Genomic DNA, 72,089 nt, shown 5'->3' with positions numbered 1-72,089 from the left:
AAGCAGCAGAAGGAAGGAAATAATAAAGATCAGAGAGGAATTAAATACAATAGAGATTAACAAGACCATAGAAAAAATCAACCAAACCAAAAGCTGGTTTTTTGAAAAAGTAAATAAAATCGACAAACCTCTGGCCAAACTCACAAAGAAGAAAAAAGAGAGAGCACAAATTAGCAAAATAAGAAAGGAAAATGGAGAAATTACAACAAACAAAATAGAAATACAGAATATCATACGAGAATATTATGAAAAACTATATGGAACCAAACTGGATAACCTAGAGGAGATGGACAAGTTTCTGGAAACATACTGTCCACCAAAACTGAATCAAGAAGAATCTGAACACTTGAACAATCCGATCACTAGAAAGGAAATAGAAATAGCAATTAAAAACCTCCCTACAAATAAAAGTCCAGGACCGGACGGCTTCATCGGGGAATTCTACCAAACATACAAAGAAGAACTCATACCAGTCCTTCTCAAACTCTTCCAGACGATTGAAAAGGAGGGATTACTCCCAAACTCATTCTATGAAGCCACCATCACCCTGATACCAAAACCAGGCAAAGACACTACAAAAAAAGAGAATTATAGGCCAATATCACTGATGAACATAGACGCCAAAATCCTCACCAAAATTTTAGCAAATAGAATCCAACAACACATAAAAAAGATTATACATCATGACCAAGTGGGGTTCATCCCAGGGACACAAGGCTGGTTCAACATATGCAAATCAATCAGTGTAATACATCACATCAACAAGAGAAAGGACAAAAACCACATGATCATCTCAATCGATGCAGAAAAAGCATTTGATAAAATTCAACACCCATTTATGATAAAAACTCTCGCCAAAGTGGGTATAGAGGGAACATATCTCAACATAATAAAAGCTATATATGACAAACCTACAGCCAGCATAGTACTCAACGGTGAAAAACTCAAAAGCTTCCCACTAAAATCTGGGACAAGACAAGGATGCCCACGATCACCACTCCTATTCAACATAGTCCTGGAAGTCCTAGCCACAGCAGTCAGGCAAGAGAAAGAAATAAAAGGGATCCAAACTGGATAAGAAGAGGTAAAAGTGTCATTATATGCTGATGACATGTTACTATATATAGAAAACCCTAAAAGGTCCACACAAAAGCTACTAGAGCTGATTGAAGAATTCAGCAAGGTAGCAGGTTACAAAATTAACGTTCAAAAATTAGTTGCATTTCTTTACACTAACGATAAATCAATAGAAGAAGAAAGTAAAGAAACAATCCCCTTTAAAATAGCACCCAAAGTAATAAAATACTGGGAATAAATCTAACCAAGGAGGTGAAAGAATTATACACAGAAAACTATAAACCATTGATGAAGGAAATTAAAGAAGACTTTAAAAAATGGAAAGATATTCCATGCTCTTGGATTGGAAGAATCAATATTGTTAAAATGGTCACACTGCCCAAGGCAATCTACAGATTTAATGCAATCCCTATCCAATTACCCAGGACATATTTCACAGAACTAGAAAAAATCATAATAAAATTCATATGGAACCATCAAAGACCTAGAATTGCCAAAGCATTACTGAAGAGAAAGAAAGAGGCTGGACGAATAACTCTCCCAGACTTCAGACAATACTATAGAGCTACAGTCATCAAGACAGCATGGTATTGGTACCAAAACAGACATATAGACCAATGGAACAGAATAGAGAGCCCAGAAATGAACCCACAAACTTTTGGTCAACTCATCTTCGACAAAGGAGGCAAGAATATACATTGGAATAAAGACAGTCTCTTCAGCAAATGGTGTTGGGAAAACTGGACAGCAGCATGTAAATCAATGAAGCTAGAACACTGCCTTACACCATACACAAAAATAAACTCAAAATGGATCAAAGACTTAAACATAAGACAAGACACAATAAACCTCCTAGAGGAAAACATAGGCAAAACATTATCTGACATACATTTCAAAAATTTTCTCCTAGAAGAAATAAAATCAAGAATAAACAAATGGGACCTAATGAAACTTACAAGCTTCTGCACAGCAAAGGAAACCAGAAATAAAACAAGAAGAAAACCTACGGAATGGGAGAAAATTTTTGCAACTGAAACCGACAAAGGCTTGATCTCCAGAATATATAAGCAGCTCATACAACTCAATAAGAAAAAAATAAACAACCCAATCCAAAAATGGACAGAAGACCTAAACAAGCAATTCTCCAAGGAAGACATACAAATGATCAAAAAGCACATGAAAAAATGCTCAGTATCACTAATTATCAGAGAAATGCAAATCAAAACTACAATGAGGTATCACCTCACACCAGTCAGAATGGCCGTCATTCAAAAATCCACAAATGACAAATGCTGGAGAGGCTGTGGAGAAAGGGGAACCCTCCTACACTGCTGGTGGGAATGCAGTTTGGTGCAGCCACTATGGAAAACAGTGTGGAGATTCCTCAAAAGACTAGGCATAGACTTACCATATGACCCAGGAATCCCACTCCTGGGCTTGTATCCAGAAGGAAATCTACTTCAGGATGACACCTGCACCCCAGTGTTCATAGCAGCACTATTTACAATAGCCAAAACATGGAAACAGCCTAAATGTCCATCAACAGGTGACTGGATAAAGAGGTGGTGGTATATTTATACAATGGAATACTACTCAGCCATAAAAACGGACAACATAATGCCATTTGCAGCAACATGGATGCTCCTGGAGAATGTCATTCTAAGTGAAGTAAGCCAGAAAGAGAAAGAAAAAATACCATATGAGATCGCTCATATGTGGAATCTAAAAAACAAAAACAAAAACAAACAAACAAACAAAAACAAAGCGTAAATAAAGGACAGAAATAGACTCACAGACAGAGAATACAGACTTGTGGTTACCAGGGGGGTGGAGGGTGGGAAGGGATAGACTGGGATTTCAAAATTGTAGAATAGACTACACTGTATAGCACAGGGAAATATACACAAAATGTTATGATAACTCACAGAGAAAAAAATGTGACAATGAGTGTGTATATGTCCATGAATAACTGAAAAATTGTGCTGAACACTGGAATTTGACACAACATTGTAAAATGATTATAAATCAATAAAAAATGTTAAAAAAAATGCTGTAAATGGAGTATCAGTACAAATGGAAAGATTTTGTTGGTGGTGGTGATTTCTTAAAATAAAATAACTGAAAATAAAAAAAATTAAAAATAAAAAAAAAAAGACACTCTCCAGGAACATCCATGTTGCTGCAAATGGCATTATGTTGTCGGTTTTCGTGGCTGAATAGAATTCCGTTGTATAAATATACAACCACTTCTTTATCCAGTCATCTGTTGATGGACATTTAGGCTGTTTCCATGTCTTGACTATTGTAAATAGTGCTGCTATGAACACTGGGGTGCAGGTGTCATTTTGAAGTAGGGTTCCTTCTGGATATATGCCCAGGAGTGGGATTCCTGGGTCATATGGTAAGTCTATTCCTAGTCTTTTGAGGAATCTCCATACTATTTTCCACAGTGGCTTTCCTTCCTTCCCTCTCCCACTCTTAATGATTTAGATGTCTTCTTTTACAATTTTGTGTTTATCCTATTTGTAATTCATGGTAGTTATCACCTTTCCAGTTATGAGTTTCTCATTTTTGTAGCATCTTGCTTCTTTTCTATTTAGAGCAGACCTGTCAATATTTCTTTTAGTATGGGTTTAGTGTTGCTAAACTTTTTTAGTTTTTGCTTGTCTGTGAAGTTCTTTATCTTTCCTTCTATTCTAAAGAATAGCCTTGCTGGATAGAGTATCCTAGGCTGCATCTTTTTTTCATTCAGGACTTTGAATATATCTTGCCACTCCCTTCTGGCCTGTAGTGTTTGAGGACACAGATGTTCTTACAGGCACTTTTATAAAGCTGTTTTGCCTGGCAGAAGATTCCCTTCACTTTAGATATTCCTTAATGAATCACAAGCACAGTCTATAAGATGAAATCATCCTTTGGCCATGAGCATCTAAAGAAAACGGCCCACTTCTAACCTCCTTCCTACAGCACGGTCACTTACCTTCTTTTGGACTTAACATTGCAACATAAGCCTGTTTCTTTCAACTTCCATTAACATGCTAATACCCAAGTGTACTGACTAATTTTCATTTATTGTATTTCAAGATGTTGGCTTCCTAAGGATGCTTGGATTCACTCTCACAGAACAGTAAACTACCTCTAAACTGTAAGATAATTCTAAACTTGTAAGTAATTAATCACAACCTTAGCAAGTAATTTTTTAAAGGTTATTTTAAATATAAAAGCAGTACATGCTCACAGTAAATAACTCAGCACAAATCTTGAGCTTGTCATTTCCTGGTGTGATTGTATTGCCCTTTTGCTGGAATTTTAATATAGTTACCTGTTATCCTAAATTTTAGTGTCTGTTACACTTTGGTGTTACTTTACTCTATCCATGGTCTGATTGTGTTAAAACCCTAAATATAGGCTATGTAGATAATACATCGGTACTTGTTCAAATTCTAACCATACAAAATAGTATCTAATCACAAACTCAAAAAAAGTAATTGATAATATTCCAAATATAACTATGAGTTACTTCTGATCACTAGAGCTAGGCTTTCATCATAGCACAAATATGAGAAAAAGACTTAGAAAATTCTTTAAATTTCAAAACTGAATGTGATCTCTTAAATTTAAATTGATTTACCTCAAAAACTAATATATTTCCTTTCTGAAAACATATTCATTACATTCAAACTTCCTTTATGATTGTGGTTGAGTAGAGTGCCAATTTTATTGAGTTAATTTGGCTGTATTTGTTACAGGTTAAGAAAACCCAAAGCTAATACAAGATGGAAGTGTATTACTGTTTCATGTGAAAAGTCCAGACATAGATGATCCAAGGTTAATAGGGCAACTCTGCCACCCTCATTATGAACCTTCCATCTCTGGGTCTAAAATGGCTGCTCCAGCACCCTCCATCATGACTGCATTCCAGTTAATAAGAAAAAAGAAAGGAAAAGAAGTGTGCAGTACCCGTTTCTTTTAAGGGTATGACCTGGAACTGGCATACATCACTTCTGTTGCCATTCTGTTGTCAAGGACTTGGTCATAAGGGCACAGCTAGCTGCAAGTGAATCTGGGAAATACAGCCTCCAGATGTAAAGCAAGTGCCCAGCTATGACCTAGGAGTTTTAATATTAAAGAAAGAGGGGCAAGAGATATTGGTAGACAACTTGCAATCTCTCCTGCAGTGACTAGTTTTTCCTCAGGTACAGCCAGCTTCCCATCCCTTCCTTCATTTCCACTATGTCACCAAGTCCAAGTACAAATGCAATGAACTGGGAAACAGAGACTTTTGTCCCCAGAGATGCTATTCACATAATATAGAATTCCAATGCTGCTTCTAGAGTCCAAAATCTGAAGTATACCCTCTTCCTCTAATATCTTGACAACATTCACTCATTTCTATTGGTAAGTGATTGCACTTCAGTGATAGAGGAATACGGATAGGAAAGTGTGGGAAAGTGTTTTTTTTAAAACAGTAGAAAGAAGTTTTGAGAGTAAAGTTTACGAGTTTTTTTCAACCTTCTCACATTGCCTAGCAGTATAGCAGTAGCAACAGAAGCCATGGTTGCAGTAATAGTAACAGTATTAGTAGTCATTGTAGTGTTAAATCAGAGTAATGGAAGATGCCTTTTGTAGCACACTTGCTATGTGTCAGGTCTTCCCCTAAGTCATAAACCATTTTGTTGGATCCTCATAAAAGTCCTTTGCAGTAAATAATTTATCTCTTGAAAATGAACCTGAAGCAAAGTGAAGCATCTTGTCCCAAGTTGCATAGCAAATAAGTAATAAAGCTAGAATTTTTTTTTAATGGAGGTACTGGCGATTGAATCCAGGGCCTTATGCATGTCAAGCATGTGCTCTACCACTGAGCTGTATCTACCCACCATCTCTAGAATTTTAATATAGGCAGACTGACTGCCTATGTACAGCATGCCTAAGAGATATCCTTTGTTAAGGCACTGTGCTAGATACTTTCCATGTTTCTTAGCTCATTTTATCCTCACATGATCTCTCGGTACTCTTTGCAGATGGGAAAACTGAGGATGAAAAAGATGAGATAATTTTCCTTGAGTCACACAGCTACTAAATAGTGGAGCCAAGATTTAAACCCAGGCAGTCTGATTCCTTTCCTCCAAATTAGTACAAAGCTCAGGTTCAGAGCCGTGCTCCCCAGTTACATCCACACATTGGGGAAGAACACATAAACTAATATAACCTTACTGTCTTCTAATAACCTTTCCATTCTGCCTCCTAATTCAGCCAGAGCCCACTGGGATAGCACATTCACACAGCTTCCCAAGGGTGAACAGGTGGGTTTGTAACACTAGATTTGTTTTGTCTGATGAGTCATCTTTGTCTTGTGTCTGGTAAAGATGAAGTTGTTTAGTCTCACTATGGCCCTGAGAAGTATTTAAGGTTATATCCAGAGATATCTTTGTCTGACTATAAAAATAACACCAGATGGCATGTCGCAGGTATGAGCAGGAAGGTCGAGTGTATAGAGGTGGAAGGTATGAGAGATCAAGTGAGTGACGAGATGTTTCCCAGCCACACCATTGCAATTTCCTCCCTTTTCTCTCCTCTCCCTGGAACATGCACATTCCTAAAATCCACCGGAAACAGTTGCCTATCTGCACCTATTTCCAAACATTTTCCTGCCCCCTCAGACATCCATCAGCAAGGTCAACCCTAGGAAAAATTATGAAGTAGAATACACATCACTGCTCTTCCCCATCTCGGCCTTCCCTCTGTCCTCGTTCATGGTGTCTTCAAACTGCCCTCTTGACAGTCACAAATTCTTCATAAAGGCCCCTGCCCTAACTAAAATTCTGTCCCTGCCTGTGTTTAACTAAACCATTCTTTATTTCATCAAACCTATATGGAATGGTTACTATGAGCCAACCCTGCTCTAGGCTCTTGGGATACATTAGTAGGCAAAACAGACACAAATCCCTGCCCTTAAGAAGTTTACATTCCAGCAGAGGCAGGCAGAAGATAAAACATGTTGCATTATAAATGAGTAAATAATTTAGTTGTAAAAGTTCATTAATATTGTGTGAAAAAGGGACAGATGTTGAGCAGGGGAGAAGGAGAGAAGGATCAAGAGAGCCGAGGGGTGAAGGCTAAGATGCAGTTTGCAATATTCAATAGCGTGGTCAGAAGACAGCTCGAGGAGGAGAAACTGCAGCAAAGACAGGTTGTAAGAGAATGAGCCAAGTGGATAAACTAGAAAAGAGCATCCCAGGCATAAGAAAGAGCAAGTACAAAGGCCCCCTGCCAGAGTGTGTCTGAAGGGTTTGAGGAGCAGCAAGAAGGCCAGCGTCTGGAGCAGAGTGATTCGGAGGAGAGGAGTAGTGGGCGATGAGGTCAGCGAGACCCAGACAGTCAGGACCTGTAGACCAACGCCAGGACTTTGGATGTGAAATGGGGAGCAATGGAAATTAAACTACATTTCCTCTTGAATGTAATTGACCTCGACAGAATATTTCTCCTCTTTCAAGAAAACATACAAAAACCTAAGAAATAACATAATGGCAGGACCAACGACCTACCCAACTCAGTCTTCTACATGTAAAATGTTTCCAGCTTGCTGAGTGGAAGAGCCTTGTGCTATATGCTAATCAGTAACTTCCTCTTAAAATTCTATTGGTGGGGGCAGGGTATAGCTCAGTGGTAGAGCACCTGCTCCGCATTCATGAGGTCCTGGGTTCAATCCCCGGTACCTCCATTAAAAAAATAAATAAACAAACAAAACCAACTACCCCCCCCCCAAAAAAATTTAAAATTAAAAAAAAACACTATTGGCAACTAAACAAAAATGCATATAAGCCCACTTTAAATTTATTCTTTTAGTTTGCATAAGTTTGTGAGAAGATTTCTGTACATTGAAGACAGGAGTTCCAACCTTTCCAGCTTACCAACTGGGTCCCTTATTTATAGAGCAGCCACTGCCACCAAGCTGGCCCTGTGACCCCATGAACCTAAGACTTCTGTAAAATTAAAAAGCAAACAAAATTTAAAAGTTTCTTCAAACAACTATTTGAGGATTTGGGCATCTTAGACATTAGGAATCTGGTTTAAACCACAAAGTTCTCTTTTCAGGCCCAAATTAATATTTAGGTGAAGTGATTTCTTTCCTCATTTTTGTGCTAAGTGCTATTTACCTATCACTCAGTTAAGAAGGACTAGGTGGGACAAAATTAATAAACATTCAAAGGGAAATATTTATGTTAAGATGAAGAACAGTTTATTCACCTAAATTTGTCTTGTACGAGCACTGAATTTATTTAGGGAAAAGTGCCAGTAAAGGTGAAGCATTCCCCAAGGGAATGATTGAATAACAAAAGATAGTTGATGAAATAACCAGAGAATTAAGGGAGAAGGAATGTGAGGTGGGGGCAAAGCTAACCTTCAGGAAGAAAAAGGAGCCAAGGAGGCCAGGGACAAGCACAGAGAGAGAGGAAACATTCTGGAACAGGACAGTCACAAGAAGAGCAAACATGTCAGCTGTGGATTTTTTACGCAGATTTCTGCACTCTGTGTCTTGTGACCTTCTATGACCCCACAAACAGACAGCTAACATAGAGGTTTTAAGCTTCCCTAAATTATTTAAACTTACCAAAAAAAAAGCAGGCCTCAAGCCATACAGCCATGAAACCTGGAGACACATAACTCTTTCTTAATAAATAGTAATAATTCTCTTCCTTAGGGATTTTTAGTGCTTAAATGGTTTATGGTGATGTATGGTCATTATCTCCTCCCAGTGAAGGAGGAAATGGGCACCTATTATTAACCTAGGTTACATATAATGACATCACCAAGGCAACAAGAAAGCAAATGACTTAGAAAGGAAATGGGAAAATGCTTGTTAGCATAAATAAATTCATTTAGCATTTATTATAGGGCAGTGTTTCTCAATCTCAGGACCACTAACATTTTGGACAGGAAAATTCTTTGTTGGGATCTGGGGGTGGGGGGTGGGCAGAGGGGGCTCCTATCCTGGGTATTATAGAATCTTTAGCAGCATCCCTGGCTAATGCTAAGCAGCACTCAGATGCCAGTAGCATCTTCCTAGTCATGACAATCAAAAATGTCTCCAGACTTCACTAAGTGCAACATCCCCCACCACCAGTTGAGACTGGCTGTCATGGTGGGATCCTGTGTGCCATATGTAACTCTTAGCTCATGCTCACCCTCAAAAAAATGATCTAAAACAAAGAGGAGGCTGATACATCAGTTCTTTTGAAAACTATAAATGAGGTAGCAATTAAAAAGTCAGCAGAAAGAAAAAATAAATTTCAGAATTCTAGGTAGATGGGCTCCAACCTTAACACCTTCGCAGTGACTATGTGGGTATTTTGCATAGAAAAGAGACTATTTTATATAAATTAGTGTCTATTGATGTGATCAAGAACTATAACCTATATGGAAAATTTTTATTCATTGCAGAAGGAACTTGGAAGTTTGAATCTTGTATTTCCTTGGTCAAAAGGTGAGTTTATCCCTTCCCCTCTTCTTTTTAGTGAAATAAAGACCTAGTTTGAAAACACACCTACCCATTTGGCTCAATGGTTAAGTCTTGTCTGGCTGTGGTGTAAAAATAGACATTCCTCTGTCTGAACATGAAAATAGTACTTCCCCAACAAAAGCCAAACATCTTAGAGCTGCAAAAAGATGTTTACTTTCACATAAAAGCCTTTTCCTCTGGTGTTTATTTTGGGGTTGTGTAGGTGTTCTAGTAGAGGTAAGCAGGTATAGAAGACTCAGAAACAAGCCTGTAAGAGCACATTTTCTGCCACAGGAGAGAAGGTTGTGATGGTCACAACTTTCTACATGTTAGATTGAGAATATATGCTGGTGTAATGATATTCTCCCCTTTCAAAAAGTTGTGGATGTGTGAAAATAATAATAATCACAACTAACTGTCCAATCCTCGTGGAACACTTTATATTCATTCATTCATGCAAGTTATTGAAGACTCACCCATGAACTTTTCAGGCCACATTGTCTGTCACTCTGCCATTGTAGGACAAAACCTGCCATAGTCAAGACATTAAACAATGAAACTTGTTGTGTTTCAATAAAACTTGGGTTAGAAAAACAGGGGGTTATAGTTTGTCAATCCCTGAAATAGGGTAAAAGGAATCAGGAGTTCAAGGAGAGGGTGGGCATCAATTTTAAATAGGATGATCAAGGTAAGTCTCAATTGAGAAAGTAACATTCAATCAAAAACTAGAAGGAGATAGACAAGGGAGGCTTCTGCTCACAGAGACGAGGAGCATTCCAGGCAGAGGGAGCAGCAGTGCCCAAGTCTGCGGCACAACGTGTCTCGTGTGTTTAGATGCTCGGGAAGGAGCTCTGTCTGGTTAAGACAGAATGAGTGAGTAACTCTACTTGTAACCACTCTCAACTGGTATCTCCAATTCTTTTTCCTCTTTCTTCCTTCGTTCCCCTCTCTGTTAATTGAAACATATTTTATTACAATAAGGGCTCAGAAACAGGTCTCTTCCTGACCTGGGAAAGGTAAGCCGCATTGACACAAGTTTTGTCCCCATGAAGGCCTTGTTTCAACTCAATACCGAGAACAGGGGTGACAGATGAAGACACGAACGCCGAGCCACAGGGGTTTCCTCTAGGAATCTTTTACCAACATGTTCTAATCCTCAGCACAGCTGGCAGAATGAAGAGTTATAATCAAAACCAACTGTAAAATACTGCCCTTTTATCTACTGGGCCTGTTTATTCCTGTGTGTTTTTTAAGAAGCAATGGATGATAACACTTTACTGAACCAGAAGGCAGGGCTATTATTTCTAAAGTGTATATAAACCCATCTTCTAGGAACAACTCTCTAATTCTTGATCCTGATGTGCTGCAAAGGAAGAATAACGTGAACCTCCAGATGCCATCAGAGCAAAGTCAATCTGTGTTCTCAAGTCCATGGGCTCACCCAGCATGTGCCTGTACACCTGTGTCTGTGTGAGACCCCGTGGATGTGAGCGAGCTTTGGTGGAGGTGGTACACGTGTGAAATTGTTCTTTGTGTAATGTTTGATGGAGTCATTCTGTGATGCAATGCAAGTATTGGAATAATAACTTTTAATTTAGTCCCCATCTTATTCCACAAAAATGTATTTATTATGAAAAGATAGCACAGACGAAAGATGGAGGGGAAAATAAAAGCCTGGGTGAGGCCGCTCAAACCTTGGTGTTCTCTCAAGCCTTGCCCCATACCTTCCCCACCTGTGCCTACACTGCAGCCTTCCCAAATTCATCTTCCAGTCGCCAGAATGCACAGTGCCATCCCTCCTGGTCAGCAAAGCCAATGCCCCACCCCTGCCCCTCCTACTCATCCTGGGGCCCAAAGGGCACTTCTTCAGGTTAAGTCCAGTCCTTCTATTATGCACCTCATCTATGATGCTTCCTTTCCTTCACAGCACTTTTCAGTTTGCAGTTTACACATTCACCTGAGTGATTAATGAATAGCTGTCTCTTCCACTAAACTGGAGGCTTCATGAGGACAGAATCAATCTGCCTGTGTTCCCCATCGCAGCCAGCAGTGCCTGGCATAGGACAGGCACTTCATAAATATTTGTTGAATAAAAGAAGCCTCCCAGAAGTCAAAGGGAAGAGAGGAACAGAATGCATTAAAACATTCACAAAGTTAATGAGAAAAAGCAAGCAAGTTTTCCAGGCAAAGCCCAACTTTTCCTGTGTTCTGAGTTTTTGAGCAAATTTTCTCCCATAGGTCCTCAAAAACAGAGCACTGTGTGAATTTGTAGGCAGTATCTTTACATTGATATAATAATACATTTTAAACAGTTGCCTCTTAAAGCATCCCTTAATATAGGCCTATGACCACATGCCAAATCCCAATTCAATATAAATAATTCTTAGGGGGGCTAAAAAAAAGCTGATCCATGAATACAGTTTTCTCAGGTTTTTGGTTTAATGCAAAGGTAAAATAATACTAGTGAAACTGAGGGAGAGGGACTGCTCGTCCTTTAGGCCCTCCTCCCATAAATATTTCTTCCAGTCAGGATTAAGGCATGATTGGACAGCTTAGAGTTAAAGGTTATATTCTCTGTGAACAGACAAAGGGCAAACCCACACTCATTCTTTGACAATCAGCTGGAAGGAGTATGATAATTCAGTTGACTGCTGTTCAGAATCAAGCAAGCATTCAGCTGGAGAAAGATTCATCAGTTCCTTTCATTTGGGAAAGATGACCATGGTTCATACTCCCCTCTTGTGGCCACTTTCAGGTTTACTGGCTTTCAAGGAGCGTAGTGAGGCAAATGGTAGGTCAGATTCCTTTACTCAAGTCAGGTAAGCTTAGAATCACTCATTCTTCAGTCATTCTAGAATGTCAGGCTGATTTTTTAAATTGGCAGGATGTTTAACAGCATCTTAAAACAAGGCTCAGTAGGCTTTACATTAAGTCTTTAGTGTTTTAAAAGCTCAACATCTGAGCTAAAGCTGGTGGAGAGTTTGATGCAAATACATGAGAGGTCTGATCATTCCTGAACATTACCTTCCTTAGCTATATTTGCTTTACCTAACTTAGTACCCTTCAGGGAGCACATCAGTAGATGTGGAATTTGGGGAGGAGTGTGAGAAGGAATGATCAGGTGGATGAAGCAATCAGTGGAGTCACAAATGCTCCTATTACAAATGTTTACTGAGTATTTGCCACTGCAGGGAATCAAGGTTATATTAAAAATAATCCCCTCCCTTAAAATATCACCCAGTAGGGGAGAGGGGACCCATGTACATATAACTGTATTATATGATGAAAAGTGATAAATTTCAAAGAAAATTAATTAAATTAATATGCCAGTGCCCTATGACACAGGACAAGGCCAGCATTGAGAAGTGCAGGGGGACAATAATGAGCTGCTGCTTCTGAAACAACACATTCCAGTGCAGGACAAATATGGACAGAGAGTTTACTCTGCACCAGGTGTTCTAAGCACCTTATCAAAAATAGTATGCTGTTCACTTCACACCCATTATGATGGCTACTATCAAAAAAGAAAATAATAGGGTGGGTAGGAGGGGGAGGGCATAGCTCAAATGGTAGAGTGTGTGCTTAGCATGCACTTGGTCCTGGGTTCAATCCCTGGTACCTCCACTAAAAATAAATAAACAAACAAATAAATAAAATTACCTCTCCACCAAAAAAAGAAAAAGAAAAAAGAAAAGAATAGGGTGGGTAGGGTATAGTCAGTGGTAGAGTACATGCTTGGCATGTACAACATTCTGGGTTCAATCCCCAGTACTGCCATTTAAACAAACAAATAAATAAACTTAATTACACCTCCCAAAAAGAAAAAAGAAAATGACAAATGTTTGTGAGGATGTGGGGAAACTGGAATCTGGAATTCTTTTACCCTATTGTTGGGAATGTAAAATGGCACAGCTGCTGTGGAAAACAGTATGGCCACTCCTCAAAAAATTTAAAATAGAATTACCATATCATCCAGCAACTCCCCTTCCGGGCATATTACCAAAAGAATTGAAAGCAGGGTCTCAAAGAGATATTTGTACACCCACGTTCATAGCAGTATTATTTATAATAACAGAAGAAGAAAGGCAGGTGCAACAGAGATTGGGCCTGCTGTTTTTGCTGAATCTCAACCAACTATTAGCATACATCCTAAGAAGTGCTAACAGAACAGGAAAAAATTTATAATTGTGAAAAATTTGACCACACTTTCTCAGAAAAGCAACTATAATGCTTTCAGAAAGTTTTTCTGCCTTGTTTCTTTATAAAAATTTTTAGAGAAATGAATGCAGTCATACACATTATATAGAGTTCAACGGGAAAACATAAATGACTTAATTTCTCCAACCACATATTACAGTAGTCAGTTGATTATACCACAGTAAACTGTATATTTTTAAGCATGAGATGTGCTTTAGTCAATTGGTGAGGCTCATTAGTCAAGGGGGCAAAACTGATTTTTGGGAGAGGCAAAAAATCGTATTCTTTTTATATATAAAACACAGCTATAGATATAGTACATAGATGCATATACAGTGTATCTGTTGTATTACAGTTTCACGAGGTAGGAGGGCACCACAAAAAAAAATGTTCAAAGAATCCTTGAGAGAGTAATAATGAAAAGAAACTTTTGAGAAATACTAGACTAGCGAGAGCAGGCATTGCTCAGATCATTCATTTTGTCTCCATTGGAGTTGCCAGCCAGTTGTGCCAGTGTAGACTCTAGCCAGTCCTATTTTGGCTTTCTTCACAATTGCTAGAGATGGAGCCTCAGTCACAGCACCACCAACGCTCATCTGTACAACCAGACCACGTGAAATCTCTATAACAAACCGGGTGCTGTTCCACAACTGAAATATTGACAAAAGTACAAATGCCCTTGCTCAAAACCGAGAAGAAAACACAACCACTGGAACAGATTTCCAGAATAGGACTGCTTCATTACACAAACAGTACTTCTCAGTCTAAAACGTCTTGCTCTGGGAACTTAATGCTACAGCCAAGAAAACATCAGACAGATTTAGAGGAGGGCGGCTTTTGGCTAATAACAGCAAAATGACCTCACCCGTGAAAAGGCCCGGGTATAAACCTCGGTCTTGGTGAACAAGACAATCCTGCAAGTTAAATGCACAGAAATACAAAGTCCAGCTGCACCTCACTTGGACAAGAGAGCCGAACACTGAGCGATGTGATAGATTGGGCTCTGTGTCTGCCCCAAGGTGAGGTCAGAACGAGAACGGCTATGTAGCTCACCCTGCGAGTGCAGAGACAACCCAGATTCCCAGACTCAATGAGGGTTCTGTCTGAGAAGAGACGACAACATAGGACTCCAGGGATTGATGTGAGCAGCTGCTGTGTTTGCAGAGCTTCACTGAAAGGATGTGTTTCATCCCTCTGCTTGAAATTCATTATCCCTTACAGGGTTTATTAGCAGTTTATGTGAAAAGAGGAGGCGTATTACAGAAGGCTCCATGACATTCTCCAGCAACATCTGGCTTCCTTACTGGTGGCTTCATCATCATCATCATTATCTTTATTATTACTCATTTATTTTATTATTATTATTTATTGAGCTCTAATCCAGTCATGCATTGGACAAAGCATTATGCAAACATCATTTCTTCCCCTCAAAATTACTCTATGAAGTAGGTATTATTATCACTCTTATTTGATAGATGAGGACTAAAAGACACAGAGAGGTTAAGTAACTTGCTCAAGGTCACACAACTAGAAAGCTCAAAGCTGGGACTTGAATCCAGGTCTGTCTGACTCATCAGTTCCCTACTATACTTCACCCAAGAAGAAGGATTACAAACACGTTCTCCATCCTCTGAAGGCTTGATTGGTGTAATTCAGATTGAGAGATAGCAGAGTTTGTTTCTGGTAATATTTAATCGCATCAGTGATTAGCAATATCCTATAAGGCCTTTTTGATGTCTTTTGATAATCTGGCATCTGACGGGGGGTAGGCACAAAAGACTGAAGGTACAAGAAAGTGGCAGGCATTGAATTTCAACTTCTAATGTCCTTCGATTTAGAATTTACCAATATAGAATTTAATTCTGAAGCAAAGCACTGGATATATGTATCTATAGGTAACTTTGTGGACTCAGACATGTGTCTTGCACCTTAGTAATGGATTTGACAGTCCATATTCATAATCAAACACCATCAGACTAAGTTATTCTAGAATCTTTCAATAGTGATTAAAACTTATAAGAAGACAAAAAAAAAAAAGAAAAGAAAAAAGACTTCTTGCTTTTGAGATGAAGAACTACAAGAACAAACACAAAAAAAAGAGACAGAACTCTTAATTACTACATGAAAATCTGCTCACACACAGGTGCAAAAATACCATCATGAACTGGACCATATAAAAACAGCTGTAGATTTTGATTAAACTGAGAATAACCTTAACCAATTACAAAAGAAAAAAATACTTATTAAAATCTCCTATTTCCTTTCTCAGGCCACTGCAGCTTTCGTTCTTTGACTTGCAACTTTACTCTTTAAACTCAGCCCTCCACATCAAAGTTATACCCAATCATTGTTTTCCTGAAGCCCTCAAAGACTTCTCCTGTGTTCCTAGATTCCCAATTATCACATCTCTAATTTTGTAATCTCTCACCAGGCTCCTTTGGAGTTATCCACTGCCTGGGAAGCTACGTGAAGTCAGCCCTGCTCTGAGGCCCGTGACTGGGTCACCTCTCACCAGCCCTCACCCCCTCCTGTTGGCTTCCACTGTTTGCCAGACACTACTACCTCTAATTGGCACAATGATTACTACCTAATGTCACCAAACTCACCAGGCACTCTGCCTCTGCTGAGCACTGTCACTGCCAGCCAACACCACTATTACCATCACCCCAAGGGTCTACATGATGCCCTGTTGCCTGTGGCTGGAGCCACTAAGATGCAAAGTAGCTCTGTGTGCTCTGGAGTCATCCATACACCAAAGCTGGCGATGCCTTTCATTGCTCTGAGTCACAAGGATATGCAAACAGGGCTGCTTATGCCCTGGTTTTTTTCAAGAAATTTGATTAAATGGCTTGTTCCATTTAAACTTTGAGTCCCCCTCTTTCCAGAGTGCACTTGAGTCCACTGAGGACAGGGCTAGGGTCAAATCTAAGGGAAATAAACTATTCCACCACTCCACTGGCTATATTATAGAGCTAATCTTATCTGCCTGGCTTCCTGTTCCCTTAGAATGAGTCTTCCCAAGAAGTTCTTGGCTCCTCTGGGAGGACCTGCCCGACTTATCCTTCATACATGTTCAAATTTATTCAGTAGTGTGTAAAACTAGGCTCAAATTGAACCCACCAAACAGAGATCAGAATTTAATCACAAATAGCAGTTACTCTTTTTTGGAGTTTTACTGATGTCAACACTGAAGAATAAAAACTAAATTATCTTTGTTTGTTACTATCTCATAGAATTTCTTTTACTTGATTGGACTTTTGCCTTTTTCCGTTATCTATCCACCTTAGGGATGCTATAGAACACAGCAGATGTGACATTGCAAGGATGAAAGGATGCTGCTTTACATAGTGTCTTATATGTTTTTTCTGAAATTTTTTTACATTATGAATTCTACCACTAATCATATTTTCTTCATTCCTTTGATCAACCAGAAATTTAGAGTCAAATTTGCAAATTTGTGATGAGTTGAATTGTGTCCCTCAAAAAGGTATGTTCAAGTCTCAACTTCTGGGAGCCTGTGAATTGAAACTTACTTGGAGATGGAGTCTTTGCAGATGTGATTAAGATGAAGTTATACTGGATTAGGATGGGCCTTAGATCCAACGATTGGTGTTCTTATAAGAAAACAGGACACACAGAGATTCAGAGGAGACAAGCAGGGGAAGAAGGCCATGGGAAGACAGAGGTAGAGACTGGAATGATACAGCTACAAACCAAGGAATGCCAAAGATTGTAGGAAGCTACCAGAAGCTAGGAAGAGGTAAGGAAGAATTTTTCCCTAAAGCCTTCTTAAGGAGCCCATGCCTGCTGATTTCAGAGTTCTAGCCTCCGGAACTTTGAGATAATAAAGTTCCACTTTCTTAAGCCACCCAATTTTTGGTAATTTGTTATGGCAACTATTGGATACTAATAGAAGTTTTGTTACTGAGAATGGGGTTCTACCATACCAGATTTCTAAAAATGTTGGCATGGTTTTGGAAATGAGTAATGAGTAATGAACAGTGATTAGAAGAATTCTGAGGACATAATAGAAAAGGTCTAGACTGCTTTGAAGGGGTTGTTGGTAGAAATATGGACCTTAAAGGAGATTCCGGTAAGGGCTTAGAAAGAAGGAGAACTATAGAGAAATCTTCCATTATCTTAGAGAATACATATATCATGAAGAGAATGTTGGTAGAAATGTAAATGTTACAGGTAATTCTGGTGAGGTCTCAGTAGGAAATGGTGAACATGTTATTGGACACTAAAGAAATAAAGACTCTTGTTTAAAGTGGCAGGAACTTTGCTGAATTGTCTTCTGCTGTTGGGCAGAAATGAGATCTTGTAACTGATGAGCTTAGACACTGAGCTAAGATTTCCAAAAGAGTATAGACAGTGTGGCCTGGTTTCCCCTTGCTGCTTATGATGAGATGTGAGAAGAAAGACATAAATGGAGGAAGAAACTGTTAAGCAAAAAAGAACCAGGACTTGATGATTTTGAAAATTCCCAGCCTCCAGATAGCAAAAGATGACAAAGCATGCTCTGGAAAGAACATTAAGTATATAGCTAGACAACATTTTGCTACAGAAACTAGGCATGTGAATGTGACCCATGGATCCAGTCAACTTTCTCAGCAGAAGCCAGGAATAAGGATGAATTTGTCCAGAAAATATCTGTAGAGGACCCTCTTGTCTGATGGTTTGAACCACCATAGATTTCACAGGAGACCAACAAAGTTCTTGAGAATGTTATAGCAGCAGAAATATTTCCACCCTGGGCTGAAAGACACAGAGGTAGGATGTAATGAAAGTTGTCAGACTTCCAAAATTCTACATGGCTACAAACAGGTGTTATCCTTGAAGAAAAAGGAAAAATGACTCCCATTATGAGCTGAATTGTGCCATCCTCCAAATTCATATGTTAAAGTCCTGACCCCTAGTATCTCAGAATGTGACTATATTTGGAGATAGGGCCTTTAAAGTCATAAAGGCAAAATGAGGTCATATGGGTGGGCCTTGATCCAATATGACTGCTGTGCTGTTAAGAAGAGATTAAGACACAGACATACACAGAGGGAAGACTGTGTAAAGATAGTCATCTACAAGCCAAGGAGAGAGGCCTCAGAAGAAATCAACACTGCTGACACCTTGATTTTGGACTTTTAGCCTCCAGAACTGTGAGAAAATAGATTCTTATTGCTTAAACCATCCAGTCTGTGGCATTTTATTGTAGGTAGGGCTACCAAAGTAATATAACTCCAAAGGTGGGTCAGGGGCTGGTGGAACCTCCACAGGCCCAAAAGGAACCTCTGTTGGCCAGAAGGAAGAGCACTGGGCCATAGAGGATTATTCTCAGGACTTGAAATCTAATAGAATTTACCCTGGTGAGTTTTGAATTTGCTTGGATCAAGTGACCTCTTTATTCCATTTTCTCCCTTTCAGAATGGAAATGTCTATCCTATGCCTGTCCTTCCATTTATATTTTGGAAGAAGATGACTTGTTTATTAGTTTCATAGGTGCACTGATGGATGGGAGTTTTGCCCCAGGATCAATCATACCCAGAGTCTCACCTCTACCTGATTTAGATTATTCAGATGATGAGATTTGGAACTTCTGAGTTAATGACTCAGGAGATTTGGGAGTTAGAGTTGATGCTGGAATGGATTAACACATTTGGAATGGGTTAAGAATGTTGGGACAAGCTGAATGTATTTTGCATGCGAGAAAATCATGAATTTTGGGCAAGGGAGGTGGAGAGTAAACTGCAGTGAGTTGAATTTTGTCCCTTCAATTCATATGTTCAAGTCTCAATCCCTGGTACCTGTGAATGTGACTTATTTGAAAACAGTCTTTGCAGAATAAGGTGAGACCATACTGGATTAGAGCAGACCTAAATTCAATAACTGGTGTCCTTACAAGAAGTGGAGAGGGCACAAAGACTCAGAGGAGGCACACAGGGGAAGAAGGACACTTGAAGATAGATGCAGAGTTTGATATGATGCTGCTACGAATCAAAGAATGCCAAGAACTTCTAGGAGCCACCAGAAGCTAGGAAGAGGCAAGGAAGGATTCTTCCCTAAGCCTTCTTAAGGAGCATGTGCCTACCTTAATTTCAGACTTTTATCCTCCAGAACTTTGAGAAAATAAAGTTCCATTGTTTTAAGCCACCCAGTGTATGGTAATTTGTTATGACAACTCTAGGAAACTAACACATAACTCTTACATCTGTATAGAAGCACTTGATTGGCATTGCTCTAACCTAATCTAACCCCTTATATTTCTGTTGTCAGTTTTCTTAGTTATTTATTTGTATCTTCTATAGAGCTACCTCTTATTTTTACCCTACTTCCTCTCTCTTCTGCCCGCTCATCTTTTTATCCTCCACATTTTTTAAAAAAACTTTGCTTCTGCCCCTTTCATTTTCCTCTTTCCCTTTCTTCTAGTACTTTTTTCCCACAGGCTGTTCTATCCATCCCTTCGAGAGTAGAATCTATTTTCTCGTTCTTTTGCCTATGGTTTCTCTTCTCTGTAGGAGGATTATACTTCCCGACCCCGCTGAACTCAGTGTGGCCACATGACCTGCCTTGGCCAATGAAATGTGGGCAGAAGTGATGTGTGTCACACTTGGGCAGGAGCTTGAAGAACTAAGCATAGTTTGCCATTTTCATCTCCAGCCGAGGGAACATGGGGTTGAGCCTAGATCCCAGAGCGAAGACAATGTATAGCAGAATTGCCGTCGACTACAATAAACATGGAGCATGAATGAAAAAGCAACCTTTGTTGTAAGTCCCTGGTGTTTTGGGGTTCTTTGTCATTGCAGCATAATGCATCCTGATAGATGCAGTATTTTATGTTGTTTCCTTCCTACTCTTTCTAACCTTCCAGAGTTCCCTTTCACCTAATGAATAAAGGTCCAACTAGCCTGGCATACAAAATTCACCTAGCCCTAACGAGTCTTTCCTTTTCTATTTCTTTTGCTTTGAAAGTTACAATGAGAAAAATTTCAGTTAAGCACACTCATCACATTCTATTTAGCAAATATGATGCATATTTGCAACTCTCCTACTTATTAATGACTTCTATGAGTCAAGCCTCTGCTTAAGACCTAATAGGGAGTATGACTAATCCCGCAGAACTATGGGCTGGGGAAGGCTGGCTAGAGTAAACTCCTATAAGAATCTGTAGTTGGAAATTGACTCAATGGGTTGATAGCCAATACAGAGCTGAGAGATCTGAAACGGCTCAGTGCCAGGATATGATGGTAGTGCAGGAGAATGGGGCAAATTGCATAGAAAGAGGTCAGGAACTAAGCCAGGACTGAGAAATGAGAGTGGTTCCCAGAAGTAAGACCCAAGGAGAAATAAATGTCAAAGTTTGAAAGATACATGGGGTGTGACAGACTGAACTTTGTCCCCTCAAAATTCATATGTTGAAGTCCTAAAATCCAATGTGACTGGTTTAGGAGATAGATAGAGCCTTTAAAGAGGTAACTAAGATTAAATGAGATCATTCAATAGGTCTAGTGTCCTTACAAAAAGAGGAAGAGACACCAGGGGTGAATGAGCCAAGAAAAAAGGCCATGAGAGGACACGGTGAGAAGACAGACATCTGCAAGCTAAGGAGAAAAGCCTCAGGAGAAACCGACCCAGAGAGCACCTTGGTCTTGGACTTCTAGCCTCCAGAACTTGAGAAAGTAATTTTCTGTTATGTAAGCTGCCCAGCATGTGGTACTTTGCTATGGTAGCCCCAGCAAACTAACACATGGCATGAGCAAGGAGAAGAGTCCTACAGGCCAGGTCCTGGCCAAGATAACTGTCAACACCCTGTTGTCACTGCAGCTTCCCTTCACTCATACTCACTTCCTACCTGGGGCTCTCTACCACTCCATGGGAATCATGCCCCCTTCTGACAATGAGTGCATGTCTCGTCTCTTAGACTCCAAATAGCCAGGAACTATGATTTTTCTCTCCTATCACCCAGAGATTTGTGCTGTGTATAACAAAAGGCTCATTCAATGCTTGAGGACTGATGAATGTGTTCTCTGGTCCCTCACCTGAATCAGTGGTTTTTAACCTCATGGAACCCCTCGGGGAGGGGAGGTTCATGGATGAACTTTAGGAACTTGCCCAAAGCTTTCATCAGATTCTCAAAGGGAATCTTGGCACTCAAAGATTGAAAAAAACACTTCAACTTTGATGTTGGCTTTTGTTAGACCCTTCTGACCAACGCTGGTGTTACATGATTCAGTTCACATGCAGGAATGTAATAGCCTCCTTATTTATCAAACTTCTCCCATCATATTTAGATAGTGGATAAGTTACTAAATCTGTCCTACAGTTCCATCTGTTAGGTGGCTATTGGTGTAGGTTTATTGTCCTTAGTTTCATAAGCTATAAACTATTTTAGAAATGACAGATTCAGAAACAAAAGTTTGGATATCTGCCCATAAACATTCCCAAAATAAAGTCATACTTAAAAGAACTTGTGGATTCAAGGTCTTTTTATTAAAACACACACACACACACACACACACACACAAACACTGTTCTCTGTTATCTAGTTGTAAGAAATACAGTGAATCTTTTTAATCATGTTACAGATTAGTAAGACCCAGAGCAAAAATCCTGTATAACTGAGTCAAAACTCTCAAGCTTTACCACATACAAATGAACTCTCTAGGTACGTATTTACATTTGAAAGGTAAGTCCAGTTGGCTTTAACCAAGTTACTTTTTATGTTAACATAGATTTCTGTAAGAAATTTTATCATGATCACTTTGTAAAAAACATAAAATATCAATTTTAGTATTAGAAAAAATATTTTTGTGGGTCCAACCATTCTTCCTTAGATCCCTAGCTACAACTTTCTCTACATTCTCATTGAAATGATGTAATTACCTGAATCCAATCTCACAAAGCTATGTCGAATAAATGGGGAATGTTGTTAGAAGAAGATCACATTTTTGGTCCCAGACAAATTTCCCTTTAGCCAACTTGGGCAAAATCTTCAGAAATGCTTGTCCTACACAACCTGCAATAGTCCCACCGTACCTGTGGCCCTCAGGACCCATTAGAGAAATGGTGCCTGTGTCCCCCACACTTCTGAGACCCAGATGTGCACGGAGGCAGAGGAAAAGCAAAGTCAAACACAGCCTACCCCTCTGATCCTCACTCAGAGGAGACTGCTCACGCCCTAGACCTCAGCTAAGGAAAAACATCCCATTGTCTGAGGCAAAAGGACATCACGTCACTTCATCCTGTGCCTGGAAAGGCAGTTTGAAACAAGTAATTCTGATTCTAGAGATGTTGAGACCATTCCCAGCTGCACCGTGACTAGCTTTCAGTTCCTAGGCAAATTGCCCAATTTCCTCTGCTCCCAAATTTCCCCAGCTGTAAAACAGAGATAATTATTGTTACCTTTCTCTTGTGCTATTCTGAAAAATAAATAGGACAAATGTTTCTAAAGTGCTTGGAGACAACTGTCTGAAGACATATTTGCCTACAGCTATAGGTGGGGGTTTTCTTTATTTTTGTTAATATTTTGCTTTTGGCCTGACTTTGGCATAAATATAGAAAAATCTAAGTTAAATTAAGTCATAACCCTTTATCTAATGTAAACACTTACAGTACGCATAGCACTGTGCTAGGCACATGGAGAATACAGAGGGGGCACGTCCCCACCCTCAAGGAGCTCACAGCTCACTCAGAAGGAGGTGGTATAACCTGGAGAAACACAAGCGCACCAGTCAGCCAAGGTAGCTGGGTAGGACTCCTGCTCCAAATCTTAGGAGCTGGAGATCCTGGAAAAAGCACTCAGCTTTACCAAGCTCTGTTTTTCTCATGCAAATCATAATAACTAACATCTGAGTGTCTGCTGGGTGGCAGGGGGTGTTTACTTACTTGAAGCTCAGAACCACCTGAGATAGATACCGTTATTATCCCCATATCTGCATCCCCATCTTATAGATAAGGATTCTGAAGCTTAGAGACATTACATAACTTGTCCCAAGTCTTATACAGTCAGGGACCAAAATGCAAACCCAAGCTGTATGGCCACAAACATGGAGATCTTCCCACTAAACTACACCATCATCAAATGGGAGGAACACTCACCTCACGTAGACTTGCGAGGAGTAACTGAAATGGGTGCATAAAACACTGTTAGCCAGTGTCTGACACATCATAAACGTGCAATAAATGTAGAAGTAGCGGTGGAAGAGCTTAGACACATATATAAATAACCAGAACGCCAAGTCTGTTTCATGGGAAAACTCTTACAGACCAATCGTTACATAGAGGGTTACGGTATGGAGTTGTGTTGGGGGAAGAATAGCCTGTGAACTGCACCATTTCTGAATCGGCAGACAAGGGACCTATACTAGGAAGGAGAGGTGCTTCATATCAATGTGCATTTCTGAAGGTCATTTAAAGAAAGGTTAAAGTATCTGCAGTACCCTGCTATGATCAGATTCAGGCGTATTCGTGAGAACAATTTTTACATAAGCAATGTAAAAATGCATCTGCTGCAATTATTCTACTCCCCTTCCTTAACCCCCACCCCCAATTTCCTTTAGGAAGAAACCACAGCATGGAGTTTCTTTTCAAAGTCTTGAAATAAAAATACCCCCCTAAAGGATCTTGCATTTAAAAATCTTTTAGAGTTGTTTGAGAAGAGAGAGAGAAGGGAAGGAGAAAAAAAAAAGCGTAAGGAGCCAAGTGCTTATATTCTGGCCAAGTTCTGAGCCTCTGGGAACAAGAGCTGGAGGGGAGGACTGTTAACCCCATTCTCTCGAGCAGAGTGAGCTCTTTGCCTGCAGGTCTGCACCGCCTGTAAAGCTCATCGCGCACTCGCCGCCCTCGGAGTGAGAGGCGAGCCCGCTGGGAACTGCAGGAATCTGCAACAAAAACGATGACAGTCTGAAACACGTCCCAGTGCCAACCTCCAAATTTGTCTGTCACCTCAGACCCTGACTAGTTGACAGAGCAGCAGAATTTCAACTCCAATAGACTTGAATGTGTTTCTGGGCAAAGAAGCAGAGCTAACGAGGAAAGAGATTTGAAGAGTATTGGATATTTGTCAAACTTTTATTTCCAGGCTGTGTGCAAAGAGAGGACTCAACTTCAATTTTCTGCCAAGGCTCTGGGTCCAGCTACCTACCTGAAGGTAAATTTTAATAAGTTTACTGTATCATCTAATTGCATTTGTTAATACGATTTGCGTGATCTGATAAAGATGTCTAATATTTTTACCTAATACAAAGCCATTTTTTTACCCCCAAAAAACCCTTTTGCATGATTTACAGAAAACCTACTTAAGAGGGAATTTTAACAACTGAATTCATGCTTCCTTTTCTTCTCCAAGATTAAATAGTAGGTACTAATAAGTAATGGTTTTAGTGTAAACCAAGAAGACAAATGCAGAACTATGGTTGGTCAGACTAGCATTCAAATCTTGGTGAAGTCTGAAATCTGGAAATGTATTTTATAGAAACACTTTACTAAATATATTAAATAAATCAAAGGGCAGATAGCTTTTTAAAAAAAATCTTTCAGATTAAAGTAACTTGAGTGTTTTCCATGTTTAAATTATCCGAAGTTAGTCAATCACCATCATTTTCCCAGTCTGTACCTAACAGCAATGTAGAAATGGAATATTTTGCTTTTCCAAGAGGTAAGAAAATCCCTATAATACTACATTCTTCATTGATTATTTTTTAGTTATTGTGGCTATAATTTTTTCCTGATGCCCTTTTACAGTTTTACGACTCATTGTTTCTTATCTCCTTCGATCATTTTTAAGATGCACACACACACACACAATTTCTAATTCCTAATGATACCTTATTTAGGAAGGGGAAAAGGAGGAGGGGAATCAAAGAGCTAAAAAATTATGATAACTCCTGTATCTTTAAGGTATCTTCGTGTCTGGCTCTATCTTCTAAAACAAAACAATAATGCAAGTCATGCTCCCTCATTTCTTTTAGATATTAGGGGTCACCCTGCAGGAGAAAACCACGTTTTTAACTGCAGATCAATGCTGTTGATACCATAGCCAAGAGGTAGTGCAGAGAGAGTATCTCTTTTGAACTGCCTTTAATCTGAAAAGAGGTTAAATATGTCATCTTGGCATTGTATCCAAGCTCTCCTCTGGCCCAGAGCCTAAGTACACTGAATAGAAATGATCACTACGTCCAACTCAGCAGAAATCTTTCTTTTTTAATTCTCCCCTTTCTCATGGGTACCAGCTTTTTTCACTCCACAACTTATTCAGCTAAACTTTCATGGTTATAACTATTGTTAACTATGACTTTTTTTTTAAAGGACACTCCTCTCAGGAAACATTTAAGTTTATATTTCTGTCCATTCAACAAGATCCAGCAAAGCACAACAATCTGTTTCATATACTTATTATCCAATCAAGCAATGCTGCTTTCTACATTTTGGAAAAGAATAGGTACATGTTATTAACGAATCTTGCCTTTTTTCTCTCAGAGAATTTTTGAACAGCCATTTAGCAACTGGAGTACTGGGATTTCCTTTCCAGGTCCTTTGGAGTTTAATCCCCAATAGCCTCTCATGCAGTTTCACTTATCAACTAAGTAAAAATAATAAATAGTGATGACAGAAATGAAATGAATAGTGATATGTCTGGAAACTCCAGAACATTATTCATCTCATTTCCTCCTGACTGCTTGTTATTTTTATTCAGTTGATACATAACTGTACACAAACATTGCTATTTTAGTTAAGTTTAGCACAATGTCCAGAACATGCTGGGACTCTTTTTCCACCGAGAATATGAGTGACTGTTGTTAAGACTTCAGATGCCCTTTTCACTAACATATCATTCTGGAACAACCTCCAGTGAGGGAAAAGGGGGCCCCACAAATCCAGGAGAACTTCCCCAGCAGCCCTAGCTGCCAAAGAGATGTCCAATTAGGTGAGGGTCTGGTTCATACAGGGGCCACCCAGCATCTTCCCCCAAAGGTGAGCTTGCAACGGTAGTACTACCTGAGGCTAGCCTGGTTTTTGTCTTGGGCATCGAGAGACAGTCAGAACTCTGGGGAACAGAGTGTGTGGTCTTGACTGATTGTAGGGAGATGGTGTGATAAAGTGAGTGACATCATGGGCTCTGGAAATACACAGATCTGGTTTATACCCAGGCTCTCCCAGGCTCGGTGACTTTGGGCAAATGACTCTTTGAGCCTCAGTCCCCTCATTTGTGGAAATGGGGATCATAAAATTAGTTGCTACCTTAGAGATTTGTTGTGATAATTAAGCGAGGAGAACAGCTATGGCTGATACATATGGATCAATCCATCAATCACAGCTAACATTACAGCACGAGGCCGCCTGTACTTCCCAAGTGGAACTCTGTAGAAAGGGAATTTACTCTACTTGTTCCCTCCGGGTTTCTTCCTTGTACTTAGACACTTTGCTGTGTAATAAAATGTCAATTTCAGGTCTACGCCTCTGAGTCAGCAAGGCAGAGTGGATAGAGCATGGGTTTCAGTGTCTAACACCACTGAGTTTGAATCCTGGCCGAGTGAGCTTGGGCAGTCCCTTCACAACTCCAGGACTCAGTTTACCCACCTATTCAGCAAATAGTGATAATAATACCCACAAGGGGGTTGTTGTAGGAATTAAATAAGATTTTTTTTTAATGTCAGGTATAGTACCTGGCAGAGTACTAGATATACAGAGAGAAAGTGTTTGATTATTCACTTGGAATAATTTTCTGACAGTAAAATTGGAGGTCAAGAAGGAAATATTTCTTTGAGTTGTCTTTTTTTTAATCCTAAGAAATGGAAAAATAAACCTGACACTACTGTATTCCCCTGAGGGACCTCGACGTGAAGTATTTATTACTGAGAGTCTTTACTGCTTCGTCAATTAGTTGCTTCTTAATGGCCAAGTCAAATGAAACCAAAGCAAGCTTTCTGTTACAGACTGCCATTAAGAGGACTGAGGCAAAACGCTGCTTTGCACTCAATTCTGTTTTATTGGCCTACTTGGACAGAGGAGGCCCCCAACATTTCTCCTTTCTTACCTTTTCTAAAGGCAAGAATAGGGGTTTTGACTTGCTCTAGGGGTATTTTTTCCTCTCGAACTGAAATTCAAGCAAAGGGCTTGTTTTTTGTTTTTTTGGTTTTTGTTTTTGTAAACCTCTCCCCGATGTTCTTAGCATTGAAATGTCAGCCCCTTTTTTCTGGCTACGTGAAGCAGGAGCAGGCCGCCATCAGAGCGATGATAGAGAGACTCGAGTCTCACAATCCTCTCCGTGAAATAACTCTTAGTCCGCTTTAAAAATCCTTCTTTAGAAATGAAGTCTCCAGTCCTGGCTTGTTTCCTCCCTATTATGCAACCATCTTACGTATACCAACAACAGTAGCCAAATGTTTCCTTTTAAGAGTCAATGAATATGTGTTAAGAAAACGAACAAGAAAGCTACTAAACGGTGAGCAGTTTACTGTGGAGGACGGGGACAAAGGCAAGCAGGAAAAATAGAAAGACCTCACTTTCTAGCACATACTGCACATCCCGCAGTAAATCCATTTCCAGGTTCCCACCACCTCCTCCCATCTTCACTACGTGCTTATCAGGGGAGATCAGGGACAGGCTGCCTGGGCTCAAATCCTGGTACTCATACTCCAGTTTTTTAATCTAATCCACTCTTTGCCTTGTCTTCTCAAATGTAAATTAGAGGTAATAATAGTCATGAAATAGTCGTGGGAATTGAATGAGATTGCATGTAAGGATCTTATCACAATATCTGACCAGTGGTAACGGTTGGCTGTTAAACTCACCAAGCCTCAGTTTCCCCTACTTCTTAAATGAGGATAACAGGTAATTCATAAGATTGTTGGGGGATTAACTGAAATAATGGATAGAAGTGCTCAAGAAGTAGTAGTTCTTTTAATCCTTTTCTCATTAAGTCTAACACTGATGAGACTGGCTTTTTTGAACTTGGAATCTCCCAGTGAGTAAACTGTAATAAATACAGGACTCAGAATTATTGTATAAATGTGAACCATTAAATTTCTAGAGAATAAAAGGAAATAATTAAGGGTTTTGATATTTATAAAGAGTAAAAAGGACTCTTCTCATCTTGATTAACACTAGGGCAAAACGTATCAAAACATTTTATCTTTCATTACGATCCTTGTTATTAAAGTTTCTGTTTTAGTTTCTCAACTATTTTCTAAGTTATACAATTAGGTAAATAAGTAATATTTTTTCCTTATCTCTCAAGCAACTAATGTATTCAGTGCTCTACCCCATTTAAAATGCCAGAGACGCTACAGGAGCCATAATAAGAGAGGCTGTGCTCCCGTGAAGTTTGCTGTGTAGTTAAAAAGGCAGTCGTTAATCAAATCATTGCATTAATAAAAAGTGCATTTGCCCAAACATAAGGTGACCCCAAATACAAAGTCATCTTCATTTTTCTAATGGAAAGATCCTCAGCCACAGTCTTCAGTCAACCTAAGTGCACAGATGGATAATATATTGTAATGTATACCTAGGACACTTAACTCTATTGTTATATATACATATTTTAAATCTCATTTCATTCTAAATATTTTATACTTAAAAAAAATTTTTCCATCCTCATATTTCAGGAAACAATTTTGTTAAAACTCTCTCTATGCACCTTTAACATCCTTGTCTGCATTCACTGGACCCACTCTGTAATTATCTAATAGAGAGTAGTGCATTATGAATTCTCTGCAAGTTGTTCATAACGCATTTCTCAAAAATCTGCTGATGCTGCAAATTTGAGCCCCAAGCATAAATTCTCACTCTACAGTGATGATCTCTACATATTAATTACTTACTATATGGTTTTTTCCAGTGCTCTTTAAAGGGCTTATTTAAAACCACTGGAGTCCATGAAGTGTGGTTTTCTAAAATTGTGTAATTCCAACACTTGCAATAATGAAGTCATACCTCAAGAATAATTATCATCAAATCTGTTTTAAATATCTTTATCTCCTTTTTTACTGTCATGGTGACTTTCTTAAAAACAAAAATAAATATTGCTTGAGATCATTTCAGGCTGTTTTCCTAAAATGGTACTTTGTTGTTCCAAATGAAATAACTGAGACAATGACCATTAATGTGAGAGACCTCAGAAGTATGAGAATATAAGTCAAATCTCTCTTTTTTATAGCACAATTTTGGGGGGTGAAAAATTCACATTATATTGAGCATGTATTGCATATAATTATATGCTGAAATGTGTTAAGAAGGCAAAGCACCTTTATTCTAAGAATGTAAGGAGCCTGACCTCTGCTCAAGGTCACTGATGGCTTTCCTTGATCTGAAAGCTAAATAGAGATTAACTCTGCAGAAGGTTTGTGTGTGCTGGATGTTGGTGGTTGGGGCAAGTAGGTTCTGGCAAGAGAATTCTGAGCATGTGAACACCTTGTGCAAAGACCCTGTAGCAAAAGGGATCACGGCCTATTTGAGGAACAGAGAGGAGCCAGTTCCTGGGAGAGCAAGAGGCAGAGCAGTGGGAGATGCGAAGCCTAAGCGATGCCCCATAACATCCTCTTCCCTGGGCACTCAATGCATTTATCCTCTGCTTCATTCATGTTTAATGTGTATCTTTAACATCTCTGTTGAATTCTGGTTAGATCTCAAGTTCTGATGCGCATGAACCAAGTCTACCCTAGCTTGGATTCATATAATGGTGAGTTCAGTTAGGCAGGATAACCAGCAGTTGAAGGTCAGAGCTCCAGAAAAATATGTATCTTTGAGTGTATATCATATACATTTACAGAGCTGGGCAATCTTGATGTCAGACGGTGACTCAGCAGAGAACTTGAAATAGAAGAACATCTTTCTTAATCCTTCAGATGACTTTAATGCCAAGCTATAGAGCTCTCCCAAGAGACTCATAATACTTGAAAAGCCCCAAAGCATCACTGTTAACTCTGTATCAGGTAACAACACGTATATGTTAGCCAAAATATGACTCAGGGATTTGCTGATAACGAAGTCTTTGGCTATCGTATAAAGACAGGGTGAAGGGGAATGCTCTGTTTGAGTCTGATTATGAAGTACCTATAATAACCATTTTGTTTACTACATTTCCCTGAAGGGAAGTTTTTCCATAGTTATAATAATTACTAAAAATAGCAGCCTACAATCTCCCTCTGATATAAACGAATTCAACAGAAGATACCTGGCCTTATTTGGAAGCGTGGATGTACACACTCCACGAAATAATATGCCAGCAGTAAGAAGAAAAGTAAAATAACAAGGAAAACAGTCACTGCAGCCTCTCCTCTCCCTAGGCTTTCTAGGGTATACCGTGTGTCTTTCTCAGGTCTTTTGACTTTAGATAAGGTAAAATGAATGGATCAAGTAGTCATCATCTGTCTTGGAAACCAAAAATGCTAAAGAAGTTTTCTTGTAAATTTGGCTGAGGCTGCCAATGAAGGAGCCCACAGCGGGAGGAGGAGGGCATCTGAACTGCCTGAGGAACGCAAGGCAACATGAGGAAAATTCAGTTAGGGAAACTTGAAACAATAATTACCAGCACTAAAATTTCCAAAAAGTCATTGACATAACCAAAACAAGAGATGGGAAAGAGCAGACTCCAAGCCTGTTCCTCCCTTTAAAGGTGTGGATGGCCATGTTTCCAATCCAGTTCAGAAGTCAGACAGCTCGTCAATACTTAGAAGAAGAAAGAGAAGGGAGATAAAAAGAGAAAAGAACCCACAACAACATGGATGAGCTTGGAGGGCTTTATGCTAAAGGACATAAGTCAGACGGAGAAAGACAAACACTGGATGATATCACTTACATGTGGAATTTAAAAAATACAACAAACTAGTGAATATAACAAAAAAGAAACATACTCATCGATATAGAGAACAAACTAGTGGTTACCCATGGGGAGAGGGAAGTGGGGAGGGGCATTTTAGGGGTAGGGGTTAAGAGGTACAAACTATTATGTATAAAATAAGCTACAGGGACACATTGTACAACACAGGAAATACAGCCAATATTTCATAATAACTATAAATGGAGTCTAATCCTTAAAATTGTGAATCACTATATTGTACACCTGAGACATATAATATTGTACATCAACTATACTTCAATTTAAAAAAAATTTTTAAGAAAGAAGAGATATAGTGAGATAAGGAGTACGCAGTGGAGACGGATGGTTAGATTAAGTAGATTTAAGTGGCAAGGCAATATGCAGAATTTCAAAAATAAATTTACCATTTTAAATGTAAATTTAAATTAGTGTTCTAAATTAATTAAATTGATGTTCTTTAAAAAACTATAGGAACTGAAAAGAAATCAAATAAAAACACCTACTCAGACCTAATCTTATTCCAATTTAAATCTTTAGAAAATATAATAGAAACTGAAAAGAGACTAATACAATGAGAACTCAAAATGAACCACAATACCCAAAATATATTGTTTGTTTGTGTAAGTTCACTCCTAAATCTAGATGGAAAATGGTGTTCCAGAGTATGCTAAATTTTAAGTGCTCTCTCCTTCTCTAGGAGATAGGCATTTCAGGACCTCAAGAGACAGAGAGACCAAGAGTCAGAGAGTTTTATTCAAAGGAACATCCTATGTTTCCTCCCAAGTGCCAAGTAATATTTAGCTACTGCATGCACTGATTTCCACCCTCAACCTGAAAGACCATGCACTTGGTCTTAAGAGACCAGAGCTGACATTGATCCATCAGAGGTCAAGGGGGGCTGGCATGCACATAGCCCGTTCTCCCTTTGCCTTTCAGACCAAGCTCTGCAGGCTTGCCTGGGCTATAAGAAAGAATATTCAGGCCCTTTTCCCTGTTTTTTTTTTTTTTTTCGCCAGGGACAGAACTTGCAGACCTGCTGAGAAATCTAATTACAACCTCCTTTCATGGTGAAATCCAATTACAACCTCTCTCATGGTGAAAGCCAATCCTTTTGATACAAAAGGAAACAAAACTAAGGGGTTTCAAGCCAGGAATGTGTCTCTGTTCTGCCTTCTCTCTTAGGCAACCATGCGGATAGGTTGCAATGACCTTGACCTGACTTGTTTAGGAACAATGATCATAAACTATTGCGACCTCTATTCCCATAAGAAGGAAGAATATTTTCATCTCTGATGCCAGGAGTTTCTGGAGATTTTCTTAAGGATCCATTGGTTGAGCAAAGCAAAAAAAAAAACAAAAAAAAAACGCATTTTTAATTCAGCAAGATGATTTTCTTTTTGAACTTGGAATATCATGTTAAACAAGAAAAAAAAAAGTAGTGTTATTTAAGACAATATCCTCCTATAATCTTTTCCTGACATCTTTAATGCCCTGTGCCACCTTTTCCACCAACCCTTTTCCTTGAGGATAATGAGAAAATGCAGTGCTGCCTGAAGGCGGATCACATCAAATTCCTAAAACTTAATTAAGATAAATGGAGACAGTTCTCAAGATAGTCATTTATGGAAATACATATTTTACATATACCTGGTAAAAGTCTATAATTGCTGAAACAATAAAATTACCAAACACATTCTAATCAAAACTCTATCTTTACTACATAATCACTGTAGTCCACTGAATATGTATAAGACCCAGATTTGCAGCTTATCACCCAAAATGGGCAAAATTTTTAGAAGAATCCAGTCAACTAATAAAATTTTAATTGAATATGAGTGGAGCAAGGACTGGTAAATGCTTTTGTTTTGTTTTGTTTTTTAAATATGATAAAATTTACCATAGGTTCAATAATAGTGTTATGCCCATTGAGTGAATAAAAGTAAATAAACAAGGATAAGAATCCACCATTCCGAATGATCCTCAAATAGCTCCAGAAGTAATGCATTTTTACCATACTTGATTCAACTTCAGTTACCTAATCATCTATATAATATGATAGGGACCCAGAGGAAAGGTGCCCTGAAATCTGACAAAATCAGAAGAATTGATCTAGATTATGGGTCAAAGAAAACCTGTAGCTGGTTTCAAGACACCATGATTGGTCAGATCTTCATGCTGGTGGGTGTTGGGTGCTCAGTTTAAAGTAAAAGGGGGTACACAATCCATAGACAGAGTGCAGTCGTCTCACTCAGAAGGGAGAGTATGGCTACAAGGCGTGGGGGTTGTTAGTTTTTAATGGGCTCGGTAACTTCACATGCTAACAAATGGAAGGAGTATTCCAACCACTCTGGGAAAGGGGTGATGATCCCCAAGACTTGGGGCACCACCCACTTTTTGACCTTTTATGGTCAGCCTTGGAACTGTCATGGTGCCTGTGCGAGTGCCATTTACCACGTTAATATATTACAATGAGTGTATAACGAAGCTCAAGGTCTACTGGAAGTCCAATCTCCCACCATTTGGGGCTTGGAATCATTTTTAACTCTCAAGCCATTTGTTCAGTGGATTCCCCAATCTTTTATTGGGGACCAAACAACTTTGAGCTAACGCTAAATCAACACAGCATTCTGGTGGAATTCAGAAGAAACAGAACACAAATGCTGAACCTCAAGTGTCTTCTTTCCTTCTCTTTTTCTTTTCTGATCCCCAATTCCAGAACACATAACAGTAGGCTTTGAGGACCTCATGGTCGGGTATAGGTTAACCTCTTTCTAGGAAAATTTTTCACGAATTTCCTAAAATATAGATACAGGAAGCTACAAGAAGCTTTTGTTTTGAACTGGGAGCTTAAAGCTTTTGGCGTACTTGGCATTTCAAGTAATCTTGCATTCAGTAGCTTCTTAGATAGGCACAGGGGGAGGGACGGGTGGGAAGTACCAGCTGATTGATGTCTTCTTGTGACCTGAAAACAATTTAAAGTGATTGATTGCAAAAGTAAATGTTTTCTTATAATTTGAAAAATACACTGGGTAGGAACGTTGGATGTTACTATAGCCTCAGACCTGAATGTGATTAACTTCTCTACTTCCCCAAAAGATGACACACAAAAGTCCAGCCCATGCTTACTCTATGTTTGGTTCTTTGTTGTCTCATTTTGCTCAAATCCTGTGTTTAGAAGGTGGCCACAGTATGGTCTGAGGTTGTGGTCATGGCTGGAGATGGCTGACTCTCCTATGCTTCCCAGCGCCTTGTTAACAGGGCTAGTATCTCTAGTGGTCCATGAATGTGATGTGTACATTACAGTGCCATGAAACCCAAAACAGTCACTGTCCAAAAAGAATTAACAACAGACTCCCTTGTGCAGTATTATTCATCCAAAATACAACTTTGTTTTAATTTGGCTAATTAGAGTAGTCTTGATTAGGCAAATTCCTACACATTCTGGGACAGACCATCCAAAAACAGTATTTTTAGAACAATGTTTACAATGTTCAGTCAGGCTAAGCTAATGAGTTGAGTTTCCTTGGGTGTGAAGGTACTGTAATAAAAGGGAAAAGAACAGAGAGACTACTTCACTTCCCAAGTTTCCAGATTAGTCCTGGTGTCATAACATTCTAGAGATTGCATGAACAGAGAAATGGGATAGTACGGTGAAAAATGCCAACTTCTAACACAGAACACTCCCAGAGCAGGTTGCCCATATTTCTTTCTAAAACTCTTCAATTCCATAACACCTTCAAATCCTGTGTGAAATAATCTTTATTGAGTGCTAGTCACACTTTAATACCTTGTAGCTTTTGATTCTCTCCAAAGATGAGGACTGCTATGTTCATTTAATAAGAAATATGTGCACCTGCTAAGGCAATGTAAGGGAAGAAAAACTTTTTCCTCTATCCTCTTATGTTCAGTAATTGGGGCCTGCAAATTAAACTGACAAAAGCCAGATTAATAGGAGAAAAAGGTTTATTCATATGCATAAGGGAGCCAACAAAAGTAGCCAGCTCCTTAAACTGTTAAAGGCTTATAAACCCAACTCAGTAGAGGAAAGGGAAGGGGAAGAAACAGCTTCTGTGGGAAAAACAAAAAGATTTCTTTAGGGAAGACAAATAGGTTTTTAGAAGAAACTGGAGATGAGAGAGTTTGTGATATTTGTCTATAAAGGTGTAAGTGGTTTTTCTGTCTTCATCAAGGTCATAAAAACCTCCTTGAGAGGAATTTATGGTAGACTTACTCTGGGTCTCTCTCCTGGGAGTAGAAGCCACCCTGAAGGGGGAATTTATGGCAGTTCTCATTTCTCAGAAGTTTCTGCTTTTAGTCAGACAAGGCAAGCTCCAAGAAGGCTTCTTTCTGCATCCACCTGTTGAATCTCAAATGTCTTCAACTTAAAATAATCTTTATACCAATCCTAGGGTTCTCAGTGGTTCCCCATAGCAGCTATAAAAAGACTTGAAACAGGGCCGCACTGGGGAGCAAGAGGCAGCTTTGTTGGCAGGGGAATCTGAATTATATTCAAACCCACGAATCCTAAATTTTGAATCAAGGGCTATGTGGGTCAGGGTCATAGCAAGGAAATGATAGATCTGGGCAGGAAAACTGAATTGGGGGATTTGAGGAGAGTGACATCAAGGGATGACTTACCAAGGTGTGGGCATGGTGTAGAGAAGTCACAAGGGGTTGTGGGAACAGACTAGTAACAGCTAAGATGGTACAAGCCAGGGAAAGGAGAACTTTTTGAACCGACAGAAAATGCTGTGTGGAGAGGGACACTGAGAGGGGCTGTGACCTTCAGGAAAGGGACACAGTCACATAGAGGGAGCTGAGAAAACATACACCCTAATTTTACTCTCCTCCTTCCTTCAAATCTCTCCTGCCAGTGCACCTCATTGGCTGAACCCAGCAGAAAGGGAACCTGATGATGCAATTCACACAGGCCCTGGGACAGCTCAGGGTGGAGAAGGCTGGAGAGTGGGTGTGGAGTGGATCTGAGGGATCAAATGGAAGATATCTAGATATTCAGAAGGGAAAAAAAAAATCTCTTCCCAATGTGAGAAAGGCAGAATGTACAGCTGTAGACCAGCTGTGTCTCCTCCTAGCCTGAATAACTCTTCTAGAGTTTCCCCTCTGAAGGCATAAATAAGCATAGTGTTTCCATCCTATTTTCAAAGAACTCCTCAAACCCCAGCCACAAAAACCCATTAGGGTTTATTGTACCTGCTCCTTTCACAGAAGGCAGGTAATGAGTAACACTGCACCACTGGGGCATGCGTTTGTTCCCCCTCTTCAGTGCGCTGGACCTCACCAAGGCACCCGAGAAGTCTCCACCATGTGCTGAATCCTGAGGGGACTCCTGCTTGGCATGAGGGCTTTCATTAGCGGTTCACACAAAAACTGTTCATCAAAGCCCACCATTGTTCCCCAGAGGGTCCCAACACCATGAGAATGAGGCTACTTGGAACTGTTCTGAGGTATGATTTGCTGTTTTTCTTAATCCTGGAAGAGAACTACCCCAGTCAATAATTCTTTCACAGAGCTGAAAGCACTTGAAATTCCTCTCCCAACTAGCTGAACTTAACAACGACTTACTCTACTCACAAAGGAGGAGGGACAGTTCCTATTGAACCCAAAGAGGTTTTTATATGCTGGTAGAGTTTACCTAATAAGGGATATTCAAACAAGAGCAGTCAGAGGAGAAAGCTAAGAACCTGGCATTCAGGGAAAAGAAATAACAAGGAGGTAAAGAATCAAATAAAGTAGGGCCTAGAGAGAAGAGCTAAAGGCAGAAACAGAATAGGACAGATGCATATGATTATTTCAAAGGTGAGGGAGGCTTCAAAAGTGAACTGTCATGCTGTTAATACGATGAAGCAAATCATTCAGATACTAAGTCCTGCAACGTGACAAATGCCACAGGCCTTCAAGGGAGCCATAATTCCAAGTGGATTCAGAACCTGGGAACCAGAAGTTTACACAATGGGTGGGGCCTTCTTTTTTAAAAAGAGAGAAATCAAAATCAGGTGCAGGACTTTGTAAGAAGCCCTGAAACAAGCTGCTTAGCTCTGCGGTATATCCACCTCTGGCCATACTCAAAAGTCTGTGCCCCAGAGAATATGCAGAAAGGGGGAGAAGGATAAATAAATGTATTATAAATAAGTGTAATAAATAAATATATTTATACATAAAATAAAGGTAGTAAATGTAAATGTGAGAAAACCCTGCAATCACAGAGAAAGAGGAACTAAAGGGACAGATATCAGAATCTTATTTGAGAAAAAAAAAATACAGCCAAAATAATTTCTCCCACTGCCCCACAGGTCAGGGAGTGGTGGAGACTTTCTGAAGGACAGACAAATGCCTCAGGAAAGGACCAAAGCACTGCCACATGGGTCTGTCTCAGATGAAGTTGTGAAATGAGATGCAGTGAGATTAGTGAGTGGTGGGTGGCACAAGAAGATGAGGAACTCTGAAAGGAATGACGAAGAGATGTGGAAATAAGCCTATTGCACAGTCTTGCCTAAGATAAGCCTGCGTGGATCCTCTAAGTATAATTAAAGTAATCTGTAATCCTTCAATTACACATTACAGAACAGGGAGAATGTACTAATTTCTCCTGAGCTAGAAAGAGAGAGGTCTTTGAGAATGTCAAAGCCACCCTTTTGGAAATTCTTGCATCCTTTGGCTTCCATGCGCCTCACTCACTCCTGGGCACAGTGGCACAGAGGGATGTTCAGGAAGCTCTCATTGGATGGATACTCTGTGAAATGGAGGTGAGATGACAGGTGGAATACTTGGGTGAGGCATGGATGAAGTACTACCATAGTACCTGACATACAGTAAAATCTCAAAAAATATAAGCCATTACATTAGCTCTATATTAAACAGTCAATGATAAAAAACCTACTTTCAATACGAGTACTTTGATGAACATAAGTGATTCTAATTCTGATGAATATACTTGAATGCTATTTCACTCAAGATATTTAATGTTCATTCCAGTTCTCCACTGCTGCTTACAAATTGTGACTTTAAACAATTATTTCATAATTTCTCAAGATTTTGTGGGTCAGGAGTTTGGACAGGTTGCTTAGAAGTACTGAGCTGGCAGGTGAGCCACTCTGGAAGGTCCAAGGTGACTCCACTCACATATACTGTGCCTTTGCAAGGACACGTGGAAAGCTGGAATGGGCAGGGACTGTTGAACAGCATCTTCTATGGCATGACAGTCTCTTACAAAATGGCTTGGAACTCCCAAAGCAAGTGTTTCAGGAGATCAAGGTCAAAACTACAAGGCTTCTTCCAGGCTAACCTCCAAAGTCCCAGAACAGCACTCTGCCTCAATCATTTGGTCAAGTAAGTCACCAAAACCAGTCCAGATTTGAGGGAAGGAGAATTTGACTTTGCCTCTCAAAGGGAGGAGCAGCAAAGAATTTATGGCCATCTTTATTATACCACACTGTTTATACACATTAAATGAAAAGTGTCAGAAATTGTCTCAAGACAACTATTCATGTGAATTAGAGTTGACATCCATGGATGTTTAGTTCTTAATGGAAGACCTGAAATTCCAAATCCTGGGCTTCCATGGAAAGGCCATATCTCATACAGTGGAGTCTAGCAGTCATCTTTTAAAATTCCAGATGACGTTCTTCTGAAAGTTTGGTAATGAGACACTTTGTTCCTAAGAGATGGTAGAGGCTCTCCTCAAAGTTCTCCATCACTCTCATCTTAACCTCTCTAGATCCATGCAAAGAAACTGTGGGATAAAACTAACATTGTAAATCAACTACACTTCAATAAAAAATAAAATTAAAAAAAAGAAACAGCGGGACAAAGTAAAGAAATAAGTAACTTAAGAACTCTAAGTAAAAAGATGAATTTAGGTCTGTGTGAATTATTACTTACTATGGTTATGAAAGCCATTTTTGCCTTATGAATGTTTCAAAGAAATGTAATCTTTCATTTCATTTTTATAGTTAGTAAAACTATCAAATGACTATCTGATCATATTTGAGTCTCAAAACCACCCTAGAAGATAAATAGGAAGGCTTTATTTTTTCCCCCCTATTTTGTAGATGAAGAAAGCAGTGACTTCACCAAGGTCTCTTGGCTGGTAAAAAGTAGTTCAGGTCTGGACTTAGATCTTCCATTTCTATTCCAAGTCCTCTTTCAGCTATGCAACTGCCTTTGAATAAGCTCATACAGTTGGGCAAAGATCTAATTTCACATCAACACTTCATAGTTAAGTCTTCAAGAATAATAACTTTATATTCAAAAATGTGTCTCACTTCTGCATTTTTCAAATAGAGTTTTGTTTGCTCTTTCTGCAAAAATAACGATCTGCATTTTGTAGACAGTGCACACCAAATTTGAATGTCTCAAAATATATTACTTTCTACTTATCCAAGAATAAATGGTATTCATCGTACTTAGCAAGAACATCATGGGTTTCATTTTCAAAGTATTTTGCAAGCATCAGCTAATTAAGCCTCCTGTATTCTTCAGTTTAACAGTTGTTTTCAAAAATCTCTCATTTCCCAGGAAAGTTCTCCACTGTGCCTTATTTATATAAATCAGCACATTTGTTCAGTTCTTAAAATAAAAAGTTAAAGGCCGTGAAATTATTTTTGATCACTGTGTGGCAAATACGATCAGCTCAGTGAGGCAAAAGTGCCCAGTGACTGGCTGGTCTGAAGGACAAAGAGGAACACAGCAGAAGAACTCAAGGCCTTCTACATTCTAGATACTTGATTGTTCCACAAGGTTCTATCTTTACAACACAGGCATCTGCTTTACAGTTGAAAACTTGAGGTGGTTTCCTGCTTGGATCATTCTAAATGACATAACCACAGCCTGTCTTTAAATTTTGTTTTTGATTTCAGGATGGAAACAAACACGAGACCCCTAAAAAAACAGTTCGAACCTGGGACACAGTAAATAATCAGGGGCCATGCAGGAAATGTTGGGGTTGACTCCCAAAAAGCCAGCACAACTGGCCACTAAGCTCATACGACAAACTCTATACTTATCCTGTGTTAATATGTCTCCTCCACAGCTATACCAAGATTCTTATCATTCTATAGCTCCTTTGGGTTAAGGCCAATGTGAAGATACCTCTTACTTAAGACTAGAAAGACATTAACTCAGGAATTTTCTTATCTCCTATCTGTGGATTAGATGCATGCAGAAAACTAGAATTTAAATATGTGGGATATAGGACAAGTGAGTTTGTTTTATTGAGAGAACCAAATGTGAAAACATTCTGGAACCAGGACTCCTAGGTAGCTTGAAGTCACCAAGGGGAAGAAGACATGAAGAGAGGGAGAAGAAAAAGTAAGGAAGACTAAAGATTCATTTCCCTTATACCACACTAAATATAAGACATAAATGACTACAATGCTAATATTGATGACAGGTACCAGGCAGAGCAATGGAAATAATAATCATTTACACATATACATCATTTCAGAGTTTGCAAAGAGCTTCCCCACTTCAGTGGCTCCCTTTGCCATTGGAATTGTTGTTCTCACTCTCTATATGAAGTTTAGAGAGATTAAGTAATTTGCTCAAAGTAGCATTTACTACCTGGCAGAGCCAGGGCCGAAAGCCAGACTTCTGATTTCTAGTCTGCAACCAGTTCTGTGAGACCACATGAGAACCTGGATTCTGAATCCACAGTGCTGCGTTCTAGTCCTTGCTCACCTCTTAAGCCTTGCACATTTAGCCAAATAAGTTAGATTCTTCAAGCTTCTGTTTTTTTATAGTTAAATGTTATCTATCCTCCTTTCCTTAATGGATCAAATGAGACAGTATACAGGAAAATATTTTATAAACTGAGAAAATCATGACTGCTATGTAAGTCAAAGTAGGTTAACTAAGTCCGATTTAATGAATTGGTATTTCTCAGTGCCTTACCTCAACACCTCCTTACAGTTAAGCCTTCCTCCCTTTTGTCTAGAAGAACAAAGAATCCCTCTTTCTCTTCAAAGTTAAACCTTCCACCTGTGCTTTAATATTAGACCAGCAAATACTTACCAAGAGCTTACTGAGATTCTATTATCTCATTTAATCTCCATCATCATGTTACAGATAAAGAAACTGAGGCTCCAAAAAGCCGAGTAATTTATCCCAGATTATAAACATTGAGTATTAGAGCCCAGGAAATCCTGTTTCAGAGCCTATGCCTTTAAATCACTGTGCAATATTGCCTTCCCAATAACTCAGGCAACTTCTCTGTTTTCCCCCATTTCAGTTACTTGTTACTGCATAACAACCCAACCCCAAAATTAAACAGCTTAAATCCAGTCCCCTTATTCACACAGACTCTGCAATCTGTACTAGCTCAACTAGGTGGTTCTTCTGTTGACTTTGTCCAGAGTCATTCATGAGGTAGTTGGGAGCTCAGCTGGGGCTGAACCGCCCCACATGGTCTCATCCTCCAGGGTTCTCTTAACCATTCAGCGGTCTGGACTAGCCTGTGGTCCAAGCTTTTGAACAGCATGGCAGATGGTTTCCACAGGACAAATCCCACTCTGCAAGTACTTCCCAGGCCTCTGCTGTCATCATACTTGCAAATGCCCCACTGGCCAGAACTAGTCACAAAGCCAAGGGCAAAGTCACTGGGCATGAAACTCAGGAGGTATACTTCACTGGGCGCCATCACTGTTTACCACATCTCCTCTCCTCCCCTCTGTCTTCTCATTCATCACTTATGCTTTCCCCTCAGCACAGGAAATACTTGGTTGACCACATTTGAGTACAAATAAACATTTCTTGTGACTGCACTTTCCCTTAAGCTATCTTACTCTCCTTCCTTTCATAGCCAACCATCTTAAGAGTGGTCTACATTCACTGTCTTCATTCCATTACTGTCTATCTACTTCCCAGTCACGAAGACTGGACTCCACCAACACTACTGCACCAACACTATTCTCCCTCAACTCTCCAATAACCTCTGCATTTCCAGAGGCAGTGGACAATGCCCAGCCTTGTTTACTTTGACCTGTCTGTAACATTTAACATTTTCTTTTTCTTATGTGACGTTCCCTTCCCCCATCCTTTGTATCTTTAGTTCTTCCCATTCTCTAATGGCACCTAATGGTCTTCACCCACTAGGATTTTGGCTCTTCCCTTCTGTTCTACCCACCGTATAGATTTTTGTGCTAAAAGCACCCAAACTATATCTGTAGCCTCAAGCTCTATGCTTACCTCCAGACCCATTTATCTAGGTACATCTCTACTTAAATTCAACAAGTCAAAAAACTAATTCACCATCTTTCTTGTAAAACCGGATCCCCTTATAATCCTTTATCTTAGTTTTAACACCACCATTTACCCAGTTGCCCAAATTAGAAATGTGATAGCCCAAGACTTTTCCTTCTCTTCTTCCCACAGCATACGATTTGTTAGTAAGTCTTATCTGTTCTATGTTTAAATATTTCTCAGAACTTCCAGTGTTATACTGGCAAGTATTTAACAACCAGATTTTGTGGGGAAAGGAGGATTAGTAGCATTTGATGATTTCCATGGTATAATCCTCCCACCATGGCTGATTTCAAGCTGTTAACATGACATCACTGAACTGAATTGGGAAGAGAAGCGCATTACCACGCATTATATAGTATATCCACCTACAGATACAATAGGCATAAATAAGGTCAAGAGAGTAAGTGACAGTATATGTAGTAAAGTAAATATAAAGCAGTGAGTTTTGAGTATTTATTTCTTTTGTTTTTAATATAATTAAAGTGTATATAATTTAATTTTTAATGATGGCTTTGTTTAATAGCCAGCTCACAAAATTCCCGGAAATTTAACAATTGGCTCTCATGAGCCAGTACGAGCTGGATCTATCCCTCTCTTTTCCATTCAGAGGCCAGAGGCAACATTTAAGGCTCTGACCACTTCTCACCCTAATATTTCAATTTCTTCCTAGTAAGTCTTTCTACTTTCTACTTCTAGAGGATCTGTCCTCTACATAGCTGTTCCAAGGACTCTTCCTAACATTCAAATCTGATTATATCACTCCCCAACTTACAATCAGTCATTCAGTTCCCATAGCTTTTCAGCCGGAACTTAAAATTCTGAATTTAATGCACAAAGACTTGCCTTGTTTTGAGCTTTGCCTCCCTCCACTTCACCCACTAACACCCTAGTGACTTAAACATATTCTGTCTTATGTCTGTGGACCTTCACCTATGCTGCTTTCACCCTCTAGATTGCCCTTCCATCTTTCATACAGCTAACTAGTACTGAGTGAGTGGTTTTTCAAACCTCACATCAAGAACTACCTTCTCTGAAAATCTTTTCCATACATGGCAGTATAGCACGGTGGTTAAGAAGACAGACATAAAACCAAATGGCCAGGTCTGAAATTTTGGTTCTGCTACTTAGCTGAGTAACCTTGAACATGTTGCTTAACTTTAGTTTCCTTACTAGTAAAGCGATGAAAATAAAATGCTACCTTGTAGGAATGTTGGGAAGATTCAAAGAGTTAGTATGTGCAAAACTCTCAGAACAGTGCTTATAACTTAAGTACTCAGAACTCAGTAAATATTAGTACTATTAACTACCTAATTGTAAATGCTTCTTTCTGTATTTTCATTGCATTATGTACATGCTGCTCACATTATACTGAATCATCGATTTACTTGACTTCTTCCTTTATAACTCTTCAAGACAGAAACCACGGGACCCTGTGCCTATGCAGTGTCTAGTAAGTGCTCAATAAATGAGTGAAAGAGTGAATGAGTGATGTGAGCTCTGGCCAACAGGACACATATTTCTTTTTAACTCATTCAGCTGCATTAGATTTAAGAAAGTGAAGGGAATTTGTGAGATCCTTTGATCAAATTAAAGGGAAATACTTTCTCAAATTTAATTATCTATACATACTGCTATAAAAACTAAAATCAGAAAGAAATTAGCCTTAAAACCCACAACACGTTTGATGATTCTTGCTTCCCCTTTATGTTACTACCATTTATAAGAAATGTGGTTACAGCCTCTTAGCCTAATTCCATTGTTATTTGTGATGAATGTAGAAAAGAATCCTGGAGTTAAAGGGAGCTTTGGTAAATGAGTGGGCAAAAGAGACTATAAATGTTCCACTGGAAAATTATTCTAACTTCACAGCAACACTTAAATTATATAATTTTCTGAGGCTCTAAGTTATTTATCCAACAATAGCACTTTTATTTTTATGGAAAATGAAAAAGGAAAGAAGAAAAATGTATTGGCCACCTCCTAGGTATCACACATTTTTACAAATACTATTTCTTCTAATCTTCACAAAACTGAATTAGTTATTGTATGAATCAGGGTTCTGGGTAGGGGGAATATATATATCTGTTTATGTTTATTTATAGAGAGAGATTGATTTATTATAAGGAAATGACTCATGGAATTATAGGCACTGATAAAGTGCCATTATTTGCCTTCTGCCAGCTGGCAACCCAGTAAACATGGTGATACCATGTAACTCTACAGTCTTAGTCTGAAGGTCTGAGCACCAGGAGCACTAATGTATGTTCCAGTCCAAGGGCAGAAGAAGACCAATGTCCCCCCTCAAACAGTGGCGGACAGAGCCAATTCTCCCATATTACAACTTCTTGTTCTATGCAGGCCCTCAACAAATTGGATGAAGCCCACCCACACTGGAAGGGCAATCAGCTTTACACAGTCTACTGATTCAAATGCTAACCTCTTCTGGAAACACCCTCAAAGACGCATCTAGAAATAGTGTTTAACCAGATAGCTGGGCATCCCACTAGCCAATAGTTCTCAGTCAGGGTGAATTTGCCCTCCAGGGTTACTCGGCAATGTTTGGAGACATTTTTGGTTGTCATAACTGGTGAGGAATGGGGGACTTGCTACTGACATCTAGTGGGCAGAAGAAGTTAGGGATACTGCCAAACATCTTACAATCTTACATCCAAAGGACCACCCCCCACAACAAGAATTATCCAGCCCAAGTGTTAACAGTGCCAAGATAAAATGACCCTGCACTAAATTATACTATTTTATATTTTAACAGTTTTCTAAAACATTAAAATAGTAATAATATGCTGATTTAAAATATAAATGACTAGAGTTCCATAAATCTAATAAATACTGGTGGAATGAATGAATGAATGTTAAATTCTAGAAGATAGAGGAAGGAAACTGAATTTTCTAATGGCTCTTTACAATTAGCATTTACTAAGAGAGTAAAATATTTTAAATTATCAATAATAGAGGTAGAAAATAGATTCTACTTATTTCCTTGAAGTATTAAATAGCATGTATAAAATACTTTATTTTTCATACAATATAATCATAAAATACATTTTTAGAGGGTTTAGTAGTTTAAGGAAAAAAGACAGAAGCAGTTTGTGATTCATGAAATTCATAGAATTATTTCTAATTTTACAATCATGAAATATTAGTGCTGGAGGATCACCCTCTTCATTGTTCATTACCTAAGAAAACTATCTAAGAAAGGGTAATTGACTTGACTGAGGTCTCTTGGCTAGTTAGGGACAGTGCTGAAGCCAGACTCTAGCTCTCATTACAGTTTAATTTTTTCACTAGAAGGTGTCTTTTAATACAACTGAAATGTCACGAGTCTTTGTGGGAAAGGAGGGTGATGCACTGTATGTTTTTTATTTAAACGTGTTATTGGTTCAAGGGAAATTTAATTTTTATGCTTTTTCCTTGTTTAGACAAAAAAAAAAAAAAAAGAGCACTATTGACAGGGACTGTTTTTCCTTTAATGGAGGCACTGAGGATTGAACCCAGAACCTTGTGTACATTGAGTACGTGCTCTACCACTGAGCTATACCTCACACCCCAAGCTATTGATTGTTTTTAGTGAAGGTACTAGGGGTTGAATCCAGGATTTCATGCATGTGGAAGGGACTTCTGATGTCAAAGACCACAACCAACCTTCTATGACAAGCAACACAGAAAAATGTATTTTGCCAAGTATGTAAAACCTTAAACCTTAGAGTGTTTGGAACTCTTATTTAAAAACTCAAAGTGAATTCTTAATTTTTCTCAATACTGGGTTGGGTTTTTTAATTTTTTCTTCTTTTCTGTATCTCTGGGTAAGAGGTAAATGGAGATCTTTATTTGCAAAAGAGCTGGGAAAGTGCTGGAGCAGGAGCCGGGAAAGCTGTGTTCAAGCCCAGTTCCCCCTCTTAACAGCTCTGTGACACCCCCAGCATGTCACATCGTAGCCTTTCTAGGCCTGTTCTTCCTCTGCCACGTTTTGGGTTGTTGCAAAGATCGAATAAGATAATATTCCATTTGTAAATTTGTTTGGTAAGCCCAAGGCACTTTGATAATGTAAAATTCTAGTATCTCTTATATACCATTACTGGTTCTAAATAATGTTTATTTAAAGATACAAATGATGTAAACACATTTCACAGTAGTACTCTGAATTTCTACTTGTTATGTATGGTCATTTTCAGAGGGATCCAAAAGAGGGCCACCCAGTGGGATCTGAATAATGGGATAGGCAGAAGTGTGTTTTTATTTGTTTCCAACATGATAAGGAAGTTTGCCTTGGCACATATAGCCTCCTTTTCTTCAATAAAAATTCGATTTGCTAAGTTAGAACCAAAGAGCTATAGTAATTATTATGTGTCCTAAATAATAATAATAATAATAATAATAATACAAATCAGATGAAGAAATGGAAAACATCTGTTGATTAAATTGGGTGGACAAAAGACATGTATATATTGTTACTCCCTGCTAAAATTCCAGTATAATAATAGTAATAATAATAATAATAATAATAATAACTCATAATGACAAAGAAAAAAAAAGGAAGAGACAAAGATAAAAGATATCAGCAAATTTTTAGAAGATGGAAAAGTCATTGGTAGAACAGGGAAAGCTTAAACCTAAGGGTTTTCTGAAACAAAGAAGGCCAATTCATACTGCAGAATCCAGAAAAGTTTAAAGAATTGGAGGCAGCAGGTAATTTAAAAGCCGATCAGAGGGTAGAGGCTGAAATCAGGAGGACTGTTGAAAGGCTGTCAGATAAAAAAGACCCAAAATCTTTCCTCATGCCTGCACAGCCAGGAGGACCTCCCGTTCCACCCTAAACAGGAGAGCAGATTGTTCTCTGGCCCTGGACTCAAGGTAGGCACAGGGGAGGGTGGGATGTGGTGCCATGCAGGAGCCCAGGGACTAAATGAGAGTCATATATGCACTGAGAGATCTCCAGTCCCTCCACTCAGTCATCTTGCAGAATGCTAGCAACCAGGCTTTTACCTACCTCCTCAACGAATTAATCGATAGGAAAATCCTCTAAAGAAAAAAACTCCCCAAGAAAAGATCTGACAATGACATTTGGGATGCCTCATCAAAACTGTTAGACTCCTGCCTCAGCACCCCTATCCAAGCTCTCCAAGGTGACAAGCCCTGCCCATGAAACTTCTGACTGGCTTCTTAGTGACTCACTATTAAACATTACCAGACAATCAAAGACATTAGACATTTGGGGAAAGCGTTCAACATGAAAAACAAAGACCAAAATGCACAAACTAGAAGAAGAGGAATAATATGGAAACAGAAAATGTAGAGTGCGGAAGAAATTTTCAAAATGTTTGATTAATATCCTAAAAAAGATAAGAGTATATATCATACTAACGAGAAAAGAAAAAGTTAATATTAAAAAAGGAGACCATTAGGAAATAAGAAATTGAAAATGTATGAGCAAATTTTTTAAAAAACATCAATAGAAGACATGAAAGATAAAATTAAAGAAGTTTCCCAGAATAATATAAACAAGATGGGAAAGAGGAGCAAAGATGGTAAGTAAATTAAAGAATCAACCCAAGAATTTGGACATTTAACTAATATGAATTCCAGAAGGAAAAGACAAAAATAAATAGAGGGGCAAAAATTAGCAAAGAATTAAAATGTAAATATCTCCCAGAACTGAAATATATGAATTTCCAAATTCAAAGGGCCTGATGACTACTTAAAAGTAAAAAAAGAAAAAGAAAAAAAGAATCCAAACAAAGGCAGAGGTTGTAATATTTCAGAACACTAGGGGTAAATATTAAAACTTTAAAACTTGCAGAAAGAAAGAAAAAATTCTCATTTTTAAAAATTGGGGAAAAAACTGACATTGGAGATCTTACTAGCAATGCTGGAAACTAGAAGAATATGGAACATGCTTAAAATTCTAAGAAAAAAATTTCTAGTCTAAAATTCTATATCCAGTCAAACTATGTATCAAGTGAAAGATAAAATACAGATGTTTTTCTGATATGCAAAGTCTCAAAAATTCTGTCTCCTATATTCTGTTTCTCAGAAAGCTTCTGGAGGATGTGCTCCATGAAAATGAGGGAGAACACCAAAAAAGAGAAACATATGGTATCCAAGTAGTGAGACCTCAAACATGAGAAAAGAGCAAAGGGAATTCCCAGGGTGGAGGTGACTAGAGATCCCAGGAGAAAAGCAGTGCAGCTGCCCACAGTGCTTCAGCCAAAAGGAGCAAGAGAAACACAGCTCCGGGCAGGGCATTTCCAAGGGGGCATATGGGACTAGGGGAGTTCCTTATGGATATGGGTTTGTTGTTGTTTTGTAGTTGTTGTTACCATATTCAAATGAAATTTTGTTGGAAAATTTCAGAAGAATTAAGTGATAGTTACTTGGGAAAGTCCTTTAAAAAGGGAGACAATTTCTAGGTCTGAACAAAAACAAAATGTTGTTCAAGAGAAGAAGTTTAAGTATGACTCAACACAAGAAATTACTACTTGTCTCAACAGTGAAGAATATTTACATTGTCATAAATGTTAAATAATGATTTAAATAAAAATTGTGACATAATTATTTTAGAAAGAAGAGTACATGTGGTGTGTGTGTGTGTGTGAAGTGATAGCTGTTAGACAGTATTAAATCAGTTGAATAATGTTTAACATTAATAGATTTTTTAAATATCCACTTAAGCACTTCTTCAAAAATACTGAGGTAACTAGCAGAAGAAATTAATCATTTTCTTTATAAACGTCAAAGTATTATTTAAAGCTCTATGGATGCTTTTATGCATAGAACTATGATTGCAAAAAATAATTTGAAAGAGTCATTTTCTATTTCTGGGAGATCCAGAGAATCTCTATTAAAGAATAAAAACTGTACCCCTAATCTCAGTCAGAGTTCAGACTACCAAGCTTAGGGATACTCTGCAAGAAAATGTAGACAGCCCACTATTTTAAGAGAGTTCATCTGAAGGCCAATTTACTGAGCCTCACTTGTCTCATCTCTAAACTAAACAAGTTCATATGGAACTAGCTAAACTCAAATGCAAGACAAATAACAAAAATGAGGCAGATCAGGTACAAATGGCAGCATCACTTACAGAGGAGAGTCTCTACTCAGACTCAGCCAATGGCTGCCATGAAGGCCCATTGTTGCTAAGAGGCCCAATGGTTCAAGAGAAACTGCAAAAATGAGTTTTTACATGAAAGCTCCAGATTTTAAAATAAACACACAGTGCCTGCCAAATAGAACCCACCTGCAGGCCACTACCAAGTCACAGATTGCCAAAGTGAGACCTCTAAATTAGATGAACATGGATGGCCCCTATAGGGCAGTCTGATGTCTCATTCCCCAAAATCTGTATTGGGTATATGAGTTTCTTCAACACCAGAGAGGAAGTTTGTTTTATCCAAACCTGACACACTGTATTACTTCACTCCATAACTTTCCCCTTCACTGTGAACACTCACAAATCTTCAGACCCAAGATCTGTATACAGCCTCTATCCAAGGAAACATAGTCATCAACAGACAAGTTCTACCAAACACAGCTGGGCCAAAAAATCAAAGAGGTATTCTCACAGGGACACAATCGGGTATAAAGTGTCATAAATCTGTCTTTTCAGATGTGTTAGTCCACAAAGACAACAATCCCTCTTAAAAACAGAGGACACTGTCAATCTCAGGAGAGTATCTTTTCATCTTTCATGAGAAAACTTTTAACCACCACTGCTAATTATCTTCTTGGTTTACAGGTCTAGAAAGATGAAGACCGTGGCTTTTTTCCTATACATGTTGGGAACTGTAGCTGCAATCCCGGTAAGTATCCTTTCTTCTGTTACTACATCTCTCCCTCCTGACATTTAGTTTAGAAATCCTCCATTTAAAAAGTTCTTATAAAGTGATTTGAAATTCTCTTTTTTATTTTAATCATATTATTTTTTCCCAAGCAGGGAATGAATGACTAGAAAAAAATGAAATGTGACTTTTTAAAAGTACATTTCTTTCAGAACTATCAGGTTCTGTAAGATACAATTAAAAATGCAGCGGAAAGTGTTGACTATCAGTTTATTATCCAGGAAACATGCCCAAATAGCAAAGAGAACAGGAAGAAATAAATTCTCTGATGGAAGCTCATCACATTAGTATGAGAAATTTGGGGCAAATACCCACATTCTCCAGTTGCATTTTCTTCAAGATCAATACATACTGGCTGAGAAATTCTGAGTCTGCAATGAAAACAGGAACCAATAGTTCAGGGACAGGAAATGGTATGGTAACCATAAACTGACTCCTAACTCATCCTTGGGGATCTGTCCAAGCAAACATGCTGAAAGCAGACAGGACTAGAACATTCTTTTCTTCACAGTCAGATATAACTGGCCCTGCCATTCACACAGCAATAAATCAGCAAATTGGATCATTTGAAACTATGTCAGCAGCCTCAAAATACATGAAAACTGACTTTTTGTTTGTTTAATGAAACTATGGTTTGGATGATCATTTGGCTATCTCCCAAATGATCCATATCATCCTTAATCAAACTAAAGGATTGATGCCAATTTTTTCCTTTTCACCAAATGGAGAAATCAACCTCCTTCAAACAGAAAGAGCAATTTATCTCTTGTCCTTTCTCTCCCTCCCTCTCTACTGCATCTACAATTCTGTCCTACTTTTTGGATAGCTGGTAGCTAGCTTCTGGTTAACAGCTGTGTCAGCAAAGACTAACACCATGCCACCCAGCCCAAGCAGTTCTTGGAAAACAGAATTCATGACCACCGCTAAGAATCATGCTTAAGTAGTGAGGAGCTACTCCAGCTGGAATTATACATTGTCCTCTGAAATTAAAAAAGTGGAAGAAATTATGTTCAGCACGTAAGTTCCCACAGAACCATTGTTTTCTCCTGAAAATGTGTTTTACCCTTGCAGCTGTTGCTACCATGTAAACAGTCATCAAAGTGTCTTTGAACCAAATGTTTGAATGACATGCTTGCATACAGACAAGTTCCAGATGTTTCCTTTTTAGGACAATCTGTTCTCATACAGACCCCATCAAATGCTAAAAAGCGAAGTAACTTCTCAAAGGATTTACCTATTAACAAGCTTGTGTCATTTTCCCCTCCTGCCTGAATTCTCCAGAAGTAAATGGATTCTGTGTAGTTAGGAGATTCCACACAGATTTCCAGAGAGTATGTTGTTACAAAATATACCTGTGGACATAATGATGAAAGAGAACTTCACTTTCTGAAAATTTCTGAACAAAGATAAGCTGCTATGTTTTTTATGCATTTCTTCCAGCTTGCTGAGGGGGAGTGGGGGAGGAGGAACGGCACAGGGAGGGGGAGCAGTTCTCCACTAATAAGCCTAAAATCTCCTCCACTGTTGTCCTCATTGGGCCCCTGCCAGCAACTTGCCAAGCTGGCCACCGTTCTTTCTCCATTTTCCTCTTTAAAATGGCTTCTTTGGAAAAGTTTTCAAATAGTATTCCTTTTAGTTGAAAAGGTAATAAGAAGCAAGAGAGCAAATCTACATCTAGAATAAATGCTATATTCCATGGCTTTCTTTATATTATATAATCAGCCCTACAGGACCTGCTAATGGAGTAAAGATGAGTCCATCCAAATAGAATCTGAGTTTTAGACTTACACTTGGACCTGTCTGACATCTGAGTGTCCACAGAATCTCTCTAATAAAGATCTGTGATGAATACCTGCCTAAGGTATCAGACAGTTCCTATTATTACCACTGTATATTACTACTAGCTAGAGTAATTTTTCATTTGGGTCCCCCGTAAAATTCACGAAATGCTTTATACACATAGCTTTATCTTGATATTTCTGCTCACTTCACCTCGAGAGATGAGGGAGTAGAGATTAACAATTTGTCAAACCACCGAAAGACAGTAAACAGCAGACAAGACTTAAAGGGAGGCCCTTTATCTCTAAGTCCAGTTGTTCAATTTCTCCATCATGCATCACTGCCCAGCTCTTCATGTATGCCTCCAATCTTGCTAGACATAGAGCCATTCCTCTAGAGGAAATGACACTCCCTAGCTGTTCACCCCTCCTACATTTGGTGTCTGTTTCACACAGGTTTTTTTTTTTTCCACATAGTTTTTGAATTAGTTCTAGATTGAATTATTTGTATGACATGATTTCTTGATGAATATAAGACCAATAATGTTAGGAAAGTACACAAATACTGAGTAAAAAGTCTGTAACTTTTTCTGCTAATTATCAATGAGTACTTAAAAGTTAAGAAAATGTACAACACTAAATCCTATGGTTAATTTAATTTCAACTTTCTACTAAACAACATTTTTCAAAATTATAAAGTATAAATACTTTTTAAAAGTTAAAAAAAAGAAAATAATTTAAAAATCAAAGGTTGCTATTACTGAAATCATTTTTGCTCTATTTCCTCACAATCTCTGCATATGTAACATTTTCCTAATCATGATTTGGATTTCGTTTTCACTTAAGATTATATTCTGAATATTTGCTTGTTCCCTTTAAACTTCTAGAAAATATCTTTTAGTTGATGATACGAATGAAGCATATTACTGCTAACAATGATGACAAGAGAGTAACTAGAAATTTTAAACATTAACATCTAGACATGAATAACACAAACCAGTTTTTAATTTTTTTCAGACACAAGCAAGGTTCCTATCTGATCATTCCAACCCAACTGCTGATTCCTTGAATTCCTTCCAAAAGACTGAAATGCTGGTAACAGCTGAGCGCACTGCAGTTCCCACTGTAAAGGCTGAAGATGCAGAAAATGAAAAGGAAACTGCAGTATCCATAGAAGACCATCCCAACCATAAGGTACAAGTCACATGGTTGTACTAATAAAATTGGTTAAGTCTCCAAAGGTCTCAATTTTAAAGCATGGTCAAAGAGACTACCTCATTCACTGTAAGTTGAATTTTTTTTTTAAGATATGATCTCATCAACTGCCTCCTATCACTAGAAGATCTGTGACAATTAATGAGTTTTCCTTGGGCTGAGGTGCTGCATAATTGTTCCATTTCACAAAGTTCAAATTCAGGTTAAACTTATAGCTATTGAATGTGAAGAACATCATAAATTAAGTTTACAAGATATAATGTGAAGAAAAAGAATAATGAATATTGAATTTTGGCTTATGAATTATAAATATGATACAGATATCACATTATCATTTGTTTCAATAATAAGCTTTTTTTCTTTTTAGCCTGAAAAATCTTCAATACTAAAGTCAGAGGAAGAAAACTATGATCAGTTAGCAGATCAAGACCCGAGTCATGGCCAAAACCTGGGATTACAGGATCAAGAGGAAAGTGAAAGTGACTTACCAGCGAATTTGGAGTATGCAACAACTGAAGGTACACTGGACCTAAAGGAAGATATGAGTGAGCCTGAAAAGGAAACACTCCCAGAGATCACTGATTTCCTTGGTCATGACATTAGCTCCATTGTAGATTCTAACCAACAAGAAAGCATCACAAAGACAGAGGAAAACCAACAACAAACTACAAATGACTCACATCCTCAGTTCAACAGGAGCAGCAAACATAGCCAAGACCTAAATGATCAAGGAAGGGAAGAGCAGGATCCAAATATTCCAAATGGAGAAGAGGAAGGCGAAAAAGAGCCAGGTGAAGTTGGTACCCACAAGGATAACCAAGAAAGGGAGAGAGAAGTTCCCAAGGAGCATCCTGACAGCAAGCAGAAAGAAGACATTACCCAATCTGATGATATTTTGGAAGAGTCCAATCAACCAACTCAAGTAAGCAAGGTGCAGAAAGATGAATTTGAGCAGGGTAACCAAGAACAAGAGGAGGAAAACTCCAATGCAGAAATGGAAGAGGAAACTGTGTCAAAAATCAATAAACACGATCAAGATACAGAATGGCAGAGCCAAGAAGGAAAGCCTGGCCTTGAAGTTAACAGCAACCATGAGGAGACGGGTAAAAAGACTCTTTTTGAGCCTTTGCTGGTGGAGCCTACTGATGATGGTAACATCATGCCCAGAAATCACGGGGCTGATGGTGATGGCGATGATGGCCCCAGACACAATGCAAGTGATGACTACTTCACCCCAAGCGAGGCCTTCCTGGAGAATGAAAGAGCTCAATCCAATTATTACCACATCAAATATGAGGAGCAAAGAGAAAAAGCACATGAGAATGAGAATGTGGATACCAGTGCACCTGTAGAAAACCAAGGGGTAAGATTATTTATAGTGATTGTCTGATAAAGTGTTTTATCAAAAAAATAGCCATGACCTTTCTCTGTGCTCTTGCAATCTCTTGTGCTTATCTCTATCAGTACATTATTCCAATATGTTGTAATTATTTTTCTCTGCATCTCCATCTCCATCACTGGGGGGAAATGCCTGTTTTATTTGGGTTCCCCTAGAAGCACACCCTGGACTTTAGTGTAGTTTGAGAAGTTCAGAGAACAAAGAGAAGTGGAGAAGGGACACAGGAAGGAAAGGAAGCTAATCAAAGGTACATCATTAAAGCCATGTAAAATACATTCCTCTGAATCATGCCATTTAGAGAGTGAGGGAGCGATGGCTTTTATACAAGCTGAGAATTACCATGAGGGGTGTTAATTTCTCAGCACTTCCAGTCTGCCTGTTAAAAGAGCAGGCCATATAGATTGCCACAGCTTTCCAGGCACAGAGATGCTGATACTGGCAGTTGAAAGTAACTGGCGCTAACTGGAATGGTAAATTCTGACAGATATGAGAGATGAAAGACATGACAACTGCTGCTCTAATGCCTTGAGAGCAGGTTCCAGGTCACAGTCAAGTTGAATCACCAATGTCTAGCAAAATACCTCTAACATAATAAAAGATACAGCAATGTTTATTGATTTAGCCAAAAAGGCAAAGAACAAAGACTTCAGCTACAACTTTATTAAGGAAACACACACCAAAATGATCACCAAGAAATGGCAGCAGGGTTGGGGAAGGGAAGAAGCATATTTTTATTCGGTTGTTTAGTCATCTGGAGCTTTCATGCAAAATCCTGGCAGCCACCCACCAGGAGCACTTGACATAGCTTTTTGTGGGCAAGTTCAATCGTAACTTCAGTTCCTAAAAACTCTGCTGCCAAGCTAAGGTAGGAGTTTTCTGACACTATAGAAACCTGATAAGAAAACTTTCCTAACAGCTCCACAGAGATTAGTGATGTAATCATGTCTTAACTACAGAATCCCACGGTAAAATTACATTTCTACTGCTTTCCCAAACCCAAAGGGGAGGTTCCAACTTTGCTTCTTATGTTAGTTCCAACTTCTATTGGGTAATCCCTAGAGATACAGCACTGAATCCAGTTGATAAAGATAAAAACGGCTCCTGTTCTCAAAGGGTTATGTCTACTTCTACATTTGTGGCTGGTGTCTCCTGAGATTGAAATGATTTGGGTATGAAAAGCTCTGTGAAAGGGTGTGCAGTGGAAATGTAAATTATGTAATGGCTTTCCCCTAAATAGACTTCAACTTCTGCTCTTGTTATTATAAAGGCCAAGAAAGTAGAGAGCTCACTGAATGAAGATGACAGTTCAACTGATGGCAACATGAGGATGCATGGTGTTGGTGAGTGCCAGCTAAGCAAGCTGTCTGTGAGGATGTCAAGGAAGAGATGGAATCGGCCATGTTGGGCTATCCCTATCTCTTTATTTGTGGCTACTGCACAGAATTTTCCCTCTCCCTGCCACTCCCCAAGGAAATGCTCCCATAAATTGTTGACATTCTCTTGCGCGCTTTTGATATACAACTCTGGTAACTGTGTTTACAAACTGGAGATCCAGTTGCAGCATTACTGCAAACACTAGAATTCTTTTTCTCTTCTGCATCTAAGAAGAATAATTAATTCTACCTTATTTACTCTCAAATCCATAATTTACCACTGAATTTAGATCCCATATTTACTTGAGACCTAATTCTCAATCATAAAATTTTGAACTTCAACCAATAAAATTCTTGTGGCGTATTTAATTAACTTTGGGCCAACTTGCACAGCATTGCACTATAAACATCAGACTATGACTACTACAGGCAGGCCAAGCTTAGAGCTGTTTGTTCTTTTTAAATCCATAATGCAAACTGCACAGAAATCCAGACTTTTGTGTAAAACGGTCTGATGTCAAAGAGTCCCACCTAAAAATTAACACATCCATTAAAAAGACGCCTAACATTTTCCCAATTTTTTTTTCATTAATGAAAATGGAACTAATTGCCAGGATGAATTTGAGTTTACATACTAAATTTATCTTTGTCCATGTTTCCTGTCCAAACTTTTCTGTCAGATTCTTGCATGAGCTTCCAGTGTAAAAGAGGACACATCTGCAAGGCTGATCAACAGGGAAAACCCCACTGTGTTTGCCAAGATCCAGTGACTTGTCCTCCTACAAAACTCCTTGACCAAGTAAGCATTCTACAAAATGGTCTTTAAGGGACACCAAACAGTTAGTGATTTGAATGAAAGTCATTTGCAATTGAAATCTTTGTTTAAAAAATAATAATTTCCCAGGTTATCATCTAATATTTAAGTAATAGTCAATAGAAACAAATGCCAACAAAACAAGAATTTCAACTGCACGCTAAAACAACAATGGCATTGACGTAGAATTCAAATTAAAACTCATTTTAACCTTGGAACATCTGCAATTTTTATTCTACTGAGTTTATCTAGAGCTAAACTGTCATCACCATTGGTATAATTGAGTTGATACTTTCGTGCCAAGTGGGACAGTTAGGATTTTAATGGCCTCACCTACCCGACCACATCTTTGGCACGGCAGTTCGTCAAACAGCCTTTAAGGAGCAGAGTGTTTTCCCAATGAACATTCATAGACTTGAGCTTTTTTTCATTCTTGTCTTTCCTAGGTTTGTGGCACTGACAATCAGACCTATGCCAGCTCCTGTCATCTCTTTGCTACCAAGTGCAGACTGGAGGGGACCAAAAAGGGGCACCAACTGCAATTGGATTATTTTGGAGCCTGCAAATGTAAAAGTCCATCACTACTGCCAACCACTGTTGCTGAAAGGGTTTTCAGTGAATCTGAATAATATATATATAATATTATATAATATAATATAATATAATATAATATAATATAATATAATATAATATATATATATATATATTATATACTCATATATATACTCATATATATACAAACAACAATAACAAAAAAAAGCTAAAGGTAGTTCTGAATCCAGGCTGCACATTAAAATAACTGGGGAGACATTTTTTTAATTAGAAGAATAATTTTCAGGCTTTAACTATAAGAGATTCCGATTTAATTGGACTAGGTTGGAACCTCAGCATTGTTTTCTCATTTGTTTTTAAAGTAACCTAGGCAACCCTAATGGTCAGCCAGGGTTCAAAACCAGTGTGATAATGGTACCCACTCAGTAACTGAGATGAGTCATTGGAATTTTGTAAAATTAGTTGTCCTCTTCTCAAGTTACGCCTCCACCAAGAAGTTTTGATGACAACATATTCTTTCAGAATTTTTAAAAATCATCTTCCTTTCCCAGGATATTCTCAATTGTGTTTGGATTTCCTGGTCGCTAAGTGATTCTCCACATTAGCAGTGCTCACTAACGTCTCCTCTCTTTCCTGACACACAAAAAAGACCCAACATCTCAGCCTCCTTGGTGTTAGACGTGGCCATATGAGTTGCTCTGTCCAATGAAATCTGAGCAAAAATCATCCATGTGAGTTCTGGGCAGAAGCATTTAAGAGCTGGTGTGTGGCTCTCCATGCTCCCTTCACCTCATGTTGAGATGGTGTTGAGCCTGTGGCATCTCCACCATCCTAAGCACCAAAGAGACTGCGATGAGCAGAGCCCTCCTGCCATCTTGCATTGGACATGTAGCAGGATGGAGAAATAAACGTTTGACGTGACGTACAACGTGACGGCTATAGTCAACACTGCTGTATGGTATATTTGCAAGTTGCTAAAAAGTTCTCACCACAAGGGGTAAAAAATGAAAGTAACTATGTAAGGTGATGAATGTCAACTAAACTTACTGTAGTAATCATTACACAGTATACTTAAGTCATTATGCTGCACACCTTAAACTCATGGTGTTGTATGTCAATTATATCTCAAAAAGCCTGAAAAAATGGTAATAATCTTTTGTTCCTTTAAGCCACTGAGATTTAACATTCTTACCATGGTATAAGCTAATTTCTGTCTTTTTTCTCTTTTCCCGTAATAAATAGCTCTTGTAACCTCCACCTCTGAATTCCAACTCTCTGATTCTAGAGCAGTGGTTCTCAGCCCTACCAGCACATCAGACTCAGCCCTAGCTGCACTTCTGGAACTATTAAAACATCCTGATGCCGAGGCTCCACCCTAGACCAATCAAATCATTATTTCTTTGAATGGAAGCTGGCATCTGGCATTTTTAAAATACTCCTGGAAATTCTGTTGTGCCACCCGGGTTAAGGAACCCTGTTGTGTTGGAGGGGCTGTTAGTTACTGGAAACTGTTAGGCATCCTGTTTATGAGGACTTTCATGGGACAAGAGTAAGACCCCAAAATTAAAATCAATTTGCTTTCTCTTGGAACAGCTATTCCTGTTTGCACAGATTTTGAAGTGACCCAGTTTCCTCTAAGGATGAGAGACTGGCTCAAGAATATCCTTATGCAGCTTTACGAGCCTAACCCTGAACACGCTGGATATCTAAATGAGAAGCAGAGAAATAAAGTAAGTTATCCATGGTCAGCTGCCTAAGCATCTGTCTTCAGGCCTAAGGAAAAAGGTTTCAAGGGGCAGGGGGTTGGAGGTGGGGTTCCTCTCTCTGCATATAAGTAATACATCTGGGTAACACATATGGATTAACAGAATACTAGTGGTCATCATTCATGTCACAAGGTTTGGGACACAGACAAACCACCCCATTCCTACACAAAGGGTATGCCCTGAGCAAGGGCTCTTGAACATATACCTAGAGCAGGCTCTACTGAGCAAAATGAACCTCAATTCAGCATTTATATGTTCAGGCCCAGATATATAAATATGGGTGGTAATTAGGTTTGTTTGTTTGTTTGTTTAATGGAGTTACTGGGGATTGAACCCAGGACCTCGTGCATGCTAAGCACACACTCTACCATTGAGCTATATACCATCCACCATGGGCCCAGACATATTATTTAAATCTAAAGAACATTTTTGCCTTCATAGGCCAGATACAGATTTATGATATATGGGAAATCCATTACGAAAAGTGTCAGTAATATATTAGGATTTAAAAATACAGAATATTGCATCCAGAAGTTCCCAGAGAAAATTCACTTATCAGATAGTTATTCAGTGCATCCCAGGTACCTAAAATTGATTTATGTGCTAGGAATATAGCAATGAACCAAACAAAAATCTCTGCCTTCCTGAGCTTAAATTCTAGGCAAAGAGACCACATATATTTCTATATACATGTATGCAAATATGTAAATATATGCAAGTAAACATTTATACAAATACATGTATAAGTTATGTCAGGTGGGATGAAACATGCTATACAAAAATAAAATAGGAGGGCGTGTATTAACTGTGTCAAACACTGTTTACAAGTTGTTAAGGTGTGGACTGAGAGTTAGCCACTGATTTGGCATATGGCACTCATAGCTGACCTTGACAGGAGCTGTTTCTGCAGAATGGGGAAGAGAAAAGCCTGAGTGAACAGGGTTCAAAAGAGAATAGGAGGACAGATGTGGAAGCATTTTGCTGAAAAGGCAAAGAGTGAAACGGGGTGGCAAGTGGAGAGGAATGTGAGTTCAAGAGTCCTACCTACCTATCAAGTTCCCATATTAACAAGGAGGGAAATTGGTAGGTGAGTTCATAGGAACAAGCAGAAGTTCTGTTCTGATTGCTTCCAATTACTCGTTGAAATAATGGGTAATGTCACAAGCTATGAGTTTTATAAGCATTGCCCCCCCAAATTTCTGTCTTTTCTCTTTAACAATGCATCGTCACAGACAGCCTTGAGAGCATTAGGTACAAAACAGGGAAATTTCAATGGAGGTGCCAAACAGTGTCACACCAGGGCTAACCTGAGACTAAGCAGGCACTGGAAAGAAATCCATACAGGATTAAGAAATAGAGTATGCCAATGGGGAGAGAGCAGGACTTTTCACTAATAAACAATTTTGTCTGGGTCAGTTCAGCCCTTTTCATTAAAACCTCATAGTATATTTTAAGAAATGTGATGAATATTACTTTGTTAAAAGATCAAAAAAGATTTATATTTCTTCTGAAAACCACAGGTTTTTTAAAAAATATTAGCTATTATTCCATGTAGAAGTAAGAAAGGCTGCAGTGCCGACAAGGAGTGTAATTTGTTTTCAAATAACATTCTGGGCTTGTTTTCCTCTGTCATGTTAGGATTACTCCTCAAGTAAAGTTTAGCAAGTGACAATTCCATTACACTTGCCTGATTCTCTATTGATCTTCTCCCTTCCGAATCTCAGGTCAAGAAAATTTACCTGGATGAAAAGAGACTCTTGGCTGGGGACCATTCCATTGACCTTCTTTTAAGAGACTTTAAGAAAAACTACCACATGTATGTGTATCCTGTGCACTGGCAGTTTAGTGAACTTGACCAACATCCTAGGGACAGGTAAAAACTTTCACCTTGTCATTACTATGTCATCTCCCTGATATCATGTCCAGTTATTTATACAGAAAATTTTTAAAAACAGGTTTAGGAGATTTCCCAGTTCCATTTCAGAACACAACAATGACAAACAAATATGGTTAGGTGTCTAAACACAAAGCTGCTTTGAAAATAACAGAATATGGCCACGCCACAGCTCCCAAGTTTACATGTTAGAGTCCAGCCTCCCAAAAAGACTCTTTCAACTCTTTCTCCTTCTTTCTCCTTTCAACTCTTATCTCCTTCAAGACAATCTGATTGGCCCCACTTGGGTCAAGTGCCTACATCTGGAACAATCAGGTGTGGCTGGTGTAAGAGCCAGGTTGTACTCATGTGATTGCTGGGTTCACCCCTATAAATTTAGAGTGGAGGGAGGACAGTTCCTAGTGAAGAAGGAAACCTTGTGAACTGACACCCCAAAAGCTGTCTATCTTACCCATAAATAGTTTATTTCATTTGCAGCTTCTCATGATTGTATTAGTTATTTGCCATCTTCAGCAACCTTGTGGAAGAAAAATGCCCTTGCTGATCCTGAGTTAACTTTTTATACATAAGCTACTCAGTTAATAGGCTGCCATTTATCTCATTGCAGAGTCTTGACACACTCTGAGCTCGCTCCTTTGCGCGCATCTCTGGTGCCCATGGAACACTGCATAACGCGCTTCTTTGAAGAATGTGACCCCAACAAGGATAAGCACATCACCCTGAAGGAGTGGGGCCTCTGCTTTGAAATTAAAGAAGGTAAATTCATTATCAGTCCAGGGAAAGGGGTGTCCTCTTCTCCAGACAAGCCATAAGCCCCGCAGTCCTCACAGAGAGGTCCTGCTGTGTGTGCAAACTAGAGACCTAGAGACCAAGAGACCACAAGGTGGCAGCGTCTCAGGGAGAACTGCTGTCACTGCAAGGTTCTTACCTCCTTTATGATACTGTTTTCAAAGGGTAGCAAGAGTAAACATTTAAGGAATAACTGCACTGAGGTCTCAGCAGTTGGCTAAGCCTAAGAAAGTGATGTGAATCCAGAGAGCTGTGCCAAATCCCAAAAGGCTACCCTTCTAAAGAAGGAAGGGTTTTATATCCTTCCTTAACCTGGGTATTGGGCTAAAGTGTGAAGAGTAAAACAGAAAGCCTGACTCTGACAATAGGAGATGCCAAAAGAATCTCAGAATTTATTAGCACATTATTAGCACTAGCACATTAAAGATTTTCACCAGTTATGCCCGGAAGTTATTCCTTTAACCCAAAAGTGACCCATTCCTGCATCTTCAGTGACAGACAGACAGACAGACAGACAGAAAGAAAGAAAGAAAGAAAGAAAGAAAGAAAGAAAGAAAGAAAGAAAGAAAAATTTAAATTTCTCCTACAGTGAAGGAATTTAAATTGAGAATTTGTTTTGCTAGGTTATGTCTTAATCTACTTCCTTTGCTTTTCCTAAGTTACAGTTGACTTCTATGAGCATGTTTTTAATAATCGAGATTTGAAAGATGTTCAAAAAATGAGCAATCAAAACTGCAGAATATAAAGCAACAGTGAACATCAATTCTCCAAAGCAGAGGTTTCATACATATGTTTACAGCATACATACATGTAGGATGAATATGCAGCCAAAAAATAAATTCATCAACAATCAGAATTCCCCCCAAAGAGGTAATTTGTGTGACCTTCACTTTAAAAATATTCTTCATGCATATGTACAATGTCTTGAAATTGGAAAAAAAAAGCTGGAGTATCAGGATTCAGTTATTTATTGATAAACAGAGAAGCAGAAAAGGTCCCTTTCCTCTACAATATCACTCTGTGAAATAAGCACAAATGAAACGAGCAAAGAATGAATATTTTTGTAAGCACCTAGTTCTGTGTATTAGTTGTCTGTTTCTGTGCAACAAATTACACTAAAGCTTAGAATCTTAAAATCTCTCTCAGTTTCTGAGGATCAGGAATCCAGTAGATACCTGGATGGGACTGCTTAGAATCTGCTCTGAGCTCACTTACATGGCTACTGGCAGGAGGCTTCAGCCCTTTCCCACGGGTTGCTAATAACATGGTATCTGGTACCAGAGAGAGACTTAAAAGAGAGAGTCCAAGAAAGAAGCCACAATGTCTTTTAGAATCTCATATCAGAAGTGAGGTACTTCTGCCATTTTCTGTTGGTGACTCAGTCTGACTCTGCTACAATATGGGAGGAGACCACAGGAGGTGGGGATCACTGGGGGCCATTGTGGCGGCTGGCAACCACATGCTGTCTCCATCCTATTAACATCGATAGGAAATTAACATGCTTTTAAGACCCTGACCCATGCAAATGTTAATTTCCTTTCTTAAATCTACTCTATTAAGCACAGTACTTACAAATCCAAATGTATCCCTAAAAGTGACTAACACTGTTTTTTCCAGGTCCCATATTAAAAAGACAAAATGTACCCAAGCACAGCCACCCTGCCCCCTTCCCTCCACCATTATCAAGAGGAAAACTTAGCTGGGACAGGACATATTTATGTATGCTCTTTTATATGGCGCATGATTATAAAGGAGTGACCCAAAGGCAAATTTAAACAGAGGCCATTTGAGGAAACCAGTTGCGCTTCGCTGTTCCATTTGAGGCTTCTGGCAGCTCTTCAGCATGTGGGCTCACTCAAGCCCTGTGCTGGGTGACTGGGAGGAGTAGGAAGGGCTTGAAGTTCAGTAACTCACAAAACTCCTAATGATCTTGTTTGTTCACTGTGGTTTGGCCATGATTACGCTATTTTGAAGAAGGGAAAGAATTATCACAGAGTAAGCCAATAAAGCGGATATTAAGTATTCAATCAGAACATGTAAACAAGTTACTGCCTTGAGATACAGCTAGGAAAAGAAAAAAAATAATAGTAATAATGTCTATTTGTAAGCATACTCTTCATTCTCTCAGGACTGAGAAATCCACAGGATAAGATAAATTTTAGCCAGTGGGGTCCTGAATTTTAACTTCCTTTGCATCTCCAGATGTGCTGAAATATCCCAGCTCTGTCATTAACTAGCTAATGTGAACTAGGGCATGCCACTTAACCTCAGCAAATCTCATTTTCCTTGTGTGTAAAAATGGGGTTCAATTAAGAGGTGAAAGTCTCATTTATTTATTACGTATGACATACCATGTGTTGACATATATCCACGTTAATCTTAGGAAAACCTTCCAAGTGAGACTAATAGTGGAAACGAGTCACAACAAGCAGATCCTGCTAAGCCACTTAGAGATACTATCCTCAGAGTACTGGAGGATAACCAAGTGTTTTAAATAGGGGAGTGATTTCACTCGATTTGTATCTAATAAAGATTCTTTTGATTACATTGTGCATAAGCCAGAGAAAAGCTGTAGTAAATCCAGACAAGAGTTGATGAGAACATGAATTAGGGTAGTTATAATGGGGAAAAAGAAAAGTAAACATACTCAAATACATTTTTTAAAAAGCAACCTATAGATATATTTGAGAATATAAACATATTCAAGATGTATAGCATGGAGAAATAAGAAGACAGTGTTTGATAGGAAATATGTTGGGACAGGAAGCAGACAGTTGAGAGACTGAGAGCAAGAGAAGTACCACGCCTAGGTTCCTCGCTCAGGCCAGGCAGCATAAGTAGAGGTACCTTCCAGAGATGGAAAATAAAAGAACACAAGCAGGTTTGGGAGGAAATGACAAATTCTGTTTGGAACACACGGAATTTTGAAGTACTTGGGTAACAGTGTACAGTTGATAGAAGAATGTGTGGTTGTGCTTTTCAAGACAGAGTTTGGGAATTTAAATACATATTTGGAGATTATTAGCATACAGAAAGTAACTGATACTAGGGAAGAGGAATTAATTCCCTGAGGAAGATGGGCTGAGTTACATGGAAAAGGGTCTTGGGTTGAACACCAAGAACAATGGAAAGAGAAGGAAGAAGCAGTTCACCAGAAAAGAGTGAAAAGTCTCCTGAAAGGAAAAAGAAAATAGGATGGTGCCATGTCTAAGGAGGTGTTTCAAAGAGGAGGAAGAGCACACAGTGCTAAGTGATGCTGAGATGTCAAGTGAAAGATGGGGAATATTTGCTGTACGTAGGAATAAGGATATCCTCGGTGGCCTTGGTGAGAGAGTTTTGGTAGAATGATAGAGATGCAAGCCAGACACTGAGAAAGAACAGGAGATAAGAAAGGCTAAAGAGTGAATGTCTGAAGGCAGGCAGGAGCTAGAGAGGGACACAGAGCCCGGGGAAGCATTTTTGAGAATAAAGAAGGCTCGAGCTCTCATTCGTTCACTTACTCATTCATTCACTCATCAAATCTTTACTGATGGGCTACATAGTGCTAGGCACTGTTTCAAGGCTGGAAATGCAGCATATTTAAACATTAAGGGGAAGGGTCCAGTAAAAATAAAAAAGGAAAGATTGAGGACATAAAACAAGAAAAAGAAGAAAATAGGGGAGAATTCTGAAAAGATGAGAAGAGATCCTGGGCACAGGCAGAGGATTCACCTCAAAGTCAACAGGAGGGACATCTCTCATCTGAAGAACAGAAAAAAGACAAAAAAATAGGAGTGTGAATATAAGTAAATTTATAAGGAGCAAGACTATTAGCCCTACCTTACAAATGAAGCCAGTGCTCAAAAGAAAGTTACCCAAAGTCAAAGTTACCAAAAAGTCTGTAATTTTTCCCACTTTTGGGGCAAGATGAAGACTTACATCGGCCAGGAAAATTACGTGGTATCCCAGACAGGGTAGTAGTTGAGTGTGCTTCAGATTAATCTGCTTTAAGCATCTGTTTAACAATTATTGAGTGAAGTGGGCCATGGTGGTAAGGAGTGGTCTTATATCCCTGAGAGGACGCTGTCTTCTTCCACAGGTGTGGCATTAAGTTCTTTTACAATTACTTGATTGGAACTTTGATTTAACTAGCATCATACTTCTGTTTATTTGGATTTTTTTTAGCAACCCTTATAGATTAATGTACTTAGCTCTTCTTGGCTGGGCCTCCCCTCAACCACCTCTATTAGTGGTTCTTAACCTACATAAGAACTACCTGCAGAGCCTTCTAAATGTATACATGCCACTGGCCCACCCCTGGGGATGCAGATTCAGGAGGCCAGGAATGAGACCCAAGGATACATATTTTTTAAAGTTTCATGGGTGATGTTGATGCATAACCAGGATTGAGAACCACCAATACGGCCTTACTGATGGCTTCTCTGACCCCCCAGCTCTAACACTGTTTGTTTATATTACTACTCTGGTTACTTTCTAAAAGTGTATTTTGTTTTTGTTTTTCACAGAAGACATAGATGAAAATCTCCTGTTTTGAATTAAGATTTGAAAGAACGCAAACTTCCCAGCATCCTCCCCTGTTCTTATCACTTCTGAAGTATATGCAGCCATAATATTTGTAGATTTATATTTAGCAAAATGCTTGCATGTCTGAGAAGACAATGAGAGTCACTGCTTGATAACAGTATATGCACCAGGCATTTAACATTAACTCTGAAAATAAAACTCTAAAATTAAGTAAAGTCAATATATGCAAAATACCATACATACACTGTTTGTGAACAAGAGTTTAACTCATCACTCTCTGCATCCAATTATGAGATACTTAAAAATGATAAAACTCAAAAAAAGTAGGTTCATTTTGTCCATATTATGTGCACTTCAAAAAAGTGAAATAATGTTCTTTGTTGTTGATGTATATTATTTTCAATATCTTAATATCCTAATAAAAGTCCATAAAAATCCAAATGCCTATTTGTTTCCAGTCATTTACTTAAACAATTGTATGTGAAAGACCAGCCCAGGGCTCACACTTCATATCAAGTTATAGTTGTGCTTCCTGGACCCTACCGCTTAAAAAAAAAAAAAAGTATGAGTGTGCTTGGAGGTGACTTTTCCTATGGGAAATAAATACTCAGTTGTTAAAATGGCAGTTGCTCATAAATGTCCTTTGCCATAATGTAAGTTTAAACAGAAAAATTTTTGAATTCAATTGCTCAATTAAGTTCAATCAAATCAATTCAATTAAAAATGTGGATGATTATGCCCTGCTTGATACAACTAATTTTAGCTTTTGTGCTGGTGTACATGTGTGTCAGGGGAGAGCGAGACCCTGCAAAATCACTACACGTTTCATGTTTTTAAAGAGAATATAAAGTTACCAGACAGTGGAGAGCCCTGAAGTGTCCTGATGTCCAATGTGGTCAGGTATGAATACTACTAGCGTAAGTTGATAGCAAGATGTGTCAGAAAAGAAAATCTGTGTTTCTCTTTGAGCTCTTCTTTGGTAACTATTAATACAGTATAAGTGAAATTGCAAAAATATAAAAGATATCAAAATAGAGTTTTCCAAGGTCTGAAGCAAAGCAATAAAAGAACCTGTCACCCAGTTTACCCTACTTACAATATTTAAAAGAAAATAAAATGGTTTTTCACATATTTTCCTGATAGAAGATATTAATGCAATTGTCTTAATTTTTTTTCAAATAATAAAAAATTTGTTGTTGTTAAGAGCCTTATCTATAATCACTGAGAGAATAGGCCCCTAGGAATTTTATCTGAAGGACACTTAAATGACAGTTTGTTTTCTATCAGAATAATCTTCTCTGATTAACTTCAAAATTGTGTTTACACTCTTAGTTCGAGTCATTTGTTCTTAACCAGACTACATCACACCATGCCATGTCTAGATAATTAAGATAAATTTGATTAATCAAAATATAATGAAGCATTATTTATAATTTCTCCCAACTAGGGAAATAACTTTAGGAATTATTCCAAAATTCAGAATGTTTTTCTGTATACCTGCAAAGAAATGTCATGAAAGGTCCTAACTAATTAAAAACCAAGTTTGTAACTGTACATTTGTTGGGAACAGTGAAATTAATTTTGGAGGCATTACTTAGACCTAAATTGCTATCTTTAATGTCTTCTAAATATTTTAAATGTTTTGGAATAGTGAAAAGTGATTTTGATCTAAGGACGCTACCTAAATATTCACTAAAAATTTTTTACTTGAAAATAATTTGTTTTGAAATAAAAATATTATTTAATAATAGAAAGTTTTAGAACCTTAAATTTTTATTAGTTAAGGCTCCCATGTGTATAGCTGCCCTGGATATATTGTAAAAGCACTCTAATATTCTTGGTAGTCACAATTTTTAATTGTGGGTTGTTTGTGATAAAGACATTACTCTAATCCCAACCAAGGAGATGAAGTTATTTTCTCAGTAATCAGTCTTTAAGCCTATTTCTGTGTAACTGACATACTTTAGAAGTTGGAGTTCCTTGTCTAGAACCAATTACTCAGTTCAGCTGCAAATTCTGTGACTCATATTGCCCATGACCACAAAGGTATTAACAATTTGGCTTAAATACTAGACAGGCATAGAGATTCTAGATCACACTGCTCTTTGAATTTGTTGCTCAAGGACCATTTGAAGCAAAGGTAACTGAAAAGACATACAGTGTAATTTGAACTGATTTTATTGCACTAGGTAAAATTCTGTTGGATAATTTAATGATTTCTAACAGGTCCACTTATCAAAGGAAGAAAAAAATTCAAGGGTTTGAATCCAGAAGGAAGAAAAATACAAAGGAGAAACATGAAAAGGGGAAAGGGGGATAAGGCAAAGTAAAATAGCACAAAGATAAATCAGAGCTGAGTTCCAAATACATGGTATAAAATAGTTGAAGAGTGACATATATAAAGAGATATAACTTGCTTTGGATACTGGGGACATGCCTTAATAAGAATATGATGAAATTGATTTTTCTTCCAAAATTCAGTTCCAGAGTACAGTGATTTGGTTTGAAACTCACAAGGTAAGTTAATTTGAATTAAATATGATTTAAGACTATAAAAAGGTTTGCTTTCAGAATCAGCTGGCCAGTAAAGACAGCATTGATTTTATTTATATTGTTTATTCTCTACAAACTCATTATGCCTTTCAAGATTTTTCCATATCATTTCCTTCTTGATGAAGTATAACTGTCTAGCAGCATCCAGGCCACATGATGACCTGGTAAATCTCATGGGGGTAGAAGCTCAAGGTGGATTTATTTGTATATTACGTAAGAAATCTCATTGAGCCAGTGGTGATACATCTCTAATATTAAGCATGATCTCATGTTTGAAGATTTGTGGGTAGAGATCACAAAATCAAATAACTTCAGGAACCAAACAGTATGGGTTGAACTTTGAGATTATAAGGAAGAATAGGAAGTGTATGTTAATGTTTTGAGCCCAAGAATGCATGTCTTGTTTAAAGATTTTTAAAGCACTGTTCTAGGCTTACAAAGCCTAGATCTAGAGACAAGAATATAGGCTGACCACTATTTTAAAATCTCTCACTAAAAAGTCCATTTACAATGAGAAGAGGACTTAGAAAAAACAAAAAAATGATCTCCTAACCCTTCAATTCCAGACTCTTTCTTCAGAATGAAATTTCTTATCCTGGCTAGCCTTTTGATCACTGCCACTGCTCTGCCCATCCCTGTAAGTACTCCTCCTATTTTCCACTCCATTTCTGTTCTAGAGACAGTATTTCTGGGCTAGAAAGCATTTTCTGCGTCTTTTCATTTCACAGAAAAGGAAAGTGGACTTCAGGAGATTTGCAGAACTAGGAGTTTACCACTGTTCTTCACTCTAAGGGTCTCCAATACAAATCTCAGATCTACATGCCATTTGCAAGCTGCATGACCTTGAGCAAGGAAATAACCCATGGCTTCCCAGTCTGTAAAATGAGTTGTTAAGAACTACCTCAGAGTTGTGCGAGAATGATAAAAATGTATCCAATGGAACATAGGAAGCTCTCAAATATATTAAGCAATATAAAGCAAGTACCCCTCAGTGACCTAGGTCTTATTTAGGCAGTTTAAATTGAGTTTCATTTACAATACCCTTATCCCAAACCGTCTCATGTTGACTACAGTCATGCTTCACCATCATACAAATGAGATCAATGATTCTATTCCGCATTTATTATGGTCTGACTATGTAGAGCACCTAGTAGGCAAGAAATCCTGTTCCCTGCACATTTTGTAACAAAGGAGCCTTCAAAGAAGCGAGGGAGCTTTCAAAATTTGCATTTGTGGATACAAAGTTTAAATTTACACTTCCACACTCTCTCCACTTTGAACTCATAAATGCTGAGAACAATTAGAGAGCACTCTTGATTCAAAGGTAAAGAGGCATGCAATATGTAATTAATCTTAAGAAATGTAAAGAAAAACATTCTTTGGAAGTAAGTTTAAAGGTAGAAAGTACAAATTCTAAATCACTGGACAAAATTAATTTAACTTTTCCTATTAGACTTGACTGCTTTTTATTTCGGAGGGAAAGCTACGTTACTGATGAGTGGCTTGCTACCTATTCTCATTTAGAATAAAACCTCTCCGTAATGAATAACGTATTGCCATATGTTGTTTCACCTTGTTGCTGTTATTGTTTTACAAGCTTGAACAACCTGGAGGAAGTTCCAGTAGTCAGGTAAACTTCTGGTTGTATTTTCAAATGACATGTTCATCACTTTTAAAGTCTGCAAATGTTTGAAATGACTGACATCCTGTATCTTGTTACAGAGATTTAACGTTTACCCACCGCAAGAACCAGCATTTTTTCCCCAGATCCCGTTTCCCCTACCTCCGCAATTGCCCCTGGTAAGCACAGGCTTGGGGGATCTCAAATCACAAAAAGTATTTATTAGTTGGATAATGGTTATAACATTTTCCAAATTTTGACACAGAAATATGAGGCTTTCGGAGGCCACCAGGCATCAACTACTCACACTTCTTTCCCTGCACAGCTTGCGAAAGTTTGACAAGGGGCTAGCAAATTTCCCTCCAAAGCTTCAGTAACTTGCTCCCATATCTCTCTACACTTGTTATCAAAAAGGTACTTAAGGGTGGGGAGTGGGTGTAGCTCAGTGGCAAAATACAGGCTTAGCATGCTTGAGGTCCTGGGTTCAATTCCCAGTAACTCCATTCAAAAAACAGAGGTGTTTATGCTGAATTTCTTTGACTATGACAAGCTTAGTTACTCTTTATGAAGGGAATGGGAATGCTAATCTTTTTCTATTTTACCTGTTCTTTTCCTAAATCACCTTGCTGCTTTCTTTTCTCTAAAGTTTTTTTTTCCCAGCTGTCTGTAACTTTTTCTCACAGGTCAAACAATATAATTATTTTGTTTTTCTTTCTGTATCCTCTCCAATCTCTCCTAATATCTGAATTCTTAAAACATTTTTTAAATAAAGGCCAGAACAATGCTAAATACATAATAGAGCTGCCTTTATTGGTACAGACAGCATATATTTGGCTAATACTTACTGAGTGTCTACTATATAATGGGGTCTACAGTGAGGGCTGGAAATACAAAAAGGTATGAATAAGTTCATAATCTAATAAGGAAGAGAGATTCATAAATGAAAAAACAATGTATTTGTGTAAATGCTTCTAGATGCAAATACAAAACCAGTTGATTTAGGCTGTGTGCCAAAGACTTCTTTCACAGAGGAGAAGTATCCAAGCCAGGTCATGAGAAGTAGGTGGGGCACTCCAGGCAGGGGGAACAGCAAGTGCTGAGAAGGACAGGCAA

At 38.5% G+C, this 72,089-nt stretch overlaps 1 protein-coding gene, 1 long non-coding RNA gene and 1 other non-coding gene across 3 annotated transcripts; all 3 read left to right on the top strand.

Annotated features, from left to right (window-relative positions):
- Positions 1-7,722: 7,722 nt before the first annotated feature.
- On the top strand, positions 7,723-7,798 carry TRNAA-CGC (transfer RNA alanine (anticodon CGC)). The gene has a single exon. It is a non-coding gene; the product is annotated as a tRNA-Ala (tRNA).
- Positions 7,799-24,478: 16,680 nt separating this feature from the next.
- On the top strand, positions 24,479-67,243 carry SPARCL1 (SPARC like 1). Its single transcript, XM_010983114.3, has 11 exons — positions 24,479-24,917; positions 50,596-50,659; positions 53,494-53,670; positions 54,059-55,054; positions 56,358-56,430; positions 57,144-57,262; positions 57,724-57,844; positions 59,423-59,559; positions 61,320-61,468; positions 62,097-62,245; positions 66,784-67,243. The coding sequence occupies exons 2-11, from the start codon at positions 50,606-50,608 to the stop codon at positions 66,810-66,812; spliced, it is 2,004 nt and encodes a 667-aa protein (XP_010981416.2). The 5' UTR covers positions 24,479-24,917; positions 50,596-50,605; the 3' UTR covers positions 66,813-67,243.
- A 2,008-nt stretch (positions 67,244-69,251) lies between these two features.
- Positions 69,252-71,180, top strand: LOC116147364 (uncharacterized). The gene is made up of 3 exons (XR_004130883.2): positions 69,252-69,992; positions 70,953-70,985; positions 71,078-71,180. It is a non-coding gene; the product is annotated as an uncharacterized LOC116147364 (long non-coding RNA).
- The last annotated feature ends 909 nt before the right edge of the window (positions 71,181-72,089 follow it).

The sequence above is a fragment of the Camelus dromedarius genome, chromosome 1 (genome assembly GCF_036321535.1).
Source record: "Camelus dromedarius isolate mCamDro1 chromosome 1, mCamDro1.pat, whole genome shotgun sequence".
NCBI classification, from domain to species: Eukaryota; Metazoa; Chordata; class Mammalia; order Artiodactyla; family Camelidae; genus Camelus; species Camelus dromedarius.
The sequence above is the reverse complement of the archived record's forward strand: the minus strand, read 5'-3'. Positions and strand labels throughout refer to the sequence as shown.

What these genes read in the sequence shown, in the direction of transcription:
- SPARCL1 (XM_010983114.3), top strand. Translation starts at nt 50,606, where the DNA reads ATGAAGACCGTGGCTTTTTTCCTATACATGTTGGGAACTGTAGCTGCA. An exon ending in CTACAAAACTCCTTGACCAA is followed by an intron (nt 57,263 to 57,723) that starts GTAAGCATTCTA and finishes TGTCTTTCCTAG; the next exon opens with GTTTGTGGCACTGACAATCA. An exon ending in GACCAACATCCTAGGGACAG is followed by an intron (nt 61,469 to 62,096) that starts GTAAAAACTTTC and finishes ATCTCATTGCAG; the next exon opens with AGTCTTGACACACTCTGAGC.